Source organism: Uranotaenia lowii, unplaced genomic scaffold (genome assembly GCF_029784155.1).
Source record: "Uranotaenia lowii strain MFRU-FL unplaced genomic scaffold, ASM2978415v1 HiC_scaffold_72, whole genome shotgun sequence".
In the NCBI taxonomy this organism is placed as follows: Eukaryota; Metazoa; Arthropoda; class Insecta; order Diptera; family Culicidae; genus Uranotaenia; species Uranotaenia lowii.
In genome coordinates, this window is record NW_026598667.1 from 1 (window position 1) to 72,089 (window position 72,089).

General features: G+C 32.6%; 2 protein-coding genes and 3 non-coding genes across 5 annotated transcripts; all 5 read left to right on the forward strand.

The window, feature by feature from the left end:
* The first annotated feature begins 2,616 nt into the window (after positions 1-2,616).
* On the forward strand, positions 2,617-4,210 carry LOC129760675 (hydroxysteroid dehydrogenase-like protein 1). Its single transcript, XM_055758330.1, has 4 exons — positions 2,617-2,861; positions 2,918-3,151; positions 3,212-3,657; positions 3,717-4,210. The coding sequence occupies exons 1-4, from the start codon at positions 2,693-2,695 to the stop codon at positions 3,813-3,815; spliced, it is 948 nt and encodes a 315-aa protein (XP_055614305.1). The 5' UTR covers positions 2,617-2,692; the 3' UTR covers positions 3,816-4,210.
* A 19,501-nt stretch (positions 4,211-23,711) lies between these two features.
* LOC129760674 (uncharacterized) lies at positions 23,712-35,661 on the forward strand. Its single transcript, XM_055758329.1, has 2 exons — positions 23,712-24,460; positions 34,839-35,661. The coding sequence occupies exons 1-2, from the start codon at positions 24,157-24,159 to the stop codon at positions 35,570-35,572; spliced, it is 1,038 nt and encodes a 345-aa protein (XP_055614304.1). The 5' UTR covers positions 23,712-24,156; the 3' UTR covers positions 35,573-35,661.
* An 11,481-nt stretch (positions 35,662-47,142) lies between these two features.
* On the forward strand, positions 47,143-47,215 carry Trnav-aac (transfer RNA valine (anticodon AAC)). Its single transcript has one exon. It is a non-coding gene; the product is annotated as a tRNA-Val (tRNA).
* Positions 47,216-54,916: 7,701 nt separating this feature from the next.
* Positions 54,917-54,998, forward strand: Trnal-aag (transfer RNA leucine (anticodon AAG)). Its single transcript has one exon. It is a non-coding gene; the product is annotated as a tRNA-Leu (tRNA).
* An 11,300-nt stretch (positions 54,999-66,298) lies between these two features.
* On the forward strand, positions 66,299-66,371 carry Trnav-aac (transfer RNA valine (anticodon AAC)). The gene has a single exon. It is a non-coding gene; the product is annotated as a tRNA-Val (tRNA).
* The last annotated feature ends 5,718 nt before the right edge of the window (positions 66,372-72,089 follow it).

Sequence of the window (72,089 nt, forward strand, 5' to 3'; positions counted from 1 at the left end):
GATATCGAGATGTAAGATGATCACTATAAATACCTACATGCTGTAAAACAATCGCTATATTACTCAACCAGGAGTTTGCTCAGAATGTTAACCTGCCCTAACATGTAATCAACTATTCTAATAGAGTGCTTTAATTGGTCTATAATGAGCCCCGCACACTTCGCAACCCATTCATCAATGGTAGTAAAATCTCAAACTCTAGCTAGGTAAGGAAACATTTCAAGTCGTGTGTGAACGACATCAAGAGACACTGCTGAATGGGTTCAAAATATGGATCACAAGTCCGCCAAATGGCTTAAACATTCTCCAAGTTCCGCGGGCAAAGTCAAACAAAGTAGAAGGCGTTCATGATCCTTGATCTTTATGGTTTAGAAAAGTGTTAGATGTGGAAAGATATTTGAATATCACCGTGAGATATCCAAATACTGAAATGCGGAAAAAATATAAAAAATAGGAAAGAAATCAAAATTTCAAAAAGTTCAAATAACCTGAAAAGCAAAAATGATCAAAATTCTTTAAAACTGGTCATGGAACATTATAAAAAATAAATAAACATGCAGACACAATAGACAAAAAATAGGTTAACCCTCATCCGCATTAGGGTGTCATTTTGACACCATTGCAAGTTTGAAGGCTTGTAACTTTTTTCAGAAGCTTCAAAATACAAAAATTTCTTCGGGGACCCTAAATGAATTCAAAAGTTCTTCAATATTGCATCTTTACTTTTTTTTATGGACGAACCCTGGAAGCCTGGACAAAAAAACTCCCTTTTTTTTGTAGCAATTTTCACATCTAGGCATTTTACTCTAAACCGAATAAAACACAATACAATTACAAATAAACCTCCATTAATGTAGAAATGTAGTTTTGAGTAAGTCTTAAATGATTTAAAGAAAAAATATTGTAGTGAGAAATGCTGGAAGTCATGTCCTTTAGCTTCTGTGGCTATGCAATTTTTAAAATTTGACAAATTTGTTCCTCAACGATAAAGTATTTCGTTCAAAATTGTTTAAAATCATAAAACTAAGCTTCTCTGAATTTTTCAGAGAAAAATTGGTGTTGAAACAGGATTGGTGTGTCCGAAGGACAACCAAGGACAAGATTCCGAAGAACAAAAACATAAATGTGGTTTACGAAATAACATGTGGAGGATGTAGTAAATCATATGTAGGAGAAACGAGCCAGTTTTTAGAAAAACGTTTGAAGCAACACAAGACAAATGTATCCACAAAACAAATAAGTACAGGTCTAGCACAGCACTGTCTAGAAACTGGGCACATTTTTGATTTTGAAAATACCAAAATATTGGAAAGAGTTACCGGATACAATGCTAGAATAACTGCCGAAACATTTTACATCAAATTGAGAGGTGACGATAATGTCGTTAATAGGCAGAGAGACTCGTTAAATTTAAAGACCGCTTACGACCCCATAATCGCAAAATTGACACAGACACTGACAAACAAATGTAAACGCAAAACAAAACAAACTGTCCAAAATCAAAATAGTTCAGACGATGGCCAGTCAATTGTAAGTTAAAATTAAAAATTTAGATTTAAAGTTTAATGTTAAAAAGTAAAATATAATTTTAGTGTCCACTGAGGAGGAGCGAATGCCAGAGTAGCTCGAAACGTATGGACAACTGGTAAATCTGTTTTATTATTATTAAAACTCACCGAAAAACGTCGATAATTTCGAAGAACAATTGTAAAAATTGTAAAAATTGTAAAAATTGTAAAAATTGTAAAAATTTTAAAAATTGTCAAAATTGTCAAAATTGTCAAAATTGTCAAAATTGTCAAAATTGTCAAAACTGTCAAAACTGTCAAAATTGTCAAAATTGTCAAAATTGTCAAAATTGTCAAAATTGTCAAAATTGTCAAAATTGTCAAAATTGTCAAAATTGTCTAAAATTGTCAAAATTGTCCAAATTCTCAAAATTCTCAAAATTGTCAAAATTGTCAAAATTTTAAAAATTGTCAAAATTGTCAAAATTGTCAAAATTGTCAAAATTGTCAAAATTGTCTAAAATGTCAAAATTGTCAAAATTGTCAAAATTGACAAATTTGTCAAAATTTTTAAAAATTGTCAAAATTGTCAAAATTGTCAAAATTGTCAAAATTGTCAAAATTGTCAAAATTGTCAAAATTGTCAAAACTGTCAAAATTGTCAAAATTGTCAAAATTGTCAAAATTGTCAAAATTGTCAAAATTGTCAAAATTGTCAAAATTGTCAAAATTTTCAATATTGTCAAAATTGTCAAAATTGTCAAAATTGTCAAGATTATCAAAATTGTCAAAAACATTTAATAGGCGATATTCTCTTTTTTACAAAATTGTAAAAATGTACTTCTCACAATTTCTTTTTTTTTCGAGTTGTTTTTTTATTACTAGTAGTGAGTCAATTGATAACATCCCACGGTAGTTTCTCAATGATTATCCCAAACTACTTGTGTTAGAACATAGACTATGCTGTTGCAATTTGCAATCTACCAATAAGGCACTGTAATTATTTTTGTGTGTGCTGATCTTATCAAACCTACGAAGCCTACCAGCTAGCGGGAAGCTTTGAGAAACAAATGAATAATTTATAATCAGTCTATACGTGCGAACTGAGATTCAATCCCCAAAGTTGCTTCGAAGTTCAGGCTGCAGTTTTATAGCGCGCGTTCCTAGTGCAAAATAGATCGGCGATGGAGCAGGATTGCAGTTACGCAAATGTCTTTCTACAAGTGATCGGTGCGTTAGTTTTAGTTGCGTGGATCTATCGTACCTTTAAATCGGGACTAGCAATCGTTTGGGGATCCTTGAAGGACTTGGTTCTAAGAAGAGATTGGAAACAGAAATACGGAAAATGGGCAGGTAAGTTTGCGGAAACTCCTAAAACAGCTTCGCTTGAACAGGTTTTTTCTTCGTAGTTGTCTCCGGTGGATCGGATGGAATCGGACGTCAGATCAGTATTCTCTTGGCCAAGCAAGGTTTGAATATAATCATTATTGCTCGACCGGACGATAACCTCCAGACGACGGCCGATCAGATCTCATCTGATTATGGGGTTCAAGTGAAAACAGTCGGGGTAGATTTTGCAAATGGCTGGCAGCTCTACAGCTTTATTCAGAAAGAGCTGGATGGTTTCGATATCGGTGTTTTGGGTAAGTCTACTTTATGATTTATAAAAAAAATATTTAAAAAAAAAATCTCAATTTTCACAGTTAACAATGCAGGAATCCTTCTAAAAATTGATTCCTTTGAAAATATTGCCTACAACGAGCATCAAACTATGGTGAATGTTAATATAAATGCGGCTCTCATGTTAACCCACATCGTGACCCCTTATATGAAAAGTCGCCGGAAAGGACTGATCGTAAACATTGCCTCGATATCCGCCTACACTCCGGCGCCCTACGCTCTTATGTACGCAGCCACCAAATCCTTCATCTACAGCTTCAGCCGAGCACTAACAGTGGAGCTCAAAGAGAGTGGAGTAAAAGTGCAAACGATAACGCCATCTTTCGTGGAGACCAAATTGACTAAGAAAATGCATACCTCGCAGCTTTATCATCTGACAACAGTGCACCTGGATTCGTTTGCCAACTCTCTTGGGATTGTCATCGGGAAAACGGAACTCACTACCGGTCATTGGTATCACGCCGTTCAGGTGAGTTAATAAACATTGAGTAAATGTTAAAAACTTTAACATTTTTTTTGACGTTTTAGCATACTCTGAGCTCTTGGATACCAATAGAATGGCGAATGAAACTGTTCGAAAAAGTATCGATGCCCGTGATAAACGGTGAAAATATGAAAACCAACTAATGACAATAAACCCGGGATATTCTATTTTTCATTCCTGACACTAGTTTTTATAGTGTAATAACAATCAAAAACAACATTTTTTTTTAGAAAATAATAGTGAAAGCTTGAAAATTATTAACTACGATAATTTGTGATTTAAAAAATTATGAAGAAAAATTCAAACCTCAAGTTGAAACTTATACTCGAAGCGTTGTGTTATATACTCTTTTTTTAAAACTTCGGAGCATGATTATGATTCATGTGTGATTTCATGCAGTCATGGCCAGTTCAAAAATATTCAGGTATCTAACATTTGATTTTTTTTTAACAACAACTATTATCTATTAAATTATGCATCCTTCCCGAGCAGACTTTGATGTCTGAATCAATAGCAAACGGTGGCGAAAAGGAGCTCTCAATGCCAAAATGATAGCATAATTTAGTTTTGTATGTTGCCCGATGTTTCATTGAAGTTTCAATTTCCCGAAATTTGATGACGAACCAATACCAAAGATAAGGTGTTGATTTTACTACGACAGCTGGATAAGGTCATCATTAAGGCTTCATTCTCATTCATAGATTAAAACAAAAAGTTAGATCAATATGAGAGTAATTTTCTGCGACGAAAAATCACGTTTATCAACGTGTGAATGAATCTAAATAGAATTTGAACCAAACAACAAATTGAGTCATTACCAGCATAATGTGCTCATTAAACCGCTACAAAAAATGACTTATAGCTCCCATATGTTTTTTCGATGTGGTTTTGGTCACCAAGTCAACCAATTTGATATGATTTGGTTGCTTCCTCTATTAGCGAAACGTGATTCGATTTTGTATGGAAATTTGTATGGAAGAAGAAATTTTTGCGTATTAAATTAACCAAATTTATTAATTCAAATAAGCTTGAAATGTTTTTTTTTAATTATTGATTTGGCCTATTTTTAAGCTTGGTTTTTTGGTAATATGAGAAGAAGCTATGTCTTTCACGAAAAAAGTTATAGAATAAATCAACAAATTCATTGGCTTTGCAAAACTTTTTTTTGCGATTTTTTATTTTCATCGTCCGGTTAAACATCTTAAAAATGTACAAAATTAAAAACATTTACATACAGACCCCGTTCGTTTTTGGCAATATCCGATTTTGATGCATGTGGCAATATCGAACGGTTTTTTTGAACGACATTACCAAACAGCTTTCGCTATAACAGGACCCATGGCCGTAGGAACGGGGGTTTGTTTTTGAAGGTTAAACCCCCCCCCCCCCCCCCCCCCCCCCCCCCCATGAGGGTCCAGAAAAACAAGCGAGGTATTCTACTCTACACTCAAAATTTGACATTTTTAATTAGATTTTGATCATTGAGTAATGTAATTCATTAGTAACAATCTTCACTTAGAGATAATTCCAAAACCTCGAAAACAAATCTCCGGTTCAGAATTCTGGTTCAGTTTTTCAAAACTTTCTTGCTAATTGATAGAAATTCGTTTTTGAACAATAAATTTTAAATAAGTTTATACTCATTCCACATGATACTCCATATTGATAAAATCTTTATTGCATTTCTGTGTTCATATTTCGGATTCTGTATTCAGTTTAGGATTCTTGAGTTTTGGTTCGAGACACCATTAAACATAGAAATCTCCCAAATTGGTTTTGACATTTTATTCAAATTTATATACATGACTTTCGAAACTTATAGACATTTCCAATATTTAGATAAATAAAATTCCAAATATTAAATCAAAACAAAATTAGAAACCATCCTGGGTTTTGGTTGATTTTCATTCGAAGTTCTTTTACTCGATTTTTTAAAATCCCATTCAAAAAAATTTAAAAATTATTTCTTTTGCAAAATCTAAACATAAGAAGCTTCAAAATGACGATCCAGAATTGAACACTCAGAATCAGATTCATCGTTTTTTGTTTATTTTATTCACATTTATTTCAAATTCGCAAGTCGAATTGAAAACCAATGATAAAAAAATCAGATTGGTTAAGACTCTTAAACAAATTTGAATTATTGGCTTGTAATGGAAATGCTGATTTGGATTCTAAATGCAGTAATCGATTTTTTTATATTTCAGAAATCGCATTGAAATTCGAAAACAAATCTTAAATTCACGTTCTGCAGGTGCAGAATAACTATTTAGAATTAATATTCGAAATTGAGATTCAGATTCAGCTCGTAAATGAGTTTTAATTTTGTTTTCAAGATGACTTTTTAGATGGGGAATTTACATTGCAAGAGATCGCGAACTTCTAATTATGATTGTAAATTTAAATTCAAAATTTGAAATTCTTCAACAGGTCATTTTAAACACAAACATAATAAGCTGAAAATAACAAATTAAAAGATAACTTTTTTTTTAATAAAAACGTGATTTTTTTTAAAGCTTTCTACAAGATTTCAATTATGTAACTTATTTTTGATAAATGATATTTTCTGTACTTTTCCTGTAAAAAAAAATTTCAGAGAATTCAATTTTTCTTTGTGTATGGGAGAGTGGGGAATCATGGGCCACTTTTTTTCGTTGTTCCATAACTTCTTTATTATAGAAGATAAAATGAAAATAAAAAAAGGTATGGTTTTCTACATGTTCAAGGTATCATGAGGTATTTTCTTAAATTTTTAATAAGTTATTTTCGCCAAATTCTGACTGCTTTAAAAAAAGCAATATTTTTTGGATTTTGAAAAATGGTGGGGAATCGTGGGCCACTAAGTCCAAATTGACCAAATAACATGCAAAGTTTATGAGTTGACCCAAAACTGTGATTTCACAATTCATTTCGTTATTTTTTTCAGATGATGAAATAAAAAAAGAGAGCTGTGTATGATCGAATAGATTCCAAAACCTGGCTCGCAAACGTTTTTGCAAAATTTCTTATAAAGGATGGACAAAATATTTTTCATAACTCTTCATTTGGCATAAGAAAACTTTGCAGATAGGGTAAACGTATTTTAAGTTCTGAATGTGTATAAAAATATAAAAATATAGGTGGTTAAAGATGTGTGGCCCACGATTCCCCACAAGCTATGATTTGCAAATTGGTTACGTTTGTGTGACTTATTGATGTTCCATTAAAATTCCTTTTCCACGTGAAAGATCAAGACAAAACTTAGATCATAAGCGAATGAGCATATTTTTGTTATGAACTTTAGGTCCCCATCGAGGCAATTAGCGGGTGTATTTTTAATTATGAAAGTAAATTTTTCTTACTTTTTTTAGCTTGATAAAAAAAGAAGCACATGACGCGTATTTAAGTCAACAACATATAGAAATATATGCTCACGCAAAGCGACGACGATGGCAACTGGTTCGAGATTTTTATCTCAACACACATCTGAGATATTAAAAGTGGCCCACGTTTCCCCATGGCCCACGATACCCCACTCTCCCCTATTGTTTAACATTTGTGGTTGCATTTTTTTCAAAAGCCAAATTTCAAAATTAAATTAAAACTTGGAATGAGTTTGCCAGTATCATACTTTAAACTTAAAATTATTATTTTTACTTTTTGAAAATTTATTTTTTGAAGGATTTCTTATAAAAAAAAGTTATTCTATGTTGAAATCGAATAAGCTAAGTTTACCAGTTTTTTTTAAGCAAATCATTTCAAAGGTTATAGGATGTATTTTCAAACGCTCTATTTTAAACAAAACACTATTAATGTTTTAAATTCTTTGCATTAAATAATCAAATAGTATAAACTATTCTTCTTTAAAAATTTTTATGCATGGATTATTTGAGCAAAAATATCATAGTACAAAATTAGTCAACAAACCAATGTGTTATTAAAATTGACTTAAAAACAAAACTTTTGTTTTTGATTAAAAGGTGCCAAATTAAAATCGATTTTTGGCCAGATTCCGACGTGTCATGCATTAATAAGTCATTTTGCATCAAAATAAAAATTTCGGTATTTTTCCGTTTTTTTTTGGTCCCACCTTAGGTAATTTTTGAGGGGTCAGAAAATTGAACCTTTGAGCGCTTTGCTGCGTCCTTAAATCAAGTGCGATTGAGCAAAAATTTTGCATAGGACAGTTTTTTGGACCAATCCACAAAATGAATATGGTCGGTTTGCAAAATTCGATCTTTGATTTTTTCCTATACATCCATTGCCACCCTAAAATTCATTTGTTTTTTGTTTTTTGATCTTTTGGAACATTGGTCTCGAGAAATGAGCAAAATAAGCAGAAAAATCGGAACAACGATATAGCGTTCACAGTTTGCTCGATATTACAAGGGTTAATCTCGTAACGAAAGCCGAACATAGATTCGATTCGGAGAAATAACTTGGTTAGCTGATTTTTGAAAAATGATTCTTTGTTAAGATTTATTTAAATAAATATAATTTCGATTTTGGCGCTTAAAAACTTTTTGTTTCCAAAATCGAACGGTTTTCTTCATAAACTTTTTTTCTTCATGTTTATAACAATTTGACGCCATTTTTTATCATATTCTAAGATTTTCAAAAATTTTATTAGCATTTTCAATCATGTTGTTGACTAAGCTTGCCAGATTTCCCGGTTTTATCCAGGTTTGCCCAAATATTAAATATAAAATTTGGGTGAATTCAAGCTAAAAAAACAAAAAGTGTCCTATTATTTTTTTAATTTTGCGCCTCCAACGAATTTCTCAGTAATTTCAATAAAAATAATCATGAAAGGTTTTTTAAAGGCATAAAGTACCATTTGGGTTGTGCTAGTAAATTTTGATTTTTGAAGAATAATTCATAGGTTTTTATCAAATTTGCCCGGATATTGACCGGATTTTGGTCTTCAATTTTCTGCTTTTTGTCAGGTGCTCGGATACGTGCTGAAAAAATTCTGACAACGTTATTCTAGACATATTTACAACTTTTTAATGTGCTATTTTTATCATCATTTCATTTTTTGTCATTTTTATTTTTATTTTTTAGATATTTATTTGTCATATATAGTCTTTCGTTAGTATTTGTGTTTGAGTTTTTTTATTATTTTTTTTTTGGCATTTTTGATAATTTATTTTATTTTAAATTTTGTTATAATTGTTATACATTCAAGATCGTGAAAACAAAATCAGGTCATTTATCTAAAAGCAAAAATTATTAGGTGATGTTGTTTCAAAAAACCATGTACCAAATTCGAATATTGCTGAGAATGAATTATGGCAATATCGAGCGGATCTGTGTTTGATTTGAAAAAGAAATTCAAACTATTTCATTTGAAGCAGAAATGTGCATAAAACGAAAAAAAAGTAAACTCAGTACTGAAAATTAAAACTGAATTTGAATTGAAATTTTAATATGAGCATCGAATAAAAAAAGTTCTTATTTTGGGTTTATACTGTGATTTTGATTTTTGTTACAAACTTTGACTTAGAGTTCCAGATACTGAATCGATAGTTTTGAAAATTAATCTTGTTGTAAAGAACTTTCAACATGAATTCATAATTTAACATCTCCAAAATTCTGAAGTTTTGAATCCTAAACATAGTTCAGTGTTCTAAATTGGATTTTCCTTTCTCCATTCACGTAAACAAACTAAATAGAAATTCTTAGTAAATTAACGGCTAAAAAAGGAACGAAAATCCAAACTCTGATCTCTGAATTCTGAACTCTAAACTTTGGAATTTGAACTCTGATTTCTATACTTTGAATTCTGAACTCTGACTCCTGAAATCTGAAAACGGGCCGTCCGGGGTATACGTGTTCACCACATGTAGACTTCGGACCAACCAGATTTCATTGTATAGGTTAAGGTAGTGCCACCTCTATCCCGGTACTACTTCTCCTAAATAATGAAATGTTGCGGGGTAAAGTATGGTGTACGTTAATAAGTTTTCCTCGCAAAAATGCTCTTTCGCTCTTTTCAACATCTGCTAAATTTTCTTCTCACTTTTCTATCCATCTTCATCAATTTCATTTCTGATATTCTTTCTCCAAGAATATACATTTCACCGATATGCCGAAAAATAATTTACAAAAACTTAATTAACGGTGGTTAACTTATCTTAAAAAAAAGAATTCCTCAACTGAATTTTGAATCTGAATTTTATTAACTAAGATTAAACTGAATTAGAAATCTGAATTCGGAATCTGAATTTGGAATCTGAATTCGGAATCTGAATTCAAAATTTGAAATCGGAATCTGAATTTGGACTCTGAATTCGGAACTTAATTCGGATTCTGAATTTGAAATCTGAGTTCGGATTCAGAATTTAAAATCTGAGTTCGGAATGTTCGGAATGATTCTGAATTCGGAATCTTAAATAGGAATTCGAAATCGGAATCTGAATTTGAAATCTTAAATTGGAATCTGAACACGGAATCTGAATTCGGGAATCTTAATTGGGAATCTAGGAATCTGAATTCAGAATCTAACATCCGAGTCTGAATTCGGAAACTGAATCCGAATTAAGAATCTGAATTTGGAATCTGAATTCAGAATTTCAATTCAGAATCTTAATTCGGAATCTTAATTCGGAATCTTGATTTGGAATCTTAATTTGGAATCTAAATTTGGAATCTAGGAAACTGAATTCAGAATCTGACTTCGGAGTCTAAATTCGAAATCTGAATTCGTAATCTGAATTTGAGATCTGAATTCGGAAACTGAATTCGAATTCGGAATTTGAATACTGAATCTGAATTCTGTATCTGAATTCTGAGTCTGAATTCTGAAGCTGAATTCTGAAGCTGAATTTTGAAGCTGAATTCTGAGTCTGAATTCTGAGTCTGGATTCTTAGTCTGAGTTCTGAGTCTGAATTCTGAGTCTGAATTCTGAGTCTGAATTCTGAGTCTGAATTCTGAGTCTGAATTCTGAGTTTGAATTTTGAGTCTGGTATCTTAAATCTGAATGTTAATTAACAATTTGAATTCTAAATCCGAATTTCAATTAAGAATTGATTCAAAATCCTAAATCTTAGATCAACGCATCAGAGTACTGAAACTTGAAGTTTGAATTTGAATGATTATAATTTTGATTTGAATATCGGTGCCTCAAGAGTCTTGATTATTTTTTTTCGTAGATCAATCAGAACGATTCGTAGTGAAAATGCAAAATAGATGGAAAATTTAAAAAAAGTAAATGAAGAAGCTATCTACCTCGAAAAATCGTTGCCAAATTCCATGAACATCAAGAGTCGCTTCCTTAATTGTCTTCCTCGGTGTTTTCTCTTCCCAGAATTGCTCTTTTTGGTTTACCAGTTTTTGAAAATTTTCTCGGAAGCACCCCAAGCAAGAAATTTTGTTTGAGCATTAGAGCATCACAAAATCTCAAGCAAAATTCTAGGAAAATGTTCCGGCAGTTTGAAAAGAGATTTTTTGGTTGTTTTTCTTTAAATATTGATCATATTTAAAGGGTGTAAGCAAATTCTAAAAAAAAATCATAAACTTCTATAATGAAAAAAAAAATTGAAAACGTGACATCGACTTTGAGAATCTACATGTTTACATTAAACAACCGATTAGAACCGTTCAAAGGTAAACAGATTCTTTCCGGAGTCAAGAGAAAGGTGGCAATGTTTCAAACGAAACAGCTGAGAAATTTCGAAATGGTTTTGTTTATCACAATTGTTGTGCCGGGATCTGTTTACCCGATAAGCCCTTCGAAGTCGTTTGAAGTGATTACTACTACGATACTAGAAACGAGATTTTACTGATTCTACTAAGTAAGCAAACCATCACAAACACATCGAAAGTAAAGTTCTCTACTACAGTTTGTGTTGAACATTCGACTTAGCAGCGAACAGCGACTGATGTGAGTGATTCACGTTGCTTTCTGGGGGAGCACGCGAGCTCCGGTTTCTCGCTTGTTGATTAGGCGAAGATAATCCTGATTCCTGGCATAAAATGTGACGCGTAATTTTGAAATCACAAAATATAAGAATTTTAAACTGAAGCTTGAAAATTCTGTAAATTAGCCTAAGAATTTATATTTCATCTCATACGACCTAACGAAAACGTACGCCAGAATTCTCTGTTGGTTCGAAGTACGAACGATGCGTGTGTTCTAATGGGGAGATTTGTGATGTCTGCTTACCTTCCGTGGCCTTGAACGATTTGCGGATCTCTTCCCAGCCGTGATGCGCAACTTGGACGCGCTGTCGCAGATGTTTCCGATGCCAAAGTGCCGGGCGGGATTTGACGCATTCGATCAGCTTCAGGGTGTCCTCGTTGACGGAGCAGGCAGTGCCATTGATTCCGGTCAAACCGGTGCCCTTGGATGAGATGCCGCCCAGGGAAATGGAGCTCTTCCGGCGGGATTTGTTTGTTGTTGATGTCGTTGGAAGTGAGTTTGTAACTGTTGACGTTGCAGTGAAGCCGGCAATTGTGGCCACTATGGTGGTTTCGGCTACTGGAGGTGCCATTGCGGGAGGCTCATTATTCACTTTTTTCCTTTGAGGATTTCACTCAGCAATCAAACACACTCACACGCGTTATTGTTTACGCAATGGCCCTGAATCGGGGGTTTGTTTATTTCTGATGCGGGAATCTACTAGAAGCGCACCGACTAAGGTTGCGCACCGCGCGGACCGACTAATCGTTGTTTTTCAACTGGCGAACGCGAGCTTACGCCAGAATTTCTAAATCGCACTCGGTAACGTAACGAGAACGTTCGTCGTGTGCGCGTAAATAATGAAGCGCAAAACAGTGGTGACCGCACGACGTTTAGAGCTGTTGAACACAAAACAAAACTCTTCGATCTGGCGTCACCACAATACGATCAAAGCCACCCGGTTGCGCTTCCACACATCACTCTCAGCGTCGTCTCGTGAGTTTACTCAATAGTTTTTATATAGGAATTAGGAATTGTCAAGAATAGGACAAAAAAAAAACAAACAAGACGGGGCTCCCGCGCGCGCAGGAGCAAATAAGATCAAGCGTAGCACCGATTAAAACGAGTGTCCCCACTAACACAGGCGCACCCGACGGAGATTTGCGCTATCGGAATCCTGCATGGTTCCATCTTCGTGTTGAGGCGTATACTTAGACATGTGGTATGATTTTTGGCGCGCAGCGCGAAAACAGTCTTTTCGTGTGCGCGTGAAGCAAACGCTAATCAGTAGGAACACGCTTCGAAGATAATCACGTTGTCGAACGATGCGGCGATGCGGGAGGTTTGCGATTGCGTGAAAAGACGCGATTTGCTTGTGTCCAGCAAACAACGACGTGTAGAGACAGGCGCAAACGCGATTCGGGGTTTTGATTTCAGTTGTATTTTTTTGCTTGACTGAATCTTATTGTTAGTTTCGAATAACGTGGATGAATATTTTTGCATTGCAAAGTATGAATAACGAACTGATAATGTCTTATAATTGTTTGAACAATTTATTTACTCGTTCAACTTCAACTTAATAAACCTTACTAAATTTTTCATCTGAAGGAGTTATAAAAAAAAACATCAACTAAACTATCTTTTTTTGGTTTAAATACACAAAAACATTCTTAAATTTGTAAGATTTACTTTCACGACTATCAAAACGATTAAACAAATCATATTCGAGGATTTTATCTCCTGAAAATTGAGAAAAAATAAATAAAAAACAAAATAAACCAAATACCTGGCCAATCCAAATGTGAAATTAAAGCTAAATACTTGTGAAGACATTCTTTTGTTCACTTCCCAAAATTAGTCAAGAATCATAACTTTTAATTTTTTTTTAATCCTATACATACATATATTCATTCTTAACCAAGAATTTCAACAAGAGAATGAAATTCCTAATGAAACAATTCAATTCAGTGCCGTTGGAAGAACCTACCATTTTTCGTATAAAATACATCCTTAAACCATTAAAACCGTAAGCTATATTTACATAGGGAATCCTTCAGTACTAAATGAAATTTTTGATTTTGCTCAAAAAAACTGGTCAAACTTAACTTACTTGATCAGAACATTGAAGAAGTTTTTTTAGAGAACCCCTCAAAATAAATAAAATTTTCAAAAGTTGAACTACTTGATTATAATTTAGTGGTTAAGTACACAAAAATTTAACCAATATACAAAGATATACTCAATACACAAAAATAAAAGGATTTTTTTTCAATTTTGTTACAGGAAAATCACAGAAATTATTTTTATCGAAAATTAATTCTATAATTTAAATCCTGTGGATGGTTTGATAAGAAAAAAATCATGTTTATCATTTTAAATATTACAAAAAAAAACTTAAATTTTCTAGAATTTTAAAATTTGTGATTTTTGTACTCAAAATGACTTGTTGAAAAATTTGAAAATTCAAAACAAACTCACATTCATAATTTGAGTATGCAATTTCTTGCAATATAAATTCCTCAACGTCATCTTGATAATTTTATCTTGATTGCGAAACTCATTTACGAGCTGAATCTGAATCTTAATTTTGAATATTAATTCTAAATTTTATTTCTGCACCTAGACTCAGAATCTGAATTTAAGATTTGATTTCGAATTTCAATACGATTTCTGAAACATAAAAAAACGATTCCTGAATTAAGATTCCAAATCAACATTTCCATTAGAAGGTGAGAATTAAAATTTATTTAAAACTCTCAACTATGAACCTTCTTTTTTTTTAAATTCTGGTGTTTTGGTTTTAAATCTGATTTCATTATTTTTATTATTACTTTTCATACGACTTGCGAAATTGAAATTGAATGTGAGTAAAATAATAAAAAATATGTTTCTGATTCTAAGATTTCAATTCTGTATCGCAATTTTGAAGCTGTGTAATGTTTGGATTTTGCTAAAGAAATTTTTTTTTACTTTTTTTAATGAGAAATGGGAAAAAGTTGAGAGTTAGAACATCGAATGAAAATCAAACAAAACCCAGGATGTTTCCTAATGTTTTTTAAATATTTGTTAAAATTATTATCTAAATTTTGAAAACTCATTAAAGTTTCAAAAATCGTGAGTCCATTTCAGAATGAAGCGCAAAACCAAATTGAGCAATGACAAAACAGCTTTTCTTTTTTTTAAATGAGGATTCAAACCAAAAATACAGAATCCGAAATATAAAAACCGAAATGCATTAATCGGTGAAATTTTATATTCTTTGAGAAAGAATATTTAAGAACAACATCTTTCACCTTATTCTAATCTTCTATCCGTCTATATAAAATTTCACCGATATAGCCGATAAAATAATTTCATAAAATAAATTTACGGTGATTAACTTATCATTTCAGAAATGCATTGAAAAAAATTTGAAAATATGGAATCAAAAACTCTGGAATAAGTGTAATCTCAGATAAAATTTAATGTTAAGAATCGAATTTCTATCAACAACCATAAAATTTTGAAAGACTGAAGCTAAATTGAGTAACGTTACTCAATGATCAAAATTTGATTAAAAATTTCAAATTTTGAATGTAGAGTAGAATACCTCGCTTGTTTTTCTGGACCTTCATGGAGGGAGGTTTGCAAAAGTGTATTACCAGAACCTTCTAGCTTAGCGGGTTCAGGAGAGGCCTGTTATATCAGCGAGGGATAACGACGATAGTGAGATTGAGGGATAGTTCGCATTCATTCGATTGCCCGTTCATATAAATGCCAATTTATATTCGCACTCTTCCTTAGCTAGCCCACTCAGGTTTTGATTTTTTGCTTGTATAAAGGAATGATCCCCCTGCAAAATCATCGGATAAAGAACAAAAATTGCTTGGAAGCTCTTTTTTCGGGATTAAAAACATTTCAACTGCTTGTAAACATGCCTAGCTTAAGTCGTTTCATGACATCTTACTGCTAAAATGAGTTCCTATCAAAATATCACAAAATTAAAAATTAAATAACAAAAACCATAATACTCTAACAGTCTGTGAATAATGAAGTCAAGGGTACCCTACTTGCCAAGGTTTCGTAAATGAACCTGAAGTAGAAAGCAATTTTTTTCAACTTTCGTATGGAACTTGAGTATGTATGAATTAAGATATGCTACTTTGGCATCAATTAAAACAATAGGAACAGCGAGGAAATCAAATTTCGGAATTCTATAATCTCAAAATCTACTGGACCAAATTCTATAAATATTGTACTTTTGAGTTACCCAAGTGTTGAACTTCATTAAGCTTAACAAAATTTCATCATAAAATTTATAACATCTGAGTTTTGCTTCTTTAGACCTTGTTTCTATGTTTTTTTTTTCAAAATTATTAAAAGTTTCCTACTTATGAGTATTGGATTTAAAATATTTGTCTTCTTTTCCAATAAACATAAGGAATGTATTTTTTATTTTCTCGATAAAGGACTAATGCGACGCACTTTTTAGTTTCTTGCATTTCCATGCATTTGATGTTGACGTTGAGCTAAACTCCTTCTTATTACAGTTTTTGAATAATAGTGAATACAACCAGATATCAGATAAGATGACATTCCTGTCTCTTTTTTTAAAAGTTTTTATTATAAACAACAAACAGATCGATCGTTTAAAGATTTTGCTTAGCTTGATTGACTATTCATATTCACCTGCTGTAATTGAAACCGAAATGCATCACACAATTTCATTATCAAAATGAATCTAATTATTTATGATCGCTTCCAAGATTGATATAACACACATTCCGAATTCCACGATCACCACGACCATCAATTTTATTCATAGGTCAAAAGAATGATGTCTGGGATTGACAGCACATTCTAAATGTCCAAAACTGATGCTTTTTCTTCGAACATCAATAACGACGCCGATCACGTCCTAATAGTCAAATAATTGATTTGAAAAGAGAGAAAAGGGTGAAAGAATAACTTTGTGCTTTAGGACGATTAATTGATGTGTGGAATGGGCGGAATGGATTCGATCAGGATAAATTTTTGACTAGTGTTATAATGTTTAAATGAAAACAAAAACTTTGTTATCACACCCCCTGTTTTCCTAATGAAACTCAAAAATTGGATGCAAACTTCTAGTATGATGGTTCTATAATGTGAAAAGTAAAAGTAATAGCCCAAATTCCTAGAAAACCAGATAAAAATATTGCAATGTTAAAAACTAGGATGCAATAAATTACGGAAATTGGTACATTTTTTTTCTTTTGAATATCCTCCACATTGAGATTAATAAATAAAAATGTTTTAGTTATATTACCTATTCTTTTCTATACGGTACCATTTTGATTTTGCATGTATATTTTTGCGATTGACAAACTCTTGTTGAGTACTTTTATTTCAACATATTTTTATACCGCAGGATTGTACGATTTATCAATCTAACGAATAATGGGTTTTGAATTTTAAATTAAAGGCAAGTTGAAATGATATTTCAAAAATACCCATTGAATAAGTTAACAATGAGGTAAATTATTTTAATAAAATGTCCTCCCTCAAATTTTGTTATAATATTTAAATTTAAAATCTTGAACTTATACTACGGAATGAGAGAAAGAACCAGGAAGTCGATCTTTCAAATCTTTTGAAATAAAAAATTTGTACCTACTTACCTTTTTCAAAACGTTGTATTTTTCGTTTTATGATGAGATTATTGTTTATTACAAATGCTAAAGTTTATTGAAATAAAAGATTTGAATCATATTTGGTTATGTTTAAGGTTGCCAGAATTTTTCCAGCACGAAGACGGGCCGGACCAATCCGGACTTTTTTATCGTAAAACTTGGCAAAATCCGGGCATTTCATTCCAATATTTCGACTTAAAATCCGGGCAAATTTGGTCAAAACCCCGGAATTACTCCACACAAATAAAAAAAAAACTTGAATATTTTTTTTTCATCAGCAGTTTCAAAATCGTATTTTAAGCTTTCAAAAAAACTTTTCATGATTATTTTTAGCAAACTTGCTCAAAAATTCCGTTTTGGAAGCATAAATGAAAAAAATTACAACACAATTGGTTTTTTTTGTTGTTGTTTTGGCAAATAAAGTAAATAAATCCGGGTAAAATCCGGACTTTTTTCAATGATATCCAGGCAAACGGGGCGGGCCAGACTTATGGGGATTTTTTTTTATTATCTGACAATTTGCGCCGGGGGTCTTCAGATTTTCCCCAAAATTGAAAATTTGGTTCATTTTTGCGACTTAAAAACACATGTATTTTTTCAGGTTTCTAACATTTTTATTTTTTGAGTTAGCTTTGGTTAGATTTTTTTGTCAATTAAAAATAACCATTTTTCAAAGCTGCATAACTCTGTTATTTTTTAACGGAAATTATAAAATAGCACATCAAAATGCATTGAAATTTTATCAGCTTTCCAAATAAAATAGTTGGAAAAAAATAAATAAAGACCTTCAACATGAAAAGTTGTAAATAAACTTTAAATGGCTTCTAAAAGTACCGTCTGCACCACCGAATATTTTGCAAAAAATACCATTGAATAGCTCAATTTATGATGCAACTTTCATCTGAAGACACCAAAGTGGGCCGTTAACACCTTGAAGAGTTATGAAAGAAATAATGACGATAAATCTCTTTTTTTGCGACGAAAACAAACAATGGTCGAGCAACTGCACTCACATATGGAGGTAGCGCGCACTTCTAACAACATGGAAACAAAAGAACTTACCAAAGCAGGTAAAACACACTACTTTTTTGTGCTTTGTAGAGTGTTTGTAGCATAACTGACTTTAAATTTTAACCAAAATTCTTAGTATCGTATTGTTAATGTGATATAACAAATAATAGAAATGTTGCTGTTACAACCTGGTTATATGCTATATAACTTATTAACTTTTCGATCAAAGATCATTGTGAAGCATAATCAATGCCAATAGTAGAAGGTTCAGTCCCTGTGTTTGGGATCACAAAAATGTGATTAAAAAATGAAATATAGACGTGCTTTACATATGTAGTTTTTATATCGGGAGCTAAGCACTGTACACCAAAATCCTTTCCCATTGATCAAAAACATAGAGCGTGACGCAAATGTAGAAATAATCGAAGAGCTCAGTATGGCCAGCCCAGGCTCTAAAAAGCATCATTCCCATTGTAGGTAATATGACATTGAAAATATGATACTTTTACCGAATTCGTTTTCTCCATTCGCCCAGTTTTGAGGTTTACCATACTAGAACGAACATAATTCGTCGTCAGTGTTTTGCTACCTCGATCGCTTACAAACGAATCTTCAGTGTTCCACCGTCCATTTTAAATCAAATCTGGAGAATAACGGATGCAAAACTGAGCGCATAAACTTCTAAAAATGTCAGCAAAATTTGCAAACTTGTTGTGACCTGGTGCAAAACTGGGTATAAATGAATGCGTTATTAGATTTTTGGATATAACATGAAGTCAGTTTAGCTGCAACACTCTACCGCCCCTACTTTCATAACAGTCCCATATGCAAAAACAAGCAAACGAGAAAATCAGCTTTTCCTGTTTTGGAATACATTCTTAAATTGTGATCACCACTTTCGGCATCAACGAAAATCGTTTCTAGGTTGTCATAATAAATCGTAAGACCAGAAATTTTCGAAATTGGGTTATTGGTAAGGTCGAAAGCACCATTTTTATTCATTATGGGACTGTTAATCGACCATATTTGAAACCTTTTTCAAATCTACTCGCATAACAGTCCCATACAGAATATTTTTTTCTCACCAAGCTACTTTCTAAGACTTTAATTTGATCATTTTTGAACTTCTAAATGCAATTTTCAGAAAATGAAACATACAAAATATCGTAAATTCCACATTGTAAGTTGAATCTTTTTACGATTTTTGATAGCATCCGATAGTTTTTCGCTCAGGAAGTCATTCCTAAGGAAGTCAGACCTGCCTTCGAAAACTCGTGTGCATCATTCGACATCAAGTGAGTTATTTTTTTTTTAAATGATTCAAAGCAATAAATCAAAGACTATTTCGCCGAAAGAAGCATTGAAAAGTAACCAAATCCGCGGTATTTCACATATGGAACTGTTGTTCGGGTATATTTCATATAGGACAGCCACAAATTGATTTTTTTTTTCGAAATTTGTAGAACAAAACCTGTTTTTTTAGTGTTTTATTTTGAATCCCTATGTTGACCTAAAATGTTGAAAATTCATATGGGACTGTTATGCGAGTAGGGGCAGTCTACAAAGCACAAAAAAGTAGTGTGTTTTACCTGCTTTGGTAAGTTCTTTTGTTTCCATGTTGTTAGAAGTGCGCGCTACCTCCATATGTGAGTGCAGTTGCTCGACCATTGTTTGTTTTCGTCGCAAAAAAAGAGATTTATCGTCATTATTTCTTTCATAACTCTTCAGGGAATTGATGGCCCACTTTGGTGTCTTCAGATGAAAGTTGCATCATAAATTGAGCTATTCAATGGTATTTTTTGCAAAATATTCGGTGGTGCAGACGGTACTTTTAGAAGCCATTTAAAGTTTATTTACAACTTTTCATGTTGAAGGTCTTTATTTATTTTTTTCCAACTATTTTATTTGGAAAGCTGATAAAATTTCAATGCATTTTGATGTGCTATTTTATAATTTCCGTTGCAAAATAACAGAGTTATGTAGCTTTGAAAAATGGTTATTTTTAATTGACAAAAAAATCTAACCGAAGCTAACTCAAAAAATAAAAATGTTAGAAATCTGAAAAAATACATGTGTTTTTAAGTCGCAAAAATGAACCAAATTTTCAATTTTGGGGAAAATCTGAAGACCCCCGGCGCAAACCCGTCAGATAATAAAAAAAAATCCCCTTATGTCAAATTTTGTTTTAAATATCCTGACAAACCCGGATAAAACCGGGCAATCTTGCATCCTTAGTTATGTTCCATACAATGAGCATAAACAACAAGATACACGCTAAGAAAATTTTACATACTGGTACCGTAAAAAGTACATATTTTGAAGATTTACAACTTTTACGTAGAAGCAAGTTTCAGAAACTACATACTTTCTCAGTTCTTTTTGTTCTACAAAGTATGTAAAATAGGATACGATGGCGGGATTCTTCTCACTTACACTGTCTCTATTTGCATTTCACTTCCGCATCTGGAAAAACATTAAATCTGATTTGCGTTAAGTAGTCATTTAAATACATGAAAACAAACGGATGAGAAATCAAAATATCTTCGGGGGATTGCTTCAAAAGACTTGATTCTTTAGGTAAGCTTGTAAACATTAACCTGCATTATATGATTTTTTGATTAATGTTCAATGTTTTATGTTTGCCTAAATAAGCAGCGGCTTGTTATGAAACCGGAATCATCATCGAGGATTTAGCCTGCAGCATCAGATGATCCGCATTCGTATTCAATCCACGGCCCCAATTGAGCGATCCAAAATCAAAAATCATCAAAAGCATAGGAAAATTCTATTTTTTCAAGGCAAATTCCAGCCAGATATTATTCCAGCCAATAAATATTTGGTGTTCAAAATTAAAATTGAATCTCTTGAATTCGAAATATCCTTGGTTTTGAATTTCCAATCAGAATTTTGAAGTTTTCCCTACAGAATGTGATTTTTACATGTTTTTTGAGTTCATACGCTGATCATACTTCCGAGTACTTTCTACATACTCGTCCGTACCAGCTTTACTACATAATTTTTCGTATCATCCTTTTACATACTAGTGGCTTCCTGCACTTACGGGTTGTTTTGACTTCTTTTTACATACCTTTTTGTACGATTTTCTAAGGGTGTAAGGAAAAGCTAAGCATTAAATAAAATTATCATTTTTTTTCTTAGTGGAGGGAGTGTAGAATGGTTGCAAACGAGACAGCGTGGATGTGAATACTCTCACAAATAATTGATAAAAAGTTCCAAGACTATTGTCAAAAACACAAAAATCTTATTGAAGATTTAGGAAAACCAAACGTGTTGTATAGAAAAACTATGTTGGAATACTGTAATACTTGATTCGAAAGATCTCGAGCGGATTTGGGAAAGTTTACAAATGCATTTTTGTGCAAATATTTATAAAAAATCACAGATAAATTGAATGGTTTCAACTTAGAAATAAAACAGATATAAATGAACAAAATAAGCCTTTCTCCATCTTTGTCATTTTTCGGTGAACTTTTTCTGCAGTATCGGGTACTAAATAAGGAAATTCAAAAATATTAAAGTGAAAATCTTTAAGTAAGCCATTTTTTTAAATAAAATATTATGTAAAAAAGATGTTTTAGATATTCAAGGACATATATATTGTTTATATGATGATGGACCGAGGTACAATATGTCAAACAGACAATTTGATACAAAGACTAATCCTAAAAAGTATCATATGAATGGGATGAAGTTCTGACGAAGCATCAGATAGAAAATTGTACGGTGATGGACATACGCGGGAGTAAGACGAACGAGTCGTAAAGAAATTGAACTATTAATGTTAACATAATTATCCAGAGGATAAAACAGTACCTCCCACTCCTAAAGAAGCGTATGGGGTGGAGGATGAATGCGCAGAATTACTGCCGGTTACGGTATTTATAAAACCCTTAACTTGTGTGTGGGATAATTAATTATCATAAATAGAGTCCTACAGGAAAAAAACAAGGAAAAAATGTACTTAGCTTTGAATCCGGCATGGAGACCACTAATATCCGCACATACATTTTCTCCATCTTAAGAGCAAATAATCCAGCGGTTCAGTGAAAACACCGGAAACCAGGGTAGCTCAAATCACCTCGGCTACACCACAACGAATCAGCCTGCATTCTCATTTACAGCTACAAACTCCTCCGAAACTTAAAAACATTCCATGTTTTGGACCAACTTCTACAATTTTCATGACGAGGCTATCGAGAGTTTGTAGACATTTTTGAACAAAAATATAAACAAAAATAAGGCTGAGGATAGAAAAAGAGCTTTTTCACTGGTTTGGGGTATACCCCCTTCATCCCGGAATATCACCGAAACCTTGCAAAAAAGTATGCAAAGCGCGGTCAGTAAACATCAAGGACAATAAAGGGAAATTTAACTAATGGTTGTTTTTTGTCATACCCCATAGTAAGCAGTAAACTAATTGATACTGAGTAAAGAAAAAATAAATTAAGAAATGAAATTCGATCAGTAAAATAAACAGCTTTCCAACGCACTCATTGAAATTCAAAAAGATTTCGAGAAACTGAAAATATCAGCATTTTCAGATTTAAACAAGGGGTGGATTTGTGTATGTGCCGGGTACTGTATTGTGCTCACAACGCATCAATGCGATGAAAGATTGTTGTTTTGCCGGCAAAGTCCTGATGTCATCCTTATATCCAGATAGCAGTTCAGACTTCAGAGTGAAAATAAGCTACTGTCAGTTTGTACTGAATATTTTGTTGTGTCAAAGTTTGTAATACTCAAGTTTGTGTAGGTATCAGTAACCAACAAACGAAACATCCCTACGCCTCAACTCCAAAATCAAAATACGCTTCAGAAATGTCAAGCACGTGCTAGATGCCCGATGCGCAAAATCCACCTCAAACGGGTGCCGGTATCAACAGCTGGGTCGTTCGCTAGCCGTCTGTTGCGTGTGTTGGTCTAAATATTCACCACCAGCAGCGCGATACCGACGCCGGAATTTCTCGGCAGCTAACAAGTTGCTAGCAAGCTAGCATCTTTTGGGTGGCTTGTGTTTCGCGACGCGAAATAGTGGCTTGGAAACTTATTCCAACGGATCGAACGGGAGCACTTTCGCTGTGTATGGGATGCGAATGTGTGCAGGGAGATGTTTTGAATTTGGTCGACAATCATTGGGGGAGTTGGAGATGGGGCTTAGTGGGCTTAGTACGAAAACTTCTCAACGTTATTTGAGGGAGCGAGCGTTTTGAGTTCTAGCCTGCGAATGGTTGGGAATAGGACTCAGATTTCCTTTGTCTCTGGTAAATTTTTTTTGCCTTGCTGGTCGTTTATCAAGTTTCGGTTTTCGGATCCCTTTTGAGACCGAACCGGGCTGATGCTTATACGTGATAGCTGACTGGAGAGTTTGATTCGGGCCCATGTTGCACACAATCAAACCTTGTTCACCACTACCAACGTCATCGTTGATGATGATGATGCTGCTGTTGATGAGTCCTTGTCGTCGGCTCGACCGTGCTTGGATTTGCTTTGTCGCTTATTCCCCACAGCAAGCCACCCCATTTCGTTCAGCTTTCAAGCGTATCCTCCTCCTTCATCTCCTTCCCATGGTTCTTCCAGGACCTGGAACGAAATCCCGGATGCCGAACCCGATAAGGATGTGTAAGTGTGTGCTGAACACAAAACTGCACATTAAGCACTCATTCGGTCCGGTCCTCTCGCGGAAACGCGCTGAAAAAGCAGTAGGCCGAGCCAGGCAGGAGCGTGGCGAATTTTTTTTCTGCAACTCGTCGTGGCCTTCCTAGCGCACAGGATTCTAATTTTAGCAATTTCAGTTCGGTTCGGCTATTACGCGTCTAGTTGACGTTTTGTAAGCCAGCAAGTAGCAAGCAATAAGCGTCAGTGTCAGTGGCAGTACCGTTTGTTCGGTTTGTTGTTTTTCGCTGCTCCCCGAAAAGAACATGGAATCGATAAGTGCCGAGGCGCGTGGTGAAATCTATGAGAAGCTCTGGAGCTCCCGGGCTCTTTCGCATCAGTTCGGCAGCCCTAATCCTGCTTCGAAAGGTGCTGCGGGTGGTGGTGGTGCAAGAGGTGGAGCTGGCGCGGGTGGTGGGGGACAGCAAGGATCGTTGACCAGCTTCCGCATAGATGAGTTCGTCAACGTTATCAAGCAGTTTCCCATCATCTACAATCGGATCGATAAGCACAACAAGCAGGAGTATTCCGAGACGTGGGACCAGCTCGAAGCCATCTTGAAAACGCCCAGTAAGTATTTGGGCTTGATTGGGGCTTAAGGGTTGACACTTTCAGCTTAATGTTGTTAAAATGTCGTTTTATTATTATTGTTCAAACTGATTTTCGAGCAGCGTGATAAGTATAGGGTTACCATGTCCTGCAATGTCAAAAAGAGTACGTTGAAATCGTCATTTTTAAAAGAAAAATGATTCACAAATATTCAAAAACCTGAACCTTTAAATGCATAGTGTTGTTTCGAAACAACACTAATTAAAATCCATATATCTCAATGACTAGTGGATAGTTTTGACTTGAGTATTACATATCTACATATTCAGAAAACATATATTTAAATACATTTTTTCATATAAAAACAATAAGCCTATGGTTATTCGTTTTATTTGAGGAAAAAAAATGTTCTTGGAAAATTGCTGTTTTGTTTAGATTTGGAAAACCTTACTTACAAATTTCTAATCTCAATCAATCACAAACATCTTTCTGCACCCAATGAACAGTGTTTGGAAAAAATTAACAAAATATTATTGAAATTAATAAACAATTTTGAAAATTATTTTTCTACTTGCATAGAACTAAAGCTAACGGCTTCAAACCTATTCAATTGTGTTATTCAAATTAAAGTACAGATGATTATGTTACTAAATAAATAAGTGCTATTCTATTTTTTTTTAAATCGTGCATTAACTCTCATCCGTCCTTGAAATTTTTACCCGTTACAGTCCCTGGAGTGTCAATTTATCACTCCTGACTAAAACAAAAATATCTCTCTTGTTTTCCGGCCGATTTTTACAAAATTTTGAGTTTTGGATACTTCGTAATGTAACTCGAATATGTTTCAAGACAATATCCAACTACAACACTGTATATCAACTACGGAATGCTCAAAAACCTTTCACTTAGTTTCCAAGAAAACTGAAGTTAGAAGCTACACGTTGCACATAAGGATATAATTTTGTTGAATTATTTCTAAGGTCATGACCACAAAAATTGTAAAAAAGTGGTGTAAAAATCGTTTCAAATTTATCATATTTGTGTGAAGTATTGCAGCGCTTATGTAGTGCATCTTATCTATAGACTCAAAAAATGTGCCAAATTACGTCAACTTTCCCATCATCATTTCAAAATTTATCAGGTATGACTTTTACTATTTTGACGGTTCATCGATAGAAAATTACGGTTTTTCACCACTTTTTTACACTTTTTGTGATTATGATCATAAAAAATTTAAAAATATGTATATAAATATTCAATGTACTTATAGGCAATGTGTAGCTTCTAACTTCAGCTTTCTTGGAAACTAAGTGAAAGGTTTTTTGAGCATTTCATAGCTCATCCGCTGTCTTTTTAGGTTTGTTTTTTTTTTTTCGAATTTATCTCTCGCATTTCATAGATCATCTGCTGTCTTTTTTTAAGTATGTTTTTTTTCGAATTTTTATTTTTAGAATAACGGAAAACTGAAGTGTTGTAGTGAAAATCTGAAGTGGCATTATGCCTGGGAAAAAAAATTCGAGATGCATCACAAGGTTTTCAAAACTATAAATTTCGGAAAAACCGGTTGAGAAACAAAAGAGATATAGCGGTTTTTAGCGAGGATTGCCAAATTGACACTCAAGGTCTGATTAGAGAGTTTTTTCTTCTGGGCTTTAAGGGTGCGTCCATAATAAAAAGTTATGATGCAAAATCAATGATTTCAAGAATTCATTGGAAATAGAATTATTCGGATGCACCCGAATAAAGTTACAAGCCGCCGAACTTCCAAAAGCGGTTTATTGACACTCGATAGCGGATTAGGGTTAAAGGGTTGAAGCCATAAACAGCTCGCAATTTCTTGTAAGTTGTGTGACTTACAAAAAGAAAGTTTTTCCTTAAATTACTCCTTTAATTCCTTCAATTCCGTATGAAAAAATTTATTTTATCATTTTTTCAATACTTTCGTAAACGTAAAAGGCTCTTAAAAAAAAAACATGTTCTTGTATATATTGCTTACATTTGGGTGTTAAATGCATATTTCATGGCACTAATCGCTTTCTTAGTATGGTTTGAAATCACGAAAAATTGTATTAATTCTAAGTTATCTATAATAGAATACATTTTTTTGAAGATGGCTGATATTATCCAGCGGGTTAAGAAATTGATTACTCGATAATCACCAAAAAATAATCAACAAAGGAAGATTCAGAAAAATCGACTGTGATCAATACTGATTTACAAAAAGCCTTTTTAAAAACTGGATATCTAGGCTGGATTTTATTCAAGAAAAAGAATAACAAATCCAAAAATTTTGACGCATGTGCCAAAACCTTGGCATGTTTTTTACGTTCTTGAATAGTTTTGAAATATAAAAAAATATGAATTGCCCTAAAAAAATTACAAAAAACACCAAAACTTAATATAAATAAAAAATAATTACGAACAAAGATTAAAACTGACATAAAAAACTACAAAATTATGTAAAATGTCAAAAATTTCTAATAAAGGCCCATTTACACCTTGATTTAAATAGCATTTGATTAAGATTCCATCTAATGGTATCCAAACTTTCAAACATACAACAGCATTCTTTCCAAATCATTGCATTTGGAAAGAACACGAACTTCAAGATTTGAATGAAATAAATAAGTAGGTTAATAAATAAGTAGGTTCCGGCCTTGTCAATGAGTGTTATATTATTTCAGTAAAAAAATTCAAGAATTGAAAATAACAAACAAACATAAAATTAGAAGAAGGTGAAAGATTTAGATGAGCGAAAGAGAAATTATGAGAAGCATTTTTATCACATACTTATTTTATGTTCAGTATAAGTTTCAGTTTGATAAGAAGTGCCAGGTATAATTGACATTACCTTAACTGAATTAATTAACAAGTAATAATTTACTAAGTTTTCCAACTTTTACAGAAAGTAGCGAGGAGAGCGCGGTAAAATGGGGTTTCTCATTGTCTTTGTTAAAAAAAAACTTGCAGTATTATAGCCTCGCGGTAAAATGAATAGGGAAGCTTAGATCTTAGCTGTTCTATGGATTAAAATTAAATAAACACGGATGTTTCTGCATTTGACAGATCGGACCACCTTTGGTTTACCCCCCTTGACTAAACCGTCAAAGGAACCAAAGTGAGTGAATAAATTAAATTATTTGAAAACAAATCTCTTAAAACCACACATTAAATATTTGTTATTTAAAAAAGTTGGTTTTGGTAGAGCTTAAACTCCACGAATCATTTTTTAATCGTTAGTTTTTTTCGGAAAACAGATAAGTAATAACATAGTTATTGTTTGTTGAATTTTTCTGTAAATATAACATTTGCTGTCAATCAATCATTGATTAATAACACTAGTTTACAGCATTTTTGAACTCAGTAAACTGAAGGTCATTTCCAATGTAAAATCGGGCGCTGAATCTGAAAATGAAGTTCAAAAAAATCCCAGTAGAACCATTTTTGAGTTATGCTCCAAATATGAAATTTCGAAAAAAATAAAAAAGCTCTTGTACTTAGATTATAATATCTTGGACGGCATAATAGTAATTTGAAATCCCTCTTTTGCATATTGAAGGTGAATAAATTTTCTACCGATCATCTAAACACTGTTTTGCGTTTGACCAACAGTACTGCTGATATTAGTGACTTTATGAGAAAAAAAAATTATAAAAAACGCATTTTTTTAGAGAAAATTTTGTTTCAACGAAAGTTTTAGACTCGATGGTAGCATTTAAAAAATCTGATTTTCTTTTGTGCTTAAATGTCAATTTAAAACAAAGATTTCAAGTGGTTATTTATCAAAATCGGTTGAAAATTGAAGAAGTTATGGCTACTCTACCATAACAGTATTTTTTGCAGTTTTTAATAATTTAACGAGCCGCAGTACACTTATCATAGTATAGGAAGAATGAAACAAGATAAATCTCACTCGCTCCAAGTCAAAATTATGTATTAGATTACCAGAAGGTTACATGCCAAGTTTCAGGAAGATCTGACCATAGGGAGGGGTTGCTTAAGTCTCAAACGTGAATAAAGTTTTGAGGTATTTTGCCCGAAAGGAACGAAAAATACTGGTTTTTCATCAATAACTTCTTTCATCTCTTGCTGATTGTTTTTTATGGTTAATTTTCTTAAAGCCTAAGTTGAGACAAATATTTCACCCGAAGACTGTAACTCGATTGGATTTGAAACAGAAAAGTTATTGCCGTTCAAAGATTGTATTTTGGTCGAAAATTGTCGTATAAAACGCAATGCGTAAAAAGTACTCATTGCCGTGTTGGACAAAATTTGTGGCCTTTGAACCGCAATAACTTTTCTGTTTCAAATCCAATCGAGTTACAGTCTTCGGGTGAAATATTTGTCTCAACTTAGGCTTTAATAAAATCAACCATAAAAAACAATCAGCTAGTGATGAAAAAAGTTATTGATGAAAAACCATTATTTTTCGTTCCTTCCGGGCAAAATACCTCAAAATTTTATTCAGGTTTGAGACTTAAGCAACCCCTTCCTATGATCAGATCTTTCTGAAACTTGGCATGTGACCTTTTGGTAATCTAATACATAATTTTGACTTGGAGCGAGTGAGATTTATCATGTTTCATTCTTCCTATACTCTGATAAGTGTACTGCGGTTCGTTAAATTATAAAAAACTGCAAAAAATACTGTTATGGTAAAGTAGCCATAACTTCTGCAATTTTCATCCGATTTTGATAAATAACCACTTGAAATCTTTGTTTTAAACTGACATTTAAGCGCAAAAGAAAATCAGATTTTTTAAATGCTACCATCGAGTCTAAAACTTTCGTTGAAACAAAATTTTCACTAAAAAAATGCGTTTTTTTTAATTTTTTTTCTCATAAAGTCACTAATATCAGCAATACTGTTGGTCAAACGCAAATACAGTGTTCAGATGATCGATAGAAAATTAATTCACCTTCAATATGCAAAAGAGGGATTTCAAATTACTATTATGCCATCCAAGATATTATAATCTAAGTACAAGAACTTTTTTAATTTTTTCGAAATTTCATATTTGGAGCATAACTCAAAAACGGTTCTACTGAGATTTTTTTTAATTTTATTTTCGGATTCAGCGCCCGATTTTACATCAAAAATGTTGGTCGGTTAATCAAGTTCACGATTTTTTTAAAATTTTGTAAACTAGTGTAATCAATAAACTTTTTCATTGACAAAACTCTAGTCAAAAAGTTTCATTTTAAAAGCGATTTATAAATTATTGACTGAGAACAGTGGAGAAATTTCCAGATCGAAATACTTCTTCCATAAAAAATATGATTCTTAAATCACCGAAGAAGTTGTTTAACGTTTGTCAAAATATCAAAACCTACAAAATGGCTTTGGAAAGATTTGGACAGAAATATCCAATAATTCATCCCTAATTCGCTCTAGAGAATAAACATGATTCTATAAGATATCAAACGGTCTGAAACTTCAGACACCTTTAATGAAAAAAAAAATCTTCGGGGAAACTAAGTTTCTTAATTTTGCAACATTATATTTTTATGGATGCTCTTTAAAAACCCACACAAAAGACTTACTTATGGAATCTAGAATTAATGACTTAATCAAATGTGATTTCCAGATTGTATTCAGCTAAATCGAGAAAACATGCTTGTGCTATCACATGCTCGAAAAAAATAAGCTGAAATTAAAAGTAATACATTGCACATAGTTTTTTCGAAATCATTCACAAAATCATCAACACGCTGAATGTCTCAAACTGAACCTCTCTTTGTAAAATTCGTCTTGAAACTGACTCGTTTTTTTTCTTCTTCCAAACGCGTCCGTCTTCTCTCTCTCAATTTCACCTCTCCAGCAGAATTTTTCCCTTTAAACGCCTCACACATGAGTATTTCACCCAAAAACCTGGCCAAAACTCAAAACTTAAATTTCATTTGTTACTTTTATGTCGATGTTTGTTTGATTTTTAAATAAATTTAGCATCATGTACCGGTTATTTTTTTTGACATCTGATTTGTTTATAATCTGTAGCAGCTGTCGAAACTTTAGTATTTTTATGAGATAGAATTTTTCTATAAATCGTTGAATCAGCGCGACTAATTCAAATCTATGAATAAAACTTTCTTTAGTGACTAAAATGAAAATAAGAAATAGAGAACTTCAATGGGGGGATGTTAAATAATTTTTAGTATAATAGATAAAAATCGATGATTATAGAAACAGTGTATACAGCTTTGAAAATTCTTTTATTTATTTTTTGTTTTAAAAGTTGATTTTTTTTAACAAATTAGTGTTATTGTTTATGTTTCAAGCAAGTCCCGGCAAAACGTTTAATATCATTTGAAAATTGATAACTTCAAAAATCATGTGCAAAAGAAAAAATCGGCAAACTCACGCAATTTTCATATTTTTTGAGTTTGAAGTTTAAAAATATTGATAGTTTTTCCCCACAAAATAGTCGCCTAGTGCTTCGTTTATTTTAAATTTAAGCTCAGTGAAATTCATGTTCGTTTTTTAATACGTTCAATTGCTGTTTCACTTTTAACAAAAAATAAGAAAATTCTAGATTTTTTTTTAATTTTATAACTTTTTTAACCTGGATTACCTATCATATAATATAAATGTTAGAAAATTTCGAAAGGAAAATTATGGAAAATTACGAAAAAGGCAAAAAATATATTAAATGATCTTTAAAACGTTATATGAGTCAAAATAAACTCTTTTATTGCCTTCAAACCTTAAAAATATTTTTGGCCAACTTTTTCTTCTACGTACTCTTGTGTTCGCCTCTTAAAGACGAGTTCTGTCAATAGAAGGGTTTATCAATTTCCTTTTTTTTTCTAATTCATAGTGACCCATCACACTTCCCCAAACCAAAAAGCTCGATTTCAGCCCCCTGGTAATGAATGCTAACTTTTCTCAGCATGTCTGGCAGCAAATCAAGGAAAAACTTAATACCCAAAAATGCGGACAAAATTTTAATCCTTTCGAAAGATCGAGTATTGATCTGATGAAAAAACTACGATAAAAAAAGACACTAAGATTACGACTAAAACTACGTAATTTATAATAAATTAATTGCTTATAAAATTTAAAAAAAGCACTGAAATAAGTGAAAGATTTTTATTTTTTCAGGAAGGAACCAATGAAGGTAATTCGACATTGACAAAAACTAGTTGTACTGGCGCTGCGCATTAAATGGTGAGATTGATGAATATTTTGACATCGCAAACCCGCATTGAATCTTAAGTTTTGATTCATGTTTGAAGAGTGTAATTTATCAAAAACATAGGTTAAAGTTTGTAGATTTTGAAGGATTTGTGGATACACCACGCCACGATATACCGATATACCACGCAGCGGCAATTTGCTGAGATCATTGATGTATTGTAAAAACAGTAAAGGTCCAATATTGCTGCCTTGTGGGACACCAACTTCCAAGCTTCCTAGATGACAAATTGTTTCCTGTTAGCCAAGTAGCTGCGTATAAGATCGTTGGCTAGGCTTCTTGTACCATAACACTCCATTTTTTTAAGTAATATACCATGATTAAGAGTGTCGAAGGCCTGCTTAAGGTCTAGAAATTGTCCACCCACGATTTTTTCGGCGTCTATTTTTTCAATTGCAGAATCAGCATTTCGCATGTGGTTGTAAGCCTACTTGATCCAGATTTAAACCCATATTGAAGGTTGTAGAAAACGTCATTTTCGTTTTGAAAGCTGTTCATTCTGGTTATTAAAAGCTTCTCGAAACCCTACTAAAATGCTTTAAGTTTATATGGGGCGGTAGTTATTTACATAGAGTGTATCGCAAGACGTCAATATTGGAATAACTCTAACTGTCTTGAGCGTTCAGGGTAGATTCATGTCTCTAAAATCTTGTTGAAGTATTCCGAGAGATTTTTTGCAAAATGTATACTATGATGTTTCAGCATCTGTGATGAAATATTGTCAGGGTCACTGCTTTTTTTTTCTTATTCTACGATTCGATGACTTTCCCAAACAGGTGAAATAATTGTTAAAGGTCTTACATAATTCATGTTGATTTTCTAGAAAGTAGTTACCAGCTCTTAGATTGATTTCAGATTTGGTTTGTGATCTTCCGAGTATTGAGTTGACATTTTTCCATGTTTTTGAATCTGACGTGTTGCTCATAATATTCTCGTAGTAGGATCTTTTACATTTTTTTTTTTGCAAAGGTCTACTTTTCTGGAAATGTGATTTAGCATTTCTTTTAAATGTACATTTTCTGGATGTTTTTTTTTCTTTTTAAGATAATTATGTTTTAGTCTGATAAGGGTTGGTTTAATTTGGTTGAACATCTACTTCAAAATTTAATTAATGATTTTCGAAACTCATGCGTATTTTTACATTTCTTTTTACATTACATTTCATTTATCTTTCTTTTTCCGATAAATTCCATCCTCGCGGATGATTTGTTTCTAGAAATAGCTCTGAGTTTTTGTTTCTTATTCAGATTCGAAGCTCTTAAACTTTATTATTAAGCTCAATTCAAACATAACAAAGCTTCAAAACTGCGATATAGACTCATCATTCGAAATTTTTAATTTTTTTTTAGATTTGCAAGTCGGATCAGAAATACACAATTTAAATAAAGAATAATCATTGAAACCCAAAACATCCGAATTATAATTAAAGATTCATGATTAAGGGCTCTGAAACCGATTCAAATTCTGCGCACATATTTCTTAATTCAGATACCGTGTTTATGTACATTTCAGAAAACATATTGAAATTCTGGAAAGATTGAAATTAAATTTTTTTTCATAATCCAGAATCAGATTCGGCTCGTAAATGAGTTGTACAATCTGAATAAAATGATCAAGATGACTATATCGGTAAAGAATTTTAATTGCAAGAGATCACAGGTTTTTAATTCTGATTGTTAATTTGATTATAAAATTCAACCAAAGTCAGCTCGTTTGCACAATTCACCTGAAAATTGACAAAAATTAAGTAGAATTTGAGTTCATTTTGCAAGTTTTGCCTTCTGAACAACTTATATAAAAAACATTCACAGGAATTTATTTCTAATGAAAGTAATTGTTATATATTTAATTGTTCAACAATATTAATATTGCGGTTTTTTTCAAGAATCAAATTTCAAACTAAAATCTTTAACTAGGATTGAGTTTGCATCAATCCGATTTGAACCGCAAATTTTTAATCTTCTGATTCTACTTTTGAAAATTGAATTTATTTTGAGATTTTTTTTAAATTGAGGGCTTTTTTTAAAAAAAATATTGTAAATTCAAATTAAATAAACAACATTAAGCTGGCCTGATTACGCGGTTTAACCCAGACTTCCTCGGAAATAAAAAGATGGGAAACAATCGGCCCAGCCCGGTTGCCAAATTTTGTTGAAAAATATTTTGATTTTGTTCATTCCCATTGATTGATTCATTGACAGTTTTTTTTTTGGAAAATCAAACAAAAAAATCAAATTTCGTCATTAGGTTATCTTTTAAAATTGCCCAAAATTGAAATATTTCAAGCTAGATTTAGTATAATAAACATAAACGATATTTTGGGAGCCTGAAATACGTGTCAAAATCGTTTATGTTTTTCTATGAAAAAAAAAATTATTAATATTTTTTTTTCTTGATTTGAATAGTTTCTCGATTTTTGTGAAATTATCCCAGCCTGGATACGTTGGAAGAACTTCTGACAATCTTTGATTTTGATGCAAATTTTAAGATTTCAACCATCGATGGAAGTAAGTTTCCTATTTTGTTACTTTTGTTTAGCCAACAAACGAGAGAAAAAAGACTGAAAACTCATACTTCAACCGAAAATTGAAATCTGAAACCTCGATCAGAAAGTGCGTTGTGATATCTGATTCGCAATTAAAATCTTAACATCAGATCTTTTGAGGCCCTGATATATTCAGTACGGATTTTCGGCGAACATTCCTATCTTTTTTCTCGCCTTGTTCCTGTTGATGGTCCTTACAAACGGGAGATCGTTTTCAGCTTCTCTGGCTCCATATTTTCTTGGAACACTGGCTTTTCGAGAGATGGCTCTCCCAGAATGCACAATCCGTAAGATGATGCCACTGTGGGAAGTCAGATTTGCCAATTTTATATTTCGCTTCTTATAAATTTTTCAATGAATTAATTCAATTTGTTACCCCTCTATTTACATATTTCGTGAAGATTTTGACATATGAGAACATTTTCGCATTTTATAAATATATTTAAAGAATTTTTATTTTCTGCTTGTTATTTTCATTCTGTTAATCTTGCAAATTGAAATCAAACATTATATGCTACCATGAGGATTTGTAGGAAATTTACACAAAAGTATGATGATCATCAAAAAAAAAAGTGCTCCACGAATTTTCAATGGTTTTATTCGTTCAATGTTTTAATCAATATATGCATTCAATCTAATATCAATTTTTTTTCCACAGAAAAATTCCTGATGATGAAATGGAAAGGATTGCGTGATAATTTTCGCGTTGAGCTGAAAAAAGAATTCTTCTCCCCACCGGAGAATCGCTACGTCTCAAAGTGGGTCCACTACAAAAAGCTAGCCTTCCTGAAGGAGCAAGTCCTACAAACGCTGGACCAGAAACTGGACAACGACAGCCACGATGAGCTGCAACAGATTATGCAGTTTGTGCAAAATGCAACCCAAGAGCACAATGCTACAAGCCGCGGAAATGAACATTCGTACGCAAATGGGGAGCTGGACCCTCGGGAGCTGGGAAGCGTTAAAGTTGAACAACAGGACGATGAATCCCGGGAAGCGTCCGAAGATTACTCGTTCAGCCATTTCCAAGATCCGGAAGATACCCATCGGCTTCCGGAGATTACGATTACTCCGAAGATTGTAGTTGAACCTGCCAGCAACGTTGGGCAACAGCAGCATCCCATTAATCTTCAGCGGAAACGACGTTCGGAAAGCGTGCAGATGGAAATTCCGGTGGCACCGCCAAAGTACCATCATTCGGAATCGTTGTCTCCATCGAAGATGGAACCATTCGGAGCCGTTCCACAGGACGATGACTATCACTTTTTGATGAGCATTTATCCGTACCTGAAGCAACTCACACTTCCGGTTAAGCTCAAAGTCCGACTTCAAATCCAACAGGTTCTCTTCAACGAGCTGATGAAGGAAACTATCGAAGATGAGGATGATTAACTGTAATTTTTTTGTTTTTATTTTTATTATTTTAATCTTAAGTTTTCTTCAGTATACTCAAAGATCTGTGCTACGTGAATTGAAATCAATGATCTCTCTATTCAACCTATTTTAAGGGTTTTATATTTAAAGATAAATGTTTAAATTATTATAAGTGGATGATTTAATTTTGATGACAGCTTCCTTATGAATTTTGCAACAATCAATAATTTTTAATTTTTGTTGAAATAATTTTTTTTCAATCCTTACCGTTTTTAAAATTATGATTCAAGAATTTAAAAAAAATCTTTTCATGAGAAGTTATGTTTCATTTCTCATTCGTACGTAAGTAACGCAGCCGATTCATGATGGCTGCCGCTGCAAGCTCGACCTATCAGTTTTTCGATGTTTTCCTCAACCGGTTCAGTTTGCGATATTTTCTCTACCGATGCACTGCGCAAGTACTGGTCCGGAACAAAGAAAACCCAAACGAACACCACCTTGGCCGGCTTTTCCGAAAGGAAAAGTGCACTTTTTGCACAGCCAACAGCTGATTTTCGAAGAGAGAGAAAATTTTTAAAAGAGAGAAAGAGAGTGTGTCGGTCAGCAACCTCGTGACCGGCTTCGGAACATTCACCCTAAATGTTGAGAGAGATTGGGCTTATGTACATAAGCTCCCGGAAAAATGTTTCTCTCTTCGCCCGTTTTTTTTTGCGTCAGAATTTTCCTTGGGGTTTTCCCAAATATTGAACTGTTGCTAACTGCCATTCGGGGAGAGCACGGAAGCCAGCATGGATCAATAAAAGGTAGAAAAAAAAATGAGAGCGCGGAAGACGGAAGGGCCTTTCGGAGTTCAGTTTTGCGCATATGGCAAAAATCGGAAAAATCAGCTGACACGGAACCCGAAGTTTGCAGATCCGGGTGTTCTTCCGTGGAAAACCGAAAGCAAAAGTGATGTAGTCGAGGAAAAAAAATGTAAGAAAAAACAGCTGGGCTGATGTGCCGAGCCTTCCTCGGGTTGGGTTCGCGATTCTCAGTCCTGCTCTCATTGTTTGTTTCGGTCACTTCCGAAACAGATCGGTCCGAGGAGTGATTGTGTTCGTTCGTTAGCTACCGAAATATTCTCAAATCGGAAAATTTTCACCCCAACCTATGGCGATGACGAGAACGAGAGTATGAGGGATCGATGAACTTTTCCGCTTCTGGGCGATAGGACTAGGTGTTTAGGAACCTACCCAGCAACTGTTTGTTGGTGCTTAACAAACTGGCTCCTTTTATTAGATTTAAATTTGGGCTCGGTGCTCCAGGGATTTCTGAAATGTTTAAGATCGAAGAAAAAATCCCTCAGCTCCTCAGCAGTTTAGGGATAAGGTGAATAAACGATAACCGAAAGCAAAGTAGGGAAACAAAGTTAATTTTTTTACACGAAATTGATTTTTTCCTGGGTACTGTCCTGTCGAAAGGCTTTCAGGTTTATAAAAGCTTGTATCACAAATTCAAAATCAGTTTTCCGGAAATCTTCATTTTGTTCATCAAGATTTCAAAACAACTAAATTCAAACTAAACACTTTATGAAAGGTTTATTTTAATAGATTGGAAAATAGAGTGTGTGTCCTTTTTCAAATAAAGAAATTACAAAAAAAAACAGAATTTTCAATCAGCGGTATGTTGTATTCTTTATTACGAAAATCTTATTTTTCAAGGTGCCTGATAAAGATTGGAATATGAGACACAAATGAATTTAAGACCACTGCAAGCTTTGTATGGAAAATTAAAAAATTCTTAAATTTTTAAACCTCTCATAGCTTTTTTTGGTTGTGTAACTTTTAGAAAAAGCAATAAATTTTTTTTGAAGTGAACCATCCAGTCCTGAATTAGCACAACGAGTAGTTTTTTTTTGTATGGAAATTTGTTTGGGAAAACAAAATTTTTATCGCCAGAGATGTACTGAAAACTACAAAAATTATAACTTTGAATGAAAAATATTCCTTGATTCTAACCTAACTTGTACCCCAGAAAAGATATTCGATGTTATACAAAATTTTATTTTTAAAACCAATGTTTATTAATTCTAGCGTTTTTGACTGCTTATTTGAAAGTTAGTTGTATAGCTGTAATATGAGAAAAAAATTGAAAAAAATAGCTTTGCATAGTCAGGAAGTCTATTGATTTCTAAAAACTTCGCAAAATCATTTCATGAAGTTAAAAGGTCTAGTAAGCAAAGTCTGCCATTTTTAAATACTTTTCAAATTATTTATTTTAAACTGGATTTATTGAATTTTCTGGATGATTAAATGTGCAGTAATTTCTTCTTCCATACAAATTTCCATACAAAATTGAAACGCGTTTCGCTTACTCAGGAACCAAATCATCTCAAATTTTACTCTGAACATATGAGGGCAAAAAAAAAAATTTTTTTTTTGCAGTAGTAAACACATTTTCTATCTTTACATTTAAATCATCTCATGGTACACCTTTTTAAATATTGTAGATAAAACTTAGAGATTTGATTGTATCATAGCTCCTGGTAAACCATTTTGCGGTATTCATACCTTTTCGGCGGTTTGTAACACTTAAAGGTTTCTCTTTTGACATTTGGCCCATTTGGCGGTTTGGCATTCAGCGGTTTGTAACAATACGTGGTTTCCCAATTTGTGAATAAGTCTATTTGGCGGTATGGATAATTGCGAAATAACTTCGCGGTTTGTTTCAAATGTTCAAAAGGCCGTCCTAGACACATGGATCAAAATAACGAGGATGTCCTTAGGGGATCGTCCTTAGCTTTGGGTAAACCTAGAATTATGGGGCCTTCCTAAATCTTTGAGAAAACCTAGAAAACGGAGCCGTCTGAGAAACATAGATCAGAGCTAAGAGGCTGCTTCCTCATGCCACGCGTCCGAACTAGAATCATGCATGGTCCTAACGCTTTGCGTTTCGAAACCAAAAAAATCTAGGAATAAAACATTTGTTTAGTAATTTTTCAAGTAAATATCTATCTTACCGCGAAATGTTCCATACCGCCAAAACCGCGAGAAGGCTCATACCGCCAAAAATGACACCCCCAAACACGCCCATTTGCCATATGTTAAACCGCCAATAGCTTTGCCTCGTTTTAGGTCCATTTGCCAAAATAGCAAACTGCAAAACATTATACCGCAGATGTAAAACCCGCAGACAGAGGAACAAGCTGTAAAGCTTCTTTTGATTCTTAAAAAAAATGAAATTCAATAAACCTTTTTGAATCTTCAAACATTTTTTAAATCTTCATGTCAGACTCTCACAATTGAAAATTACGATTTCATCATTGATCAAGCTCATCCCCTCTGTATGTTGAAACAAACCCATTCAGAAAAACTAATATGAAATTCAAAAAAAAACATAATTTAATATATATTTTATCTTCCTTCCTTAAACTGTACATGAAACTCTTTTTTTTTAATTAAAGTTAAATAAAAACGTCAACAAAAATTTCTTGTACATTTTTGATATTGCAATAATAACGATATCTAAGGAATGCGTATTAATTTGATAATTCTGTTTCTTAGCTTCCTACTTCTTATGAGCTCAACCTTTTTTTTTCTGGTGCCATAATTAATTTGTTTCTTATCTTGGTTTTCAACTGCTACTAACATAAGGTTGCCAGAATTTTTTCAGCACGTATCTGGGCTATTTTACCTAAAAACCTGGCAAAATCCGGGCAATCGATTCAAAAATTGTCGAAAAAAAATCCGGCCAATATCCAGGCAAATTTGGTCAAAATCCAGGAATAATACAACACACATAAAGAAAAAAAAAACTTAGCAATTTTTTTCCGTCATAACTCATCAGCAGTTTTAAAATAGTTTTTTAGGCTTTTAAAAACACTTTCATGATTTTTTTTAATAAAAATTGCACAAAAAATTTCATTTCGGGCGCATACATAAAAATTTTTACAGAACAATTTGTTTTTTTTATTTGTTTTGCCAAAAAAAGTGAATAAATCCCGGCAAACGTCGAGCTTTTTAAATGAAAACCGGGCAATCGGACAGGACCGTACTTTTGTCAAGTTTTGTATTAAATTTCTGTGAAAACCTGGATAAAACCGGAGAATTTGGTAACCATATACTAACGTTTACCGATCGAAGATTGAATAAGGTTTCCCAATAATTTTCCTGCATTGAAATTGTTTTTTTTTTGTAGATTTTGAAAACTTATACCTAATCCAGAATTTTACTCGTTTCCTTCCTGGATGGTGCGAATGTAATCCAGGATGTGAATAGGGGGAAAAAATTAAACATTTTTTTCATAATGAATCATTTGACTTCGAGCTCCATACAAATTATTAAAATTCCTCCCTCCCTTTCGTCGAAACCGATGTTCTCATCCTTCCATGGCTCCATCTTGTAAGGATACAAATTCTTCTTACTTGTTCTACTGCCCTTACAAAGTTAAGAAACGTCCGTTTCTCAGTACAGCTTTCATCAAACTGATCCACGATGCCAGATAAACGTTTGTCGTTTTGTAGTTAGGACAAATCTATGGCCGTTTTCAGAAGCTTTCCAAAAGCTCCCTAACTAAAGCATGGATCACTATAAATCTGGACGCACTATTTATTTTACCATAGTGCTCCTAGTTGTCGGATCTAGGATGTTTTGGCAGCACTTTGTAGAGGAATGTTTCTTCTACCAGTGCTGAAAATTTCATTACGATTCGTTCTGTTTCAAAAAAGTTACACGTGATGGAAGCCGCGAGATGAAAATAAATTTTGAACATCCACGTCAAAAACCCGACGTTCAAAAATCGCGAAATCGTTAAAAATGGTCAAATCAACCGTGTGTAGCGTTCTCAAACGTTTCCGTGAGATGCGTACTATAGATCGGCAGGTTCATACCAAGCGTCATAGTGGAATTAAGGATCGGAGACTGCATTTGAAGGTGTTGAGAACGATCAAGGAAAACACAGGGTAGTCGGACTATGACATTGCCAAGAAATTCAACGCCGACCGGTGCACCGTCATTAGAATTCGTCTACGCGAAGGAATACGATCCTATCGGACCAGTAAGCAACCAAACCGGACATTGAAGCATATTTTAGTAGCCAAAGGACGTGCCCGCAAGTTATACAAGAAGATTCCAACGAAGTTCGACGGATGCATCCTCATGGATGACGAAACGTACGTAAAGATGGATTTTGGGCAGCTTTCTGGCCAAAAATTATGTAAAGCCACTGCAGTGGTGCACTGCACTGGTCATGGTGATGTCCCCGGCAACTTCAAATTCGTTTTTGCTGATAAGTTTGCAAGAAAGTGTTTGATCTGGCAAGGTATTTGCAGCTGCGGACGAAAAAATTCCGGTTTTTGTGAAAAACAAGACCATGGACTCCGAAATTTACAAGGAAGAATGCCTGAAAAACTTTTTTTTTCGTACATTAGATCTCACAAAGGACTAGTTAAGTTTTCGCCAGATTTGGCAAGCTGCCACTAAAGCTAGCAGGTTCTACAGTGGTATTGGGCCAACGGGTGCATTTTGTCGAAAAGGACATCAACCCACCCAACTGCCCTCAATTCCGCTCTATCGAAAAATTTTGGGCAATTGTCAAGCAGAAGATGAAGAAGAATGGTAGGACGACTCGGGAAGCAACAGAGATGAAGAGATTGTGGAACAAAATGGCCGCTGAGGTCAGCGAATAGGGTGTTCAAACTATAATGAGTGATACTCAACCAAAAGTTCGAAAATTCATAAAAACAAAATCGGAATAATTTTTTTATTAGTTTTCCTTTAAAGTGCTATAAAAACCCTACATTTCAAGTACAACACATTTTTATTTCGTTTATATAGCTCCGAGATAGACCCGTTTTAATGCGTCCAGATTTGTAGTGATCCATGCTTTAATCTAAACTATTCTATGGAGGACGTGGTGTCGGTTAAGTTCTCTTTTTTATCATTACATTATTGTGTATTTTCAATTCATATCACATATCAAAAATGTTTCGGCTGTTTGTGAAAATATAAAATCACCAAAAAAAATTAATCATTTCCAAGACCATAGGTCCTCGTTAGCATAGATACATGTTTTATTGACCCTTATCTGCTTCCTGGATTTTTGATTTTATATTTTCGTTTCTTTATTCTGGTGTATTTACTTCCAAATTCAGATTTAACTGTCAAGCATAATATAATATCCAACATTTTGAAAACCGCAATCCGTATCAAATACCAAAAAAAAAAATTGAACTTGCTTTAAATGATGACACGTTATTTTGGTTTTTTTCTTCTGGTTCCATCTAGCTTTCGGTAAAATACAAAAGAGTGTTGAAGGAATGTTTCTTGCTCAAAATATTCGGAATTTTCTTCCACAATTTACACTCCTAAACATATGCACCATAGTTAACATTTTTTCAATAAAAGCATGGTACATGACTAAACGTGAAGTTATATTTAACAGTTTCCTTATGGTGCAAACTGTCAAGGAATATTTAAATAAGGTAATGCCTAGAGCTATATCGGATTTTTTTGTAATGTCACAAAAACGATGTAACGGAAATTTTTAAGAGAATGGGAGAAATTTCATAAAAAAACACGTTTGAGAACGTAAATGAATTTCAATTCCGTTTTGATTGTGTTATAATTTATTTTATGAAGTTTGTTGGCATTTGAAGATTGCATCATGCATTTTCTCTCTTTTTATCTAATGAATGCGATGTCATTTTGTTGTTAAACCGGCAAGAAAAGTTTAGCTTGAAATGGATCTAGCTGGCAGTTATCAAATATTCAACTGATTGTCATGGTTTTCATTCAACTGGTATACCATAAACAATTCTTTTGTAGAACAATTAACATCAATAAATGATTTTTAACTCGGTTTACTGATTTTTTTCAACTATGAAACCGAATTTTATTACTGATATTATGAACTCGGTCTATTAAATGCCAAAGTTGAGGTTTTGTTGAAAATGTTGTATTTCGATTACTTGATTAAAATAAGAAGCCAAAACTGATCTGGCTTTAACATTTTCTTAAGACTTTGAACTAATTTTTATGTTTTGCAAATTTGATTTGGGAAAATTCATCATTTTTTTGAAATTCGATCGTCGATTTTAAAGAAAAAATACTCACATCTCCCACTTTTTTTTGTACCATTCTTGAAGAATAAGATTCCTTCTAGAATAACATACATTCAAAGCTGAAAATTTTCAGCAGATTCTTCGAATAATTAACGAAAAAGACAAGTTTCTCAGTAAATTATAAAATTTTCGTGACTGTGACGACGCCGTCTGTTACAATACTAGAGCAGGGCTGCCTTCTTCAAATATTCCTTGCTTAGGTTGAGGTTAATTACCTAGTATGATATTTATTTACAGATCCCGTTCGTTTTGAGCAAAACGTCCGAACATTTTATGTTGCCAAAATCAAACGGTTTTTTTTCTCAAATTTTATTTTCACTTGTTACTACAAAAAACTATTATTACTATCATAAACGTAATTTTTAGTCAACTTTCGACTAGTTTCAGTCATTTTCAATCTTTCTTATCATATTTTAGTGTATGTAGTACTTTCCTTGTTTGGTGTAGATTTTTTCTTTTTTTTGTCATATTTGCAATTTTTGTCATTTTCCATAATTTTTTAAGGTATTTTTTGTTTGAAAACTATTAGGTGATGTTATTTATTAAAACCATTAGAATCTATTGTTGCCAAAAACCGATCGGGGTCTGTATATGGGGCATTCCATGTGAAAAATAATCTTATCCGAAATTCGTCAAACTTGGCTGATACACTCGCTAAGGACTTCAATACAAATCCTGATTTTTTGTTCAGAATGGCCCTCCCTCCATTTTTTTCACGATTTTCAAAAATGCATTATTTTCAAAATGCAATATTTGCATACACTCGTTGTAAAGGTGTTTTGAAAAAATGATGTTAAAAAAAATTAATTTAACTTAAACGTAAAAAATTCAAAATTTGGGTAAAAACTAAAACGTTAGTTGTCTCGAAGAAAGTATGTTTTTATTTTCAATTTTATAAATGCTTCGTGTTTTTTAGACAGTGTCACGTAAGATCCGATCAAAATCCCAGCGTAATATTCCTAGTTCCCGAAATAATTAAGATTGAATATTTTTTCTGGGTTTTCGTCAAAGCTGTTCGTCAAAGTGGCTGTTAAAAAAATGCTACGTACACCAGAATTAAAAACTTGGGATCCAGAATTGCATATTTACATGTCCAAACGACCTCTACCAATTTTCAACTCATTTGGTCAATTTTAAGGGATGTCTTACCTACCTTAGCTAAAATTCGTGAGACATTTTGACATCTTTTATTTTAGCAAAACTCAATAAATCACCATTATGGTTTTTATTAATTTGTGTATATTTACGTATGCAATTCGGCAAATATGGTTAACATCTCTCAACGTAGTATTAAACAAGTCCGATGAAAACCGTAAGATGATTCGATCTTAGAAAAAAAATGTTATTATGCTTGAAAATAAGGTATTTCCGAAGAAATTATAATAAAGATTTATTGTCTCATCATCTTTGCTCTCTCACAATCTGTTTCATAGTCAGAACACGATGAGTTCGGAAATATTGCATTTTGAAAATGATGACTTTTTTAAAATCGTAAAAGGGAGGGAAGTTCTAATAATGAGGGGTGGGCAAGAATTCAGGTTATTGTATTGTAGACCTCAGCGAGTCTATCAAAAAATTTCGGCAAATTTCGGAAAAGATTTTTTGTTCGCACTGCACACTTGACAAGGAATTAAACATATTATAAAAATGAATCTCTGTCTGTCTGTCTGTCTTCCTACCATTCTGTGTGCCTGTCTGTCTGTTCCCTCATAGACTCGGAAATTACTGACCCGATTTGTGTGGAAATCGATAGGTTTAAACATTGGAGACCGGGGAAGGTTCCTATTTTAGTTTGAGACCCCTCACAAAAAAAAAGTTTTAATATCTCGAGAAATAATCAAGCAAATGGAACTTAATTTTAACATGCGAGGGTGTATGAGAAAGAAAAAAATTTTAAAGAAGGTTCGAACCCCTCCTTCTTTCCAGTGTGGAGAGTTAAAATGGGCACGTACATAATATTTCTGAACAATTCTTGAACTAATTTAGGAAACTAAGGAAAATTTAGCATACAAGAGTATATGGTTAAGAAGAATATTTTAAGAATGATTTGAGACTCCTCCCTCCTTCCAGTGTGGAGATAGAAAAGGAGATTTGGTTCTCCCATACAAATTTTTGCACAATCCGAGAATTTCACGAACAATTGGAATCAAATTTCACATAAGTGGTTATTTGGGTGCGAGAAACATTTCTATGATTATGTGGGACTCAGTCTTTGATTGGGGAGATACAAAGGGGAAGGGGTTTCATATACCATTAAATGCATTATTCGATAATTAATCGTGCAAATGAAACCACATATAGGAAGGTATTCAGCTACAAGACATGTTTCTACGAAGTTTGAGACCCAGCTCTACTTCAACTGGTGAAATGAGAGTGGGAGAGGGGGTCTCCCATACAATTTTATGCACTACTCAATTGAATATAAAAGTATCGTATCCTTTGAAATAAATTTAATAGATTTCATAAATTTCAATCATTTTTCTACACAGCCACAACAACTTATTCCGTCTGTATGTCTGAACCCATTAAGCAACCACGGAAATTGGTTTGAACCTTCCTTCGTACTAATTAGAATCGATATTCGTAATAACAAATTGTACAACCATTTCGAGACAAGTGTTTTCTATCGATTATCACCATTTCGTTGTCGCAGGAAAAGGGATGGGTGTGGGGAGGGGAGACTGTGAGGAAAAAGAAACGTCTGAATACAAGAAAACGGAAATCCGCCTGAAGCGAAAAATTCTAGCACCTACCAGCTCAGCCCAGAAAAACCGGCAGGTGAAATTTTCCCCAAACGCCATTTCCACGCGACATTCTACTGAGTGACACCGGTAGGGTGGTTCAGAGTCGTTTGGGTGCACCAGTGAATATTTCTTAGAGGTACAACCGTTTCCTTAGTTTCAGAAAAATATGTTAGAGGAAGCCAGACATTCAAATACTGGTTGAAATAATTAAATTGAAATTGATTCAAAAGCCCTAAAAAGAAATTAAAAAAAAAGTATTTTGAGAAGTCTAAAGGACTGAATCACCCTAGTGCACCCCTTCCTTGCCACAATCGTACTTGAACACTTCTTTGCTCCCTTTGGCGTTTTTCCCCCACTCCATCATAACCTGCCAAGAACAGGGATTCCGCCAACAGGAAATTATCTCATTTAAATTGTTCGCCCTTCTCCTGTCCTGTTTCGGTTTTTTTTTCTCATTCCATTTTCGGAAGCAGTGGGTGAACGAACCGAGTAAAGCGGTCCCGCACGAGACAAGTGGCCATGTTCCCCCCAAAAAATATACCGGGAACGGAACCGGAATGACTTGCCAGAAGAAATGTGTACATAATATACTAAATACCGAACTTTCTATTGCTGTTTCTTTGGTTAAATCTAATATAATTCAGCACCTCGCGCGGTAGGCTCTAAGGCAGGACATGGCAACATTAGGATCCTGAATAAGACAGTGCTGTTGAAAGAAGCAAGAAGACGAAAAAAAAAGTTTTGCTTTCCGGTTTTTCCAGCAACGAATGACGACGTGAATTTGCCCTTTTGCTGTGCTGTCTCTTCCACCCCCAACCCAAAATTAAAAGATACTAGGAAAGGTGGGGGTGCTGTTTTTGTCGGATGGTAACATTTAAATCTCCAAGGTGTTGCAGGTCGATTTAAAGTTGGTTATGTTTTTGCATGTGCCCGCTCGGTTGAATTTGGAGCAAGCAATGCTCTTTTGGAATCATTTCTGCTAGAATGCTACCTACTGGGCCTAGTCACTGAATGTTTAGTGTGATTTTTTTTCTTTTACAAGTAGGATTGTTTGGAACTTAATTTTACTTTTTTCGATAGTTGTTAACGTTTTCGGCCCCTTTTAATGAACGAAGTAAAGAAAAATAAATCTTTCTCTACTAAAGCTTAGTTCTTTTAAAAATGGAACAGTTACGATTGCATGTATCTCAAAATCCATCCGTTTGATCAAAATACCTTTATGAGATTTGACCTCTTGGATGACTCTCAACTCTCAACCGTAGTTGCCGATCATGTGCTTCACTCCAATGCATGATTTGTATTTTGTGGACATTTTGGACAGTGTTTGCATACTTTTCCACCACTCACACACAGTAATTCTTTGAATGATCAACGGTTTTGTCAGCTATCAATTTATTAATGACGGATTTTGAAAAAAAAAAACATTGCAATTTTTTTTCTCTTACATCGTAAATATCTCAAAAACGCGTAAATTTTAAATTTTGACAAAAATAGGCCTGATAGTACTTTTTACAGGCAGCTCAATGCTGTCTAAATTTTGAATGTCCAATTACTAGCAAACGAGCTATTAGCAAAAGAAAGTTTCCTATTTCCAAAAGAACTAAGCTTTATCAACGCTGAGGATATAGTTTTTTACCGTTTTCTTGTTGTAATTGTAATTTTTTTTTGTCAAGGCATTTCCATCAAACTGATTTAACAATACAAAAGATTGTTAAATCTAGGGTGAGTTCAATTCAGATATACACGTTTCCGTGGTGTAGTGGTTATCACATCCGCCTAACACGCGGAAGGCCCCCGGTTCGATCCCGGGCGGAAACATGAATTGTTTTTGCTGATATTATGCCATTTGCCATCAACGCTTAATTTATATCTTCTTTCAGAAATTTATGAGCCATGACTATATGGAGCCTTCTCAAGTAAAAATTAAGCCAAGTAGTATAAGAAAGTTTTATTTAGGTTTTATTATGATTTTATTTTGTGCAGCTCGTACAGCTTTACAACTGTTTTATTATAGTCATGAGAAATGCTTAGGCTATAGATTCAACCGTTTGTTTTGAGGTAGTTCTGAAAACGCTAATAAGGCTTTTACATTTTTTTTTGTATGAGAAGATCCACTGCGACCAACTTTTTGTGATCTTTTGTGGAATAACCCAATTTATTATTTGTCTGATCACGCAATACTGTCATCATTGATAGAGATGCCAGTTGTAGTCGAAATCGAGATATTATTCCAGTTTGGGATGGTATTTCTTATGAATCCCACCACCTTACTGGCTTTCATCTTCCAAATATCATCGAGCGTTAAGATTCGCTTACCAAGAACCTTCAGTCGATGTGTCATAAGATATCCACAGTCACACATTAAGTGCTCTGCAGTTTCTACTTCAGTTTGACAAAACCGGCACATCTCATTACTGAGTTTGCCTATTTTATGTAAGTGGTAGTTGCATGGACAGTGCCCTGTAAAAAGGTCTGTAATTGTTTTAAGATCCCTTTTAGATAGACTTAGAAGTTCACAAGAATCGGGCTTTCTGAATTTTTTAGATTGTCTAGCACCGATGGCTACAAGCCATTTGAATTTGATCTTTGAGTTCTTCCATTTTTTTAATTCACTTGTAAGAGCACAAGTAGATACTCCACAAAAAGGTTCAGGGCCAATCATGCGCCTTTCAGATCCTTTCCTAGCGAGTTCATCTGCTTTCTCATTGCCTTCTATATCACAGTGGCCTGGAACCCAGTATATGTTCACTTGATTTTGGATTGATAATTGATTCAAAGCATTAATACAATCCCACACCAGCTTTGAATTGCACATTGGGGCTTTCAGAGCCCGTATTGCTGCTTGACTGTCTGAAAATATGCAGATATTAGCGTGTCTATACATTCTCTTTAAACATATTTCCACACAACAATATATCGCATAGACTTCTGTTTGAAAAACTGTGGGCCAGCCTCCCATTGGAATCGAGATGTTTACCCCTGGACCATATATTCCGGCACCAGTATTATTATTCATTTTTGAGCCATCAGTGAAGAAATTTATCGATCCTATCCTAGTTGTAGGGCCACCCTCTGCCCATATGGATCGATCCGTAGCAATAACTTTGAAGCTTGTATAAAAATTTGGTTTAGTAATCATCCAGTCTTGAACGGATGTAACCAATGCATTCATGTTGAACCTGTTTAGAATTTTTAGGTGCCCTTTAAGCTCTCAATTTTGTAATAAATAAGTTCGTTTCAATTTTAAAGCTGCTTTTTCCGCCTCCAACTGCACGTACTCAGGTAGAGGCAAGAGATTTAAGATTGCGTCCAGCGCAGACGATGGAGTTGACTTTGATGCTCCAGTTATTGAAAGGCATGCTACTCTTTGTAATTTACATAGTTTCTTCCGTGTTGTTTCCTGTAATGTTTTGGGCCACCAGACAAGAGCTGCATAGGATAATCTGGGTCTCGATATTGCTGTATAGATCCGTGAGATCATATTCGGCTTTAGTCCCCATGATTTTCCAAAAGTCTTGCTGCATACCCAGAACGTTGATAGAGATTTAGAAATAGCGTATTCTAAGTGCGCGTTCCAGTTCAGCTTTTGGTCAAGAATAACACCAAGAAATTTACCTTGAGTTCCTAGTGCTATGGGTTGATTCTTCAAGGTTAATTCCTTTATACCAACTTTTCTTTTTGTTGTGAATGGAATTATTGTAGTTTTTGAGGGATTTATGTTAAGTCCTTCTTTTTTGCACCATTTTAGACAGTAATTTAAAGCATTTTGCATCCTATTACTAACAGTGCAGTCGAATTTACCTCGTACTATGACTAGGGTAGAAGCACTAGTTATTGAACAGGTACCAGTCGTCTCAGCGGCTTCCGGTTTTCGATTTCCTCCCGATCCAGACTTCCTGGCTGTCGACAAACGTTCCTCAAACACTTTAATTACATTTGTACCGGTTTATTTGGCAACTTTTAGCGATTTTGCCAGCTTTGCGTGCGAGTAGCTCGGATTTTCACGATGCGCGAGCAAAATTTTGATACGCTGCACTGCTTCCTTGGACGGCATTTTGACAACTGAAGAGTGAATTCCAAAATCAAAATAGGAGCAACATTCTACACACACACACCTTCAAAATGAGGGCTGTTCAGGTTTTTCAAATGCAAAATTGAAAGAAATACGCCAAGTTGATATTGACCAAATTTTGACCATATCACCCTTTACAATTCCCAACTGGGTATAAATTGTGCAGAGCCGACAAGATGCGCCACCATCAGTATTTTACTAAAGAAACATTTTTCAACATTTCTTTTATGCGTTCTTAAACATTTGTGGACCTTTTTAGTTTTCTATATTACGTAAAACTGACGAAAAACGAAAACAAAAATGTTTGGAAGTTTTTTTCAATTTTTACTTTTCTCGCAGGAACAACGACAGCTAAAAGGAAAAAAAAACACCAATCATCTGTTCTTATGATGTACATTGGTCTTTATATTCATCAGACAACAAAAAATTCTTTTTTTAGTTATTATTTCTGTTATTTGAACGATTTTTAATAAACATGTCAAGATAGGGCGAAGCGCGCCATAATCGTTTATCTATAAGTGTATTTCATATTTTGTTAAGTTTATGTGCAGTTTACATCACATCACTTCTAATGAAAATTTCTATGTTGAATTGGAAAACATAACTGGAATATGAAAGAAAATATTAAAAGTTTCTGAATTTCATATAGTTTTAATCAACTATTTATAATGATATCAGTATATCTGGCAGCACTGCGCCTAGCGATACATTTTTCCATCTGTGAAGAAAAATAGAAGTGTTTTTACATGGCAAACTCATTCGGGGGCACTTGAATCACTTAACACGTATTGAACGTAAACCGGCGTTTTTGGGAACACTTATATGCGCACCAAGGTTGCCGAAAAAAAATTTCTGTGTTTTGACAAAAATAAAATTCTGACGTTTTGTGATTTTATAAAAATTCTGTGCTGCCTTTTCCGTAAATCTTATTCAATGGTCATATCAAATTGCGCCTTTTTTACATTTCACTTAGGAAAAATCAATTAACTATACCAATTTTATTCTTTTTTTCCAATTCAAACATAATTCTCCAAAATATTTTATTTACATATGAAATAGAATTTTGGATAAAACGTCCAAAATTTCAAAATTCTGTGAAATCTGCGTATATTTCTAAAATTCTGTGTTCTGTGACACAGATTTTGTGATAAAAATTTATTCAAAATTCTGTGAAATTGAAGCTTATTTTGTGATTTCGGCAACCATGATGCGCACTTTGCCCTTAACGAATTGAAAATCATACTTTAAAAAGCCTTTCAAAATTAAATTTTTTGTTCAGGATTTTAAAACTGCTCTTCTACAAATTTAAAACTTTATTCCAAAGTTATAAACGTATTCAGCTTTGAAATGACAGAAGAATTATAATTTCTTGCTTCCTGCCAATAAAAAACCATTCTCTTTATTGCCAGTAAGGAATAAATTATTAATCTTCTGCTCATCAACCTCGTTTCATAAACCTCTTTTCATTTTTAAAAATAAAGTTATCATTTGGCTAAGAAACAATCAACTTTTTAATTGATTTGTTTTGACCAAAAATATATTTAAAAATCGATTAATTAAATTGTCAACAAGTTCAGTCTTACACATACTTTCAGCACTAGAAAGTACTCAACCCTATTTTTTTGAATCGAAAATTTAACTTTTGTTGTTTACCTATTTTCTCCAAAATAACATAACCACAACGACTAAAAATTTTGATTTCATTTCTTCGATTTTTTTTCTTAATTTTTAAACATATTTGCCAAAAAAATTTCTTCTCAAAAACTTTTCCTGGAGTCAGGATAAAGAAGTGAAATTTTGTGAGTCGCATCACTCGACTCGCAGAATATCTAATCCCCAACATAGAAAAAACAGTGAATGCACGAATATTTTTGCCGACCCCTGACTCGAGATTTAAAACCTGAAACAGTTGAGCTTCCATTAAAACTTCTATGGGAAAATGGAAATTTTTATCTCGATAGGATGCATAATAACGCCAATACCGCAAAAACATTAAACAGTTTATATGGACGACACCTATCGCAGACCTCTGAATAAAAATATAACTCCTGAATCCAATTACTCGTTCCTTGAAACTCCCACGTACCAAGATTCCATCTTAATCCAATGTATTTAAGCATTAATATCGCAAAAATAGTGCTAATATGGAAGACCCCTCTGGCCGTCTCTTGACCCTGAATTTGAAACCTGGAATCAATTGATCATTTCTCAAAATACTTTTGTGCAAATTTTCATCAAAAACAAATCTTTTAAAACGCCAATATCGCAAAAACATTGAACAGTTGATATGGACGACCCCTTTTGCCGAGCCCTTCTACAAAATTTGATTACTGGAATCGATTGTCCGTTCTTCTGAAAATCCCGTCTGCAAATTTTCATCTCAATTTAATCCTGGTCATGCATATCCATGCCAAATTTCAGCTGTCTAGCTCTAGTAAACAAACAAACAAACAAACAAACAAACAAACAAACAAACAAACAAACAAACAAACAAACAAACAAACAACAACAAACAAACAAACAAACAAACAAACAAACCAACAAACAAACAAACAAACAAACCAAACAAACAAACAAACAAACAAACAAACAAACAAACAAACCAAACAACCAAACCAACCAAACAAACACACACACAAACAAACAAACAAACCAAACAAACAAACAAACAACAACAAACAAACAAACAAACAAACAAACAAACAAACAAACAAACAAACAAACAAACAACAAACAAACAAACAAACAAACAACAAACAAACAAACAAACAAACAAACCAAACAAACAAACAAACAAACAAACAAACAAACAAACAAACAAACAAACAAACAAACAAACAAACAAACAAACAACAAACAAACAAACAAACAAACAAACAAACAAACAAACAAACAACAAACAAACACACAAACAAACAAACAAACAACAAACAAACAAACAAACCAAACAAACAAACAAACAAACAAACAAACAAACAAACACACAACAAACAAACAAACAAACAAACAACAAACAAACAAACAAACCAACCAAACCCACCAAACAAACAAACACAACACAACAAACAAACAAACAAACCAAACAAACAAACAAACAAACAAACAAACAACAAACAAACAAACAAACAACAAACAAACAAACAAACAAACAAACAAACAACACACCAACCCAAACAAACAAACAAACAAACAAACAACAAACAAACAACAAACAAACAAACAAACAAACAAACAAACCAACAAACAAACAAACAAACAAACAAACAAAACAAACAAACAAACAACAAACAAACAAACAAACAAACAAACAAACAAACAAACCAAACAAACAAACAAACAAACAAAACAAACAAACAAACAAACAAACAAACAAACAAACAAACAAACAAACAAACAAACAAACAAACAAACAAACAAACAAACAAACAAACAAACAAACAAACAAACAAACAAACAACCAAACAAACAAACAAACAAACAAACAAACAAACAAACAAACAAACAAACAAACAAACAAACAAACAAACAAACAAACAAACAAACAAACAAACAAACAAACAAACAAACAAACAAACAAACCAAACAAACAAACAACAAACAAACAAACAAACAAACAAACAAACAAACAAACAAACAAACAAACAAACAAACAAACAAACAAACAAACAAACAAACAACAACAAACAAACAAACAAACAAACAAACAAACAAACAAACAAACCAAACAAACAAACAAACAAACAAACAAAACAACAAACAAACAAACAAACAAACAAACAAACAAACAAACAAACAAACAACAAACAAACAAACAAACAAACAAACAAACAACAAACAAACAAACAAACAAACAAACAAACAAACAAACAAACAAACAAACAAACAAACAAACAAACAAACAAACAAACAAACAAACAAACAAACAAACAAACAAACAAACAAACAAACAAACAAACAAACAAACAAACAAACAAACAAACAAACAAACAAACAAACAAACAAACAAACAAACAAACAAACAAACAAACAAACAAACAAACAAACAAACAAACAAACAAACAAACAAACAAACAAACAAACAAACAAACAAACAAACAAACAAACAAACAAACAAACAAACAAACAAACAAACAAACAAACAAACAAACAAACAAACAAACAAACAAACAAACAAACAAACAAACAAACAAACAAACAAACAAACAAACAAACAAACAAACAAACAAACAAACAAACAAACAAACAAACAAACAAACAAACAAACAAACAAACAAACAAACAAACAAACAAACCCACAGAAATTGCTTTTTATATATATAGATTTTAATTTTTATAAATTCCAAAAATAAATTTATGAAACCTTTATGTTATTGGCTGGTAGAACTTGATAATATTTTTTTTTAAATTCAGATTTGAATCACTGAGCACTTTCTCCTTTCTTTTTATTTTCAAATTAAATTCGATTATAAACTATGTGTTTGATTGATTATTTTTTCTTGGGATCAAATTAATTTAAATTTTTATGGGTTGTTTCGAAAATTCTCTTTCGATTCATGACTAAATCATTTTCCAAATTCAACTCATTAACACTAAGTACTGCTGTTTTTTTTATTAACGAGATAGCAGGAGATACAATTTTTGACAGGAAACGTGTCTAACGTCAATCAGTAAAACATTGTCCCGAATCTAAGGGATTAGTTCGAATTCTTGTGAATTCGTTGAAATTTCATCCTAGATTTCAGAAGAAATGAAGCGTCACGATATGAAGGGGAATTCACATTCGAATTTCGTGAAATTTAGCTATTTTTCCTGTGATAATTGCATTCTTCGAGTGTACACAAAGATCAATTCTTAATGTTTTATCACTCAAAAAAACAATCACAATGTATCCCGAAAATATGTTAATTGATATTGGCATGGTAGTAAATAATTCCTTGCTGCATTTATGACAATTTAGGTATTTATGTATTTACAACACCTTTGTTTTATCCCACACAAATGTCAAACAAAGCAATGGTAGCACAATATTAACAATAATTCACAATACATAATCCTGTAAATTAGCGAATGTCTGAAAACGCTAAATTTTCTATTTTGTTATGCAACAACAATAAATAATTGTTGACGACTTTGTAGCCGCTATTATAAGTCATTTTGACACACAGAATTATCTGATGTCATCACACTGAATCGGTAATTAAATTCAACTGCTGCAATGTAAACTGCAACATTGTAGCCGGTCTAGGAGAGGTTATCAGCCACCGAGCAGCTGAGCACTTTCGCTTTCAAACGCACATGTTTCGTTCGGTATGACTGTTGGCTTCATTAAATCATCCGGCCATAAAAGTTGAGTTTATTGGGTGCCTGTCTGGTAGGTTATTTTTTCTTACCTAATCGTTATCAGGAGCTGCCATACAAAAATTAATAAGAACCCATTGGGGCTCCAAGGTAGCGTGGCCGAGCGGTCTAAGGCGCTGGTTTAAGGCACCAGTCACTTCGGTGGCGTGGGTTCGAATCCCACCGCTGCCAAAGAACTTTTTTGGGAACAATCAATCATTGTGATCTATTTTTGCTGTGATCACTCGATTCGTTCAAGTGGCACACGCTTTGATCATTTCAAACAGATGGAATCTTCCGTACTCGAAAAAAAAATTGCGCTTAGCAGAAAAGAATGTCTCGATTGTCTATGGATGATTGGCAAATATATTCATAAATAACTTTACACGTGCCCCGTCTATATTTACAGCAACTCGCAGCACACGGTCTCGGGAAATGGTATTTTATTACAAAGTAAACATGAACTATAATCCCAAACTAGGCAGACAGTTGTTTAAAAGATTCAAACAGGGGTGCTCCGGGTGCCCCATCAGACAGAAATTGATAGTCGAGTCGAGTTTAGTGGAGGGTTCTGGAATTCTCGAGGATTGGCAGCAGCCAGCCGGTGTTCCCTGATTTGTTTACTTCTCCTCGGATGGATTTAGGAACCGTCTCTGTTGAAATGAGTCAAGAGGGGGGAAGAATTTCACTCCTAAATTCCACACTTTTCACACCCCTTCTTGTTACACGGAACGAGCTGTTGTTGAGAATTGATAGGTGAGAATTGCATTCCTGTCCGACTGAGGAACGAACGATTTTGATGGGCTCAGTTTTAAGATTGAGGAGGTGAGCTGTCCGTTTGTATTTTTTTTTGCCTTTGGGAGAGATCGTAAACTAACTTTATGGACTCGGATCGATCGGTCTCTTCGTTGTCGTGAGTTTTGCCGAGCAAATTCAATTTGTAAACAATGGCTCGCGTGTGCGAATAGTAAACAGTTCGGTATGCATGATTGGATTATAAAATTGTTGTTTATTCTATACAGGCAGGAGATCTTCCGGTTGATAGTTTACTTATAACTGCACAATAATTGGTAAGCAAGAATTTTTTACAGATAAGAGGAACCAAGAAAAGCCGAAGCGGTATTATCGAATCAGTTATTCTAAATCGCAATGCCGAATTAATGTTTGAGGATGACGTCACGGTGTAATTTTTTTGAGATAAAAAAATTTGCCACATGACCAGAGATGCCAGGTGGTTTTTATAAAAAATCAGGAAAACAAGAAAAAATCAAGATTTTTCAGGACACCACATTCTGATTAAATTTTAATAAATAAAGGTGAAATACTGGCTTGCCTGCAGCTTATATTGAAAAACATCATTTCAATATCATCTGAATCGAACATTATTATCGATTTAACAATTTTATTACAGATTTGTTCGATGTCCTGACAATTTCACTATAAAGCCAATTGCAGTAAAGTAGATATTTTTTTGAAAACCAGGACAATTCAGTACATTTAACGACAATTTGTCAAAAATCTGGAAAAATCAGGACACTTTGAAAAATCAGGACGGTTTTTGAAAATCTGAAAAAATCTGATTTATCAGGATCAGTGATGCGAATGTCATCCAAAAGACAGTTGGGATCGTGACAGTCGCATAACATTTTCCAATGACATTATAAAAGATCTCAATGACATTGACGGTCATCCAAAAAAATGTTAAACGACTCGAGAAAATGTTATTCAGATTTGTAATGACAGTCGCTCCGAAAAATGTCATCGAATTATTCATCTCGATAACATTTTTGACTTGTGACAGTCGAAGATTCTGTAAGTCTTCTGACTGTCGGAATGACATTTTTGAACTTTAAATTGCGTGACTGTCATGGGAAAATTTATAAAAATGTCATGATTTTGACAGTCATGAAGTTAATTGGCCACGACCAATCTGACTAGTTCCGGAATTCGAATAATCAAAAGGGTCATATTTTAACGTGCGACACATCAAAAGAAAGCTCTTGATCTGTACATAATGGGATTTGATAGGAAAAGTGGTTTAAGGAAATCTGGCCCTGGTCACGGCCAATCTGATTCAGGATACCTGGCATCTCTGCATATGATAGGGGAGAATCTCTTTCATCCAACGCACTATTTTAAAAAAATCTATCGTTCAGTCTAGAATTACTTTCTTTAAAAGACTTCCAAACAAAAGCATACAAAAGCAATTTTTTTTAAATTTTCACTTACAGTTTTTCCTAAAAATTTTAAGTTTAGGTGTGTAACTTATGTGAATAAAGTTCTGTCTTGGACCACTGTGCAATGCTTTTGTAAAGTTTCTATAGTATTGCCAGTAATTTTTACTACAGATTATAATTTTTTTTTATTTGATTTTTTTTTATTTAAAACTTTTTGTTAATATATTTGATTCAAAATGTTTTCATTAAAATATTACTAGCTCTTACATTTTGTGGAAGCAATCTTCCTTCCAAAAAAAAAGTAAGAACTCGTGATATTTTGCTATGCCGAAGCTTTTGTTCCTGAAACCGTTCTTAAAGAGACCATGCGAATAGGAATCAAAATATTATTTTTTATGATTTTGAAGTTAACAAGTTTTGCTTTAAAAATTTAAATCGATTTTTCACGTTGATCATCTTTCAACAGGTTTTGAAAATTTGTTTTTAAATACTAAAAATAACTCCTCAAAATTAAAATAAAAAAGAATTAAGAAAAGGATTTTATAATTGAAATTATAAAAATATCGTAAACTGGTTAAAAATTGCTAGGAAAACTGAAAATGTTGATAATCTGAATAAAAAAAGTTAAAGAGGTTGTATTTAAGACACGACCGCGTAGAATTACGAAAGCCGGTTTTGTGTCAATATAATTTTTTGATAAATTTGTAGACATAAAGCTCATAACAAATCCGTGAAAGAAGACGAAAATATTCATATAGGTACTGTGTGTTCAATGTCAATGTCTGGAGTTTTCGTTTTGACTTTGCAGCTCAAATAAAGCTGGTCAGCTTAATATGAATTTTTTATAACGGTCAACAGAACAATTTGTAAAATTTAACTGTTGCGTACCCAAAGGCGAAATAAAACTACGGGTAAGCGTTGTCAATCAAAACTCTATATGTTGTCGCTAAGATGCATTGCGCCCGGTACTTATGCAACCAATACGAGGAACATGCGATCTTTGTATCAAACGTTTGAGATAAAAGCTCACGGCGGCAGTGCAGAGTTGGAAATTGGCCTGTTTTTTTAAATAATGATTTTTTTAATTTTCACATAATTTATTTTAGCCAATTTTTCTTTTTCATTGATTTGAAAAACTAAGCTGAAGAAATACAAAAATTGAAATAATCATTTATTTGATAAATCAGTTCTTTTACCCCAAAATCCAATCAATATTCTGATAAATCAACACCTGAAACAGCTTCTAGGATAGCTTTCAATAATATTGTTTGCTTAGTACATAAAAAGATGCACATTAAATGTACATATTCCATGCGTGCATGTAAACAGAAAGTTTTGAAATTGTTTTTAATTTCGAATACCTATGCAAAGTTTAAAAGCGGTTCATTCGTCTATGATTTTGCAAATGCTTTTAATTTATTTGCAATAACTTTCGAAAAGAAAATTGCTGCAAATAATTACAGGTGGAATCATTACAGGTGTACTATAAATTTAAAAAATCGTACTCATTTTTCAAGATTGACATCTGACACTTGAAACCGCTGGCTTTCATCCATACGCTTGACTCAGGGCGAAAGAGAAACAAGTTTTTTGGAAACTCTGCCTCATGCGTTTCTCTCAGTATCGAGTTGCTTTCTCCCATTCTCGCATAGCAATCGCTAGCGTAAAAAGGTGAACTGACACGGCATTTTAGATTAGTCTAGCATGTATAATACAGTTAACGGCCCTCTTCAGGGCCAAGAATACAGAAAGAGTAACGTCTGACTTTCTATTTTTGCATAATGATTTGGGGAAAAGGGGGTGACACGCTTGTGCTGAGTGTGTGGTGTATTGTGTATGAATGTGGTGTATTGGGAGTGAGATGTGCGTGTGTGTGTGTGTGTGTGTGTGTGTGCTAGGCGTGAGATGTATGTGAGTGTATGCAAGGCGTGAGATGGATGTGAGTGTGTGCTAGGCGTGAGTAATGTTTAACGAATGTTAATATGAGTGGCATGTAGAATATGATGAATGTTGATTTATGTGTAGTGTACGCCAACAGCTAGTTCATTATAGAAATGAGCAAGCTTGAGCAAAGATGAGCTAGATGAACTTTTCAAAACTCTACAAACGTTGTTAGTTATAGGTGCTTATGAGAGCTGAATGTTCTTGATCTGAATGAATGAGATGTGTTAAATGCGTGACAAGTTGTTGCGTGTGTTAAATTTAAAGTCCGCGTTGAGTCAGAAAATTCTCGACATTTAACGGTTAAAGGATGGTGGGATAGAGACAGAATGGGGTGAGAAGTTTTGTCACGACGCAGCAAAATGATCATACAAAACATTCGCAGTTCACACAGATCAAGAACACAACACATCCAGTCCACACAAAACGCACCCATACTGTTTGGTCAGTTGATCAGCCCTCCGAAACGGACCGCTACATAATGTTCAGCTGTCAGCTTTCAATGGGCGCCTCCGACGCTTCTCTTCTCTGTCGCCTCTGCTGATGGTCCAACCTGCTCAACTGGTTGGTTGTCGGTGACTGAACGGTGCAAAACGATATCCGCGTTGGATTACCACTGGTGGGGTCCAGACGCGGATCGAATTGCAGGTCTGTTCTGTTCAACGGTCAAATAGAGATTGAAACCGAATCGGCAGCTAACCCCTTACTTTTATACCTTTCGTAGCCAGTGAATAAAACAAACTCACCAAGGGGCGGGGCTTCTATGTTTTTTTTTCATTTCGAACATCCAATCAACGATGACCTGGCTTGATGGGACTTTTTTTTTAAAGATTAACAAACAAAACAAGCAATTTTTTTAAATTTTCACTTACAATTTTAACCCTTCATTTCATGATTTTGTATTTTTCCTCAATATTATTGTGTACATTGAGAAAAAAAAAATACAATTTTTCACTTTTTCCAAACATTAATTGTTGCAAATTTGTTACTTTATAAAACGGAGGATTAAGTTTAAGTGTATTGAGATTCCTTGTGAAACTAATTAAAACTCACTATATTTTGATGAAAACATTATTAATCAAATATTTTGGCAAAAAGGTATTTATTTCGTAGAAAAATTCAAAATAAAAAAAAAAACTTTATAATCAGCAGCAAAATAACTGGCAACACTGTAAAAAAATTTACACAACCATTGCACAGTGTTACAGGACGGAAATTTATCGTGAAAAATTAATTACGAAAATACTGTAAGAGATAAACAATTAATGTCTTTAGCAAAAACGTTCACCAAACCGTGCGCGTAAATAATCTTAAATCAAGTTTCAAGGCATGTCACTTTTGCCAGTTTTACAATTAAATACTTTTTCCAGTTAACGGATAGAGCCAACTGTCTTCTACAAAGTTGTTTCCAACAATTTTTAAGACAACTTTAGCCAAGGCACTTCATACATATGATGATTTTAATGCTAGTTATGGTTTTTTAAATGTTAAAATGTTAGGGTGTGCCGAAAAATACAGTTTCCTAGCTCTAACTTTTATGCTTGAATTCACACAAAAAAATGTCTTCATACCAAAAAATGTCTTCTGATTGTGAAATTTTGGATGACAGGTCGTTTTCCTAACTCGAGAAAATAAAATCAAAATTTTGTGAATCCTCAATACGAATTCACACATGTAAAGACCCTTTGAAAGAGAACATCCCCATTTCACGTGTAAATGTCGAATTTTCATCGTTATGTTATTGCCTGAGTCTTTAAATGTGTGAATTTGAATTGAAGATAAACAAATTATTGAATTTTTTCTCGAGTTAAAAAATAGCCTATCTTCCACAATTTTACAATAAAATAATTGATATCTGAACTAAATAATGCAATCATAAAATATTTTTGTGGTTTGCACCAGGCCAAGATATGAAAGTTTCAAAAGTACAAGTTATTTTTTTTGAAAAATCCCTTATAACTATCAAACGCCTTCCGATTTAAGCTTGCTCTATGAAAAAAAAAATCTACGCATTTGTATTTCAAACAAATGCTTAGAAGACATTTTTCTATTATGAATTCATTCATCAAAGTTAGAGCTGGAATACTGTTTATTTTCGACACACCTTAACATATCAACGTTCAAAAAATCATAACTCGCATAATTATCTTCGAATGTATGTAGTGTTTTCGGTAAAGTTGCCTTAAAAATGGTTGACTATAACTTTGTAGAAGACATATTGGCTCTATCTGATCACTAGAATCATGCAAAAATGGCACGCTTTAATATTTGATTTAAGTTCATTAAAGCTCACGGTTTGGTTAGTATTTTTGCTGAGCTTTGCTTTTTGCTATCTTGAGGTTGCCAGATTTTTTTCAACTTATATCCGGGCAATTTTGTGTTAAAACCTGGCTAAATTCGGGCATTTGATTTCAAAATTGATGATCAAAAATTCAGACATTTTTTGCCAAATCCCAGAGATTATTCAGCAAAAATTTAAAAACAAAAACAAAAATTGAAAAAAAATTGTTTTAATCAAAACTCATCGAAATATTCAAGATCCTCTTTGAGGCTTTTAAAAAACGTTTCATGAATATTTTTATAGAACTGTTTCAAAAATTTCGTTTTAGAGGCATTAATACAAAAAAAATTACAATTCATTTTGTTTTTTTTTTGTATTTGATTTGCCAAAAAAAGTGGAAAAATCCGGGCAAAATCCTAGCATTTTTTTTAATTAAATCGTCCGGTCCGGCCCGGTTGCCGATTTCATTGATTAATGAATTTTGTATTAAATATCCGGGCAATCTGGCAACCTAAGCCTATCTCTTATAGTATCTTCGTAATAAATTTTGTCACGATAAAGTTCTGTCCTGGAACTCTGCGCAAGGTTGTCGAAATCACAGAAAAATCTGTATTATTGCAGAATTTTGTGCAACATTTCGTCACAGAATCTGTGTCACAGAACATTTTTTTTTTAAATTTTATCAGAATTCTCAGATTTTTTGAATTTTTTTCAGATGTCAAAAATTATGAATTTATTTGTCACTTTCGACTTTCTTCTGACTCTGATTCATGAAAATATAAAAACAAGGTAATGTATAATGATTTTTTTTACTATTTAAACTGTAAGCAGTTTCCAATTTACTGATGTTCCACATGATTTTTCCATTAAACTTCATAAAAAAGCGTCACAGAATTTTAGGTTCAAATCACTGAATTCTAATGTTTTTTTGTCAAGAACACAATTTTTTTTTCTGCAACCTTGTCACTGTGTATTGTTGGAAAGTTACATTCCCAACGATTATTTCCATTGAAGATAGAATGTGATTTGTAGTCAAGAGAACAATGTTACAATTTGATAGTTCAACATTTTATTGATTTCCTTGGACTCCTTGATTTTCTAACTAGATTTTAAAATGTTCCGGAAATGTGACGATGCACTACGTGTTAGCAATTCCTTTTTAAAGCATTTAAAAATACATTACTGAGGGTTCGATTAGTCTCACTTCCTTCTTGTCTGTCTGAGTTAAGTGTCTGTTAAATTTCAAGAAAAAGTTCTGGACCTGAAAATATCAAGTTCGTTTAGTAATCGAAAATTATATTGAACTTTAAAAATTGTTAAAAGGCTTTTTAAAGTTTATCAAACACGTTGTGATTGGAGTGTCCCACCCGGGATTTCCCTACCAGGAATTCTCGGCAATTAAAAAAAAACGGAAATTTTCGAATCCCGGGAAACGCTGAAAAATCTCGGGAATTCCTAAAGACGATGAAAGGTGCTCAATTACCAAAAATTAATACGATCTAAATTGGAAAAACGGTTCAGATTGAACAAGGAAAATGAAAGTTTTTCCTTGATATATTGAAAAGACTTTTTTCTAAAAACTTGTTAGTACATTGAAAAAAATTTCCGAAAACTAAGTTTAAAAATGGAAAACTACAAAGAATCTATAAAACCAAACAATTCGAAGGAACGCTGCGAAAATTTAATATATTGGATTATTAACCTGAAGTCTTGCTAATTTTTTGCAGCAAGAATCAGTCAAGTTTGTCGGTTAGAGTTCTCAGTTTTTAGGTCTTGGAATTTAAAATTGCGCATTGAATTTTTAAGGCATAAAAAAAGTTTGATATTTTGCAATACTACTACCAAAAATTTTAAAAAAATACCACATTGATAAGATTTCGCATGTAGTTGAGTGTTGAAATCTTAATTTACTATTTTACACGGAATGCCAAAAATTCCTGGGAAAAGGATCGTAAGGCTTTCCGATTCTCGGGAACGCTGGGAACGCTTAAATGGCCGAGAAATGGACAATTTAGTTGTGATAACTAATGAAGGTAACAATTTTTAAGAAACTACACCTTATAACTTCATTCTTTCCTATACAAAAATAGCTTTTACTGTACAAAGTTTATAGCACAAAGCAACACCCATTCAATATCTATCAAAACAGTGAGTTTTTTTTTTCTTTCAGAACCATGCAAAATATTATCAAAGTACCGTAAACTGAGGGAACTTTGATCACCGGGGTAGCTTTGATCAACATGAAATTTGTGCAGATAATCATCATTAACTAAGTAAAAAGTTAAAATATCTAAAAACTTTTTACTGCGTTTGAAAGCCTATAAATTGATGTACGAATACGCTTAATTTGGTTTTTATGAGAAGATTTTTAATACTATCTAAAATGTTATTTTAGAATCCTAAAATTTCTGGGTTTTCGAAGGCTTGCAAACAAACATCTCTCCTGATCAAATTTAAGCATTTAGGAGCAAATGGGTTTTTTATGTGAAAGTTCAACTTTTTTAATTTATTTAGGTTAAGTTTAAGAGCTATTTTTATAGTTATTTGGTGATAATTTTTGGATATTGAAAAAAAAAATGTCGATTTTCCATGAGAAAGCCCTTATAGTAAAAATATCTAAAACCCTATCAAATGGTTCAATTTGAAGAAAAAAAGAACATGGGAACCGTGCGAGGACCTAGGGAAAAGCATGAAGGCAGAATTTGATATGTTTTTGAGGCTCAAAGATGTTGAGAAATGTTCAAAATTTTCGCCCCTAAATTTATGCAGCAACATTGTCCATCTTTTGAGTATATTTGGCTTTGAAAGAAAAACGTTGAAAAAATTAGTTTAGTCTTACAAAAATTACTATTATTAATGTTTATGCTTTCTGTGATAAATGACACCATAAAAAAATTTTGAAGATGTTGAGAAACGTTAAAATCATAGTGATCAAAGTAACCCCGAAACTCGAAATCTGGTTTTGTAACAAACATTTTATTATAACCACCAATGTCGTTTGAACTTACTGCAATCAATGATCATATTTTATACTCCTCACCTCAGTAAGTGTTTTAAAACTTTAAGGTATTACGGAAAAGCAACCCCTTCCAAAATATTAAAAAATGAATGAAAAAAGTGATCAAAGATCCCCCAGTTTACGGTACTAATAATGTTTGAGGGAAAACAATGGAATGTGTAGTGATTATATTGCAGCTTTCTTCCCTATATACAAAATTGCATTCTGTTCCGATGGAAATAATTGTTGAGAATACAACTAAAACAACTCTAATAGTGCTTTTGTAAAGTTGCTAGAGTGTAAAAAGTTACTTTAAGAGCTGATTCTAAAAATTTTGTAGAGGAAATATCAAAAAAAAAAAAAAGTTCATACCTTTTTGAATAAAAATTAAGTTGAAAATACTTTTCATCGAAAGTTTTGTCAATTTTGGAAAAAATCTTTTAACATTTCAATTAATAATGTAAAATTTGAAGTTTTTAATAGAAAATGATTGGTGGAAATTTAAGAAATTTTGTCAATTTTGTCATTTTTATCATTTTTTCCAGTTTTGTCATTTTTGTCATTTTTGTCATTTTTGTCATTTTTGTCATTTTTGTCATTTTTGTCATTTTTGTCATTTTTGTCATTTTTGTCATTTTTGTCATTTTTGCCATTTTTGTCATTTTTGTCATTTTTGTCATTTTTGTCATTTTTGTCATTTTTGTCATTTTTGTCATTTTTGTCATTTTTGTCATTTTTGTCATTTTTGTCATTTTTGTCATTTTTGTCATTTTTGTCATTTTTGTCATTTTTGTCATTTTTGTCATTTTTGTCATTTTTGTCATTTTTGTCATTTTTGTCATTTTTGTCATTTTTGTCATTTTTGTCATTTTTGTCATTTTTTGTCATTTTTGTTATTTTTGTCATTTTTGTCATTTTTGTCATTTTTGTCATTTTTGTCATTTTTGTCATTTTTGTCATTTTTGTCATTTTTGTCATTTTTGTCATTTTTGTCATTTTTGTCATTTTTGTCATTTTTGTCATTTTTGTCATTTTTGTCATTTTTGTCATTTTTGTCATTTTTGTCATTTTTGTCATTTTTGTCATTTTTGTCATTTTTGTCATTTTTGTCATTTTTGTCATTTTTGTCATTTTTGTCATTTTTGTCATTTTTGTCATTTTTGTCATTTTTGTCATTTTTGTCATTTTTGTCATTTTTGTCATTTTTGTCATTTTTGTCATTTTTGTCATTTTTGTCATTTTTGTCATTTTTGTCATTTTTGTCATTTTTGTCATTTTTGTCATTTTTGTCATTTTTGTCATTTTTGTCATTTTTGTCATTTTTGTCATTTTTGTCATTTTTGTCATTTTTGTTATTTTTGTCATTTTTGTCATTTTTGTCATTTTTGTCATTTTTGTCATTTTTGTCATTTTTGTCATTTTTGTCATTTTTGTCATTTTTGTCATTTTTGTCATTTTTGTAATTTTTGTCATTTTTGTCATTTTTGTGATTTTTGTCATTTTTGTCATTTTTGTCATTTTTGTCATTTTTGTAATTTTTTAAACTTTTTTTTAAATTTTTGTTGAGATTCAGGAGAAGATTTATTGAATGTTAATTTTAATTTCTATCACAAACATTTTATTTCATGCGCTTTTACCTTGATCATCTTTCTCATTCATTTTGAAAAAATCAAACGATCAGTGTCCACCTGTGATTATTATTATTGTAATTCCCAAACAATCTTCACTGCACAATTCGAAATATCAGTCTAATTTTGTTTGTGACAACCAACTGACTGACTAACTGGGTATCAGGCTGATGCAACTTTGCCCTAGACTTAAATCACTTTTGTGTGTGGTTAAGAATAATATCGCCGAGATCAGACAAGCAACAAGTTATCTAGCTAAAAAAAACACGTGCGCCTTAATAGTGGCAGGCAAGAGCAATAAATACATCACCCTTTGAGTGGATCTAGCCATATGTTGTACATAGCTGAGTGATCGTGTGGGTGGATATAATCACTGGGTGAGGGAATTTTAAATTGTGTGATGGACTTCATCAATAGTACTGTTGCTATGGCGATTTTGGTGATAATTTGTCAACTTAAATTTCATCGTTTCCGTGGTGTAGTGGTTATCACATCCGCCTAACACGCGGAAGGCCCCCGGTTCGATCCCGGGCGGAAACAGATTTTTTAAATTTTATATTATAATCGAAACATACATGCCAACTGCAATGTCTGCAAATATGATGAGTAAAATTTTGAAGTCAAAATAACGCAATCAAGATATTATTAGATTTTGGTCGCCGAAGTTATCGACGGGAAACTTTTTCCATTTCAACTTCTCGGTTCGCTTAGTATGTGTGGTTGTGGTTTGATTGTTTTCGATTTTATTTTGCTGCTTCAATTCTTTGTAGGTACCTATTACTATTTTTCAGTGCCTTGTTTTTCGTGAGTGCGAGTGCAAACAAACAAATCAATCCATTTGTTTTTAATTTTTTTTCTGTGTTTTTCAATTGGGTCAAAAGCAGCATTTCAGAAAAGATGTCTGTTTCCGAGTTTTTGCCACATTTACCATTTTCTTAGTTGCTTCCCTAGCCGCGAACCGAAAAGAAACGAATTCCGAATGGAGAAAACGAGAGCGCATTGACGTCATCGCACGTTCTCTGTGAATTGATAGGAAACATATTTTCTACGATTGAGTCGATTGAAAAGACTTGAATCCCTTCAAATTTACAGCGTGTAACACAGGCGCTGGACTCAAAACTTCCTCCATTCTGCTGGTTGAGTGTGTCGACTTATGGACAAATATTCCAAATTACCTGGAATCAACATTCTTGAGACGAAAGATTTTGGCGAAGTCCTCCGCCCTTCAATGACTTTGCCAAGTTCTAAAGATAGCATAAAGCAAATAAAAGAAGAAACCCTCATGTAATATTCGATCCAGAGCTCCATCTTTTCATCCAAAACGACCCCCCCTTAGCCCCAAATTTCAGATATCCCTTGACATCCCCCCTTCCCTTGGTTTTGGATTGAGAAAAACTTGATTGAAATTCGCCTTTTGAAAGTATGTTTTCCTTTTCCTTTGTTCGCTGACGTCCTCATCGTCGTTGTCGGGGAGAGCAAATGTTGCTTATTCCTGGAGTTTCTTCCGAATTTTGCTTAGAAAAGAGCCAAATAAAAAAAAAAGTTTCCTCTTTTATGATTTCTGTTTAATGGCCACCACCATCCGCGTTTCTCCAAAAGTTGACGGCTTTCGTTACTTTCTCGATTCTCAGTTTTTTTTGGTTCCACTTGGTTCTGATTTTTACTTCATAAATTTCAAACCGAGAGTGCTGTTTTCGGAAAATGGTTTCTTTTATTGTTTACAATCAGCCATCGAAGTAAAAAAAAAACGATCCGGGAATGGAAATGCAAAAACAAATATGTGTGGATTTTATGGTTTCATCTTGTGGTCGAATCCTTACAATCGACACTTGAACGCTGAGCTGTTTTTGATGCATTTCATGATAATGGTGTTTGCAGGTTTTTTCAATGATTCTGCTCTCTTTTCTTCATTTTAAACCAATTCTGCTGTTCATATTTTTTTTGTCAAAATGGTCAAAATTGTCAAAATTGTAAAAATTGTCAAAATTGTAAAAATTGTCAAAATTGTCAAAATTGTCAAAATTGTCAAAATTGTCAAAATTGTCAAAATTGTCAAAATTGTCAAAATTGTCAAAATTGTCAAAATTGTCAAAATTGTCAAAATTGTCAAAATTTTCAAAATTGTCAAAATTGTCAAAATTGTCAAAATTATCAAAATTGTCAAAATTGTCAAAATTGTCAAAATTGTCAAAATTGTCAAAATTGTCAAAATTGTCAAAATTGTCAAAATTGTCAAAATTGTCAAAATTGTCAAAATTGTCAAAATTGTCAAAATTGTCAAAATTGTCAAAATTGTCAAAATTGTCAAAATTGTCAAAATTGTCAAAATTGTCAAAATTGTCAAAATTGTCAAAATTGTCAAAATTGTCAAAATTGTCAAAATTGTCAAAATTGTCAAAATTGTCAAAATTGTCAAAATTGTCAAAATTGTCAAAATTGTCAAAATTGTCAAAATTGTCAAAATTGTCAAAATTGTCAAAATTGTCAAAATTGTCAAAATTGTCAAAATTGTCAAAATTGTCAAAATTGTCAAAATTGTCAAAATTGTCAAAATTGTCAAAATTGTCAAAATTGTCAAAATTGTCAAAATTGTCAAAATTGTCAAAATTGTCAAAATTGTCAAAATTGTCAAATTTGTCAAAATTGTCAAAATTGTCAAAATTGTCAAAATTGTAAAAATTGTCAAAATTGTAAAAATTGTAAAAATTGTCAAAATTGCCAAAATTGTCAAAATTGTCAAAATTGTCAAAATTGTCAAAATTGTCAAAATTGTCAAAATTGTCATAATTGTCATAATTGTCAGAATTGTCAAAATTGTCAAAATTGTCAAAATTGTCAAAATTGTCAAAATTGTCAAAATTGTCAAAATTGTCAAAATTGTCAAAATTGTCAAAATTGTCAAAATTGTCAAAATTGTCAAAATTGTCAAAATTGTCAAAATTGTCAAAATTGTCAAAATTGTCAAAATTGTCAAAATTGTCAAAATTGTCAAAATTGTCAAAATTGTCAAAATTGTCAAAACTGTCAAAATTGTCAAAATTGTCAAAATTGTCAAAATTGTCAAAATTGTCAAAATTGTCAAAATTGTCAAAATTGTCAAAATTGTCAAAATTGTCAAAATTGTCAAAATTGTCAAAATTGTCAAAATTATCAAAATTGTCAAAATTTTAAAAATTGTCAAAATTGTCAAAATTGTCAAAATTGTCAAAATTGTCAAAATTGTCAAAATTGTCAAAATTGTCAAAATTGTCAAAATTGTCAAAACTGTCAAAATTGTCAAAATTGTCAAAATTGTCAAAATTGTCAAAATTGTCAAAACTGTCAAAATTGTCAAAATTGTCAAAATTGTCAAAATTGTCAAAATTGTCAAAATTGTCAAAATTGTCAAAATTGTCAAAATTGTCAAAATTGTCAAAATTGTCAAAATTGTCAAAATTGTCAAAATTGTCAAAATTGTCAAAATTGTCAAAATTGTCAAAATTGTCAAAATTGTCAAAATTGTCAAAATTGTCAAAATTGTCAAAATTGTCAAAATTGTCAAAATTGTCAAAATTGTCAAAATTGTCAAAATTGTCAAAATTGTCAAAATTGTCAAAATTGTCAAAATTGTCAAAATTGTCAAAATTGTCAAAATTGTCAAAATTGTCAAAATTGTCAAAATTGTCAAAATTGTCAAAATTGTCAAAATTGTCAAAATTGTCAAAATTGTCAAAATTGTCAAAATTGTCAAAATTGTCAAAATTGTCAAAATTGTCAAAATTGTCAAAATTGTCAAAATTGTCAAAATTGTCAAAATTGTCAAAATTGTCAAAATTGTCAAAATTGTCAAAATTGTCAAAATTGTCAAAATTGTCAAAATTGTCAAAATTTTCAAAATTGTCAAAATTGTCAAAATTGTCAAAATTGTCAAAATTGTCAAAATTGTCAAAATTGTCAAAATTGTCAAAATTGTCAAAATTGTCAAAATTGTCAAAATTGTCAAAATTGTCAAAATTGTCAAAATTGTCAAAATTGTCAAAATTGTCAAAATTGTCAAAATTGTCAAAATTGTCAAAATTGTCAAAATTGTCAAAATTGTCAAAATTGTCAAAATTTTCAAAATTGTCAAAATTGTCAAAATTGTCAGAATTGTCAAAATTGTCAAAATTGTCAAAATTGTCAAAATTGTCACAATTGTCAAAATTGTCAAAATTGTCAAAATTGTCAAAATTGTCAAAATTGTCAAAATTGTCAAAATTGTCAAAATTGTCAAAATTGTCAAAATTGTCAAAATTGTCAAAATTGTCAAAATTGTCAAAATTGTCAAAATTGTCAAAATTGTCAAAATTGTCAAAATTGTCAAAATTGTCAAAATTGTCAAAATTGTCAAAATTGTCAAAATTGTCATACAGTAGTTTTTCGATTTTATCACGGTCAAAAAAAATTTCACCGTGAATATGGCGAAACCGTGAATTTGGCGAAACTAAAAATTGAAGTAGAAAAAAGTATTTTTACTGTCTTTAATCAATAATTAATAATATTTTCAGTGGTGGAAACGTTTTGTATCAATATATTTCGATCATAAGGCGTAATTATCTAAGATTACTAAACAAAAAGGATCGTTTTCAGTTCTAATTATTCTTCTCTAAAGCAAATTTTTAGGCTATTTCTTGAAATAAAACCATGTTGTATATCCATTTGATAGTCATATTCTAATTAAAGTGAATTATTATGTTTTGATGGAAATTTAACAGTCGTTATCTCTTATTTCGATTTTGAAAAAAAGTTTTAAAAAATTAGCATCAAAAAATTTGTTTCTGCTTATTTCAAATTTCAATATTTTAATCTTAACACCTTTAATTAACTAAAAAGTACATTTATTCGAAAAATATTTTAAAATTTGCTCAACCTAGACTTTTTCAGTGTGTTCCTCGAAATTTGCTTTATGGGCAGATACTCTTTTGTCTTAATATGTAGAAAAACAGAAATGTTAGTCATGTTTTCAGACAAAGCTAGCAGGATTTCATTTCATTCTTCCAAAATTATCCATTCAGACAATACTAAAGGCTATCCAATAAGGATTACGCACGCCACCCTTTAAAATAAACAAGTTCAACAAAGAAATCAGAGACACTTATCTCTTTTCAAAAACGCATAAATTCACCCACATTTTTATATGATTCGCATAACGAAAAAAGTTAAATTTTTTAAAGCGACTTACCAACCCAAGTAACAAAACTAGCATCAGCGTGACGTTAAAATACTTGTGTCGATTATTACAAGCGTTTTTAAAATCCAATTGACGATTTTAAACACTATACAGATAAAATAAGCAGTTCAATGGCATTTTCATATTATTGGATACCTATATACTATAGCATAAACCATAAAAAATATCATAAACAAAGACGCTCTAGACGCTTTTGAATGAAAATTAAGGACCTGGTAATGGTTTCTGAATGATTTCTTTAAAATCGTGATAAAATCGAAACAATAACCGTGATAAAATCGAGCGTGAATTTGGCGAGTATTGATAAAATCGAATAGTGATAAAATCGAGAAACTACTGTAATTGTCAAAATTGTCAAAATTGTCAAAATTGTCAAAATTGTCAAAATTGTCAAAATTGTCATAATTGTCAGAATTGTCAAAATTGTCAAAATTGTCAAAATTGTCAAAATTGTCACAATTGTCAAAATTGTCAAAATTGTCAAAATTGTCAAAATTGTCAAAATTGTCAAAATTGTCAAAATTGTCAAAATTGTCAAAATTGTCAAAATTGTCAAAATTGTCAAAATTGTCAAAATTGTCAAAATTGTCAAAATTGTCAAAATTGTCAAAATTGTCAAAATTGTCAAAATTGTCAAAATTGTCAAAATTGTCAAAATTGTCAAAATTGTCAAAATTGTCAAAATTGTCAAAATTGTCAAAATTGTCAAAATTGTCAAAATTGTCAAAATTGTCAAAATTGTCAAAATTGTCAAAATTGTCAAAATTGTCAAAATTGTCAAAATTGTCAAAATTGTCAAAATTGTCAAAATTGTCAAAATTGTCAAAATTGTCAAAATTGTCAAAATTGTCAAAATTGTCAAAATTGTCAAAATTGTCAAAATTGTCAAAATTGTCAAAATTGTCAAAATTGTCAAAATTGTCAAAATTGTCAAAATTGTCAAAATTGTCAAAATTGTCAAAATTATCAAAATTGTCAAAATTGTCAAAATTGTCAAAATTTTCTAGATTGTCAAAATTGTCAAAATTGTCAAAATTGTCAAAATTGTC

What these genes read in the sequence shown, in the direction of transcription:
- LOC129760675 (XM_055758330.1), top strand. Translation starts at nt 2,693, where the DNA reads ATGGAGCAGGATTGCAGTTACGCAAATGTCTTTCTACAAGTGATCGGT. An exon ending in GAAATACGGAAAATGGGCAG is followed by an intron (nt 2,862 to 2,917) that starts GTAAGTTTGCGG and finishes TTTTCTTCGTAG; the next exon opens with TTGTCTCCGGTGGATCGGAT. An exon ending in ATTGGTATCACGCCGTTCAG is followed by an intron (nt 3,658 to 3,716) that starts GTGAGTTAATAA and finishes TTGACGTTTTAG; the next exon opens with CATACTCTGAGCTCTTGGAT.
- LOC129760674 (XM_055758329.1), top strand. Translation starts at nt 24,157, where the DNA reads ATGGAATCGATAAGTGCCGAGGCGCGTGGTGAAATCTATGAGAAGCTC. An exon ending in AGCCATCTTGAAAACGCCCA is followed by an intron (nt 24,461 to 34,838) that starts GTAAGTATTTGG and finishes TTTTTTCCACAG; the next exon opens with AAAAATTCCTGATGATGAAA.